The following is a 72,089-nucleotide window of genomic DNA, read 5'->3' as shown; positions in this document are numbered from 1 at the left end:
AGGAGAGGAGAGAGAACACAATGGAGCAGGGTCAGCCGCTGCGGTGGTGATGGTCCCTGGGATCAGCTATCACAGCTCTCGCTTCAGCTGCAGTAGGACTTTTTTCCTCAAAGTCACACAGATCACCTTGGCCATATTTGAAGAAGCAAAGTGTCTGGGTAGACCCTCATGGAGACAACACATCCTCTGTCTAGTGTTCATGTCCTCTTATGCTGAAGAATGCAGCTTCTCTCTTCCATATTAAGCTAAACACAATGTTCAGAAGAATATGTATGAAGCCATAAGCTGAGCCTATGACTACTTCTGTTACATTGGATCCTTCGCAATTAAAATTCGACAGTAAAGTGGTAACTAAAAATAAGAATGTTAAATTTTATCTTTTTTTACTTTCCAGGATCTTGCCCCTCCCCTAAGATCATGTACAGAAATATTTTTCCTTCATTGTCAAAACTACCAACTCTCCTGCCACACAAGAGTGCCGTGCGAATTTAATTCCTACATCCTCCTCTACCGCACTTTGCCCACTGCTGCTCAGCCCTCCAGGACTTGCTGAGCAGTCTTCCTTCCATGTTAAGGTCTGTCAAAATCTCCCAGGGTTTTATCAGTTCTGGTTCTGGAAAGAGCTGTGTTGTATTAGTGACTGAAAACATACTTGGTAGGTTGCTGCTTTTGTAGTTATAATTTCTTACTATAACTGCAAATTCAAATTACATGTCTGACTTTAATAAGGTTTTATTCTATTGTAATTTTCCCCTTTTAATATCACTGTTTCATCACAAGGCGCTACCTTTCACTTTGTGTGGGTTCTTTTTTGTTTCTTTCTTCTTTTTAATCTAATAATTTTTTTGTTTTTTTTTTCTATGAAGCCACACTATTTGCATTTCCAAGGTTGTGGGTGCCTAGAGGTTTAGTTTATACATTCCCTTCTGAATGGTAGTGTACTATGTTGATCCATTACAATGGTTCTCAACCTGTGGGTCATAACTCCCTTGGCAAACCTCGATCTCCAAAAATATTTACATTATGATTCATAACAGTAGCAAAATTACAGTTATGAAGCAGTGACAAGAATAATTTTATGGTTGGGGTCACCACAAGAGGAGGCAGTGTATTAAAGCATTAGGAAGGTTGAGAGTCTCTGATCTATTAGAAAGTATACCCTACTAGGCTGCCCCTACATCTGGTCTCTAATACGTTACAGCCATCCAGATCAGGGACTGACATGTGATGATACTTGATAAATTCATACCAAATACTTGACTGACTGGGAGATCGCAGTCAGAGGCAGCATGAATCATTTCAAGGCCTTGAGGATACTGTTGGAGGCCTGCACTTTCCATGAGCATTTCCTGACTACCCATCTCCTGAGACCCTTCAGGTACCTCTCTGGCTGCTCCTTTGCCTTGTATTTACTTGTGGGAACTGTCTACATTCAAGCTCGCACCCCTGCTTGCCTGGACATTGGTCATCATGCCTATCTGGTCTCCAGATCTTTCCATCCACCCTCCTTATTAATCCTCCCTTGCACCTCCATGAAAATACCTCATGGAAACAACAAGAGGGGCAATAATGTCACTGGAAGCATGGGATAACTATGCAAACACATATGAAGTATCTCATTGGATACCCAGCTCCTATTGAGCAGTGATAAAGAGCTGTTCAGATGCTATAGATGGTAAGTCCCAAAAGTTTCAGGTGACCAAATACTGAACACAGTGACTTTCCTCTTGGAGTAGTAGGGTCTCAGAGTGCAGATGAGACACTATCAGGTAGAATTTGACCTAAGTTCAACAACTGGCTACAGTCTGCTAGGGGAACACTTGTGTTCCTTATACCTGGTTTCTAAGTCCTCAATACTTATTCCTTACTAACTCCTTCCCTCAGGGGACCTCAGTCTCTGAGAAAGGAATTGGCTTTTGGAATTTCTCTAATTTCCCTCACCACAATAGTCAAGTAGCTATATGTCCTGGCTTCCTGGCAAGTGTAAGGCACTTGTGAGGGCAAAGGCTGATTCTTTATTCTACCCTAACTCATATTCCAGTCTCAGCTACAGTTAGACAGAAGGCGAGCAGGATACATTATTTCATATTATTTCATAATATTAAGGCCATTGACCTTCCCAGCATCTATAGGGTTTCCCAGGGAAGGCAGTGACTGGGGGAGCAGTGTAGGCAATTGGAGTCATGCTGATAGCAGAGAGGGAAGGTGACAGCAACTGGCGATTTATGGGGTCAACACTACTGATAGAACACAACTTATTTATCTGGGACTGGCAAGAATGTTTGGTGAGAAACTCTGAGCTCTTTTAACTCTTAAGCATACATACATATGGACAGACAGATAGATAAACATTTGGTAATTAACTGCTGCTGGTTTTTAGTAAGTGCTAAAAACTTAACTCTATGCTTAAATAAGTGCTAGGGAAATTTAACTCTTTATTACTGTTCTGTAATTACATAAATGCTAAATTCTGGCAAGTGAACACAATCTGTCCAGCTGTAGGTGAATTACGTAAAAGGATTTATTGCTAGAGTTCCTTTCTCTGGCAAGTCAGCCAGGAGCCCCTCACTGGCCAACTGAGAGACTCTCCGAACTCTTTAACTCTTCTTGAACCAGAAAGAAAAGACAGGAAAGGAGAGGACTCCCTCACACAGACCTCACACACCAGGTGAAAAGGAAAACAGCTACACCACCTCCCCTTAGTGCTTTTAGCTATTTATAGCTTTCAGACAAAAAGTTGTCTATGTAAGAAAGAACTACCTCACAGAAAAAATTTTTGCATAAGAGGGGAGTCACAGAAGGACATCAATAACAAGTTCAAAGCAGTGTTTCCTACTGTAAGCTCATAGCAAGTTTTTACATGTCCTTGCCTAATAATGCACACCTATGGCTTTAGCCTTGAACCTGATTTTTTTTACCTTGAACACAAATTTGTCTCAAGCTTATTTCTCTTTTGTGTGTAAGTATGAACACTCATTGGATTTCTTATTATGCAGCCTTTGCTTACTGTTAGGAGGAGTGGGCACAGTCTATTCTTGATTCTAACTTTATTACATCTTTCTAGCAAAACAACTAAAACCATCTCTTAAAATTTTCTTCCTAAGATCAAATCAGGAATTCTATAAAAATCATTACCATCTAAGTAGTATTAATTCATAAAAGTTTATCTTTATGTTTGTCTGCACCAAATCTGCTCAGTAGGGTAGACTAATGCCCAGGAGTCCCTAGGCTCTGTTTAGTGATAGGAAAGGCATATCAGCAACAAGATGAAATCCTGAGATGAAGTCTCTTGGGATCTTGCCTCTCAGAGCTCACCTATCTTAAGCCATGCATAAGGTAGGCCACTTCCAGGAAAGTCACCTGCTAGCTTTAGCCTTTTCTAGATAGCTCCTGACAAGTATCAGGAAAATCATATAAATTTTACAACTTATTAAATATGAAAGTAGCGTGTATTTGTTGAACAATAAGTAGTGTTTCTGCTCCCCCAACCGTGGTAGGGACATTGGAGCAGAGAATTCTAAAATCTGTTCACAGATGACAGATGGTGATATTGGGTATGAATCACTAGGTTTCACTAACTCCGGCTAAACATTAACAGGAACAACATCTGGAAGCTGTAATATGAAAAAAAAATGCATCAACAAGTCATGAATAAGCTGGCATTTTAGCCTTTAGTGAGGATCTCATAGGAGACCCTTAACAGGAGACTTCTCAACAGGAGACGTGGAAGACTGAGCAATAATTGCATCTTGACAATGTTTTATGTTCAAATAAGCACACTTGTGTCTGCATACCTGCCTCATCCAAACACAAGTGTGCTAAACACACTCAGTGCAGTCCCTGAATCGTTGCCCACACTGCAATGGGATCTGCCTGATTGAAGGCAGACCCCGTTGATGTTCCTTGCCTACCCAGTGTGATCATCTTCTCTGCCTTTGTCAGATGCTATGCTTGTGTGTAGTAGCAGAAGAGGGAGTAGGGGTACTCACAGGTTGCCCTATGGTCGTATCTGGCCATCAGAAGAAGCTCAGTTGGAACTAGTGTATATGCTGTTGGAAAGGTCAGTGATGCTGCCTCTTCAAAATTAGCCCCTAGATTTTTTTTTTTTAAAGAATTAAACACACCCTCAACATTCATTTGATTTGGGTATGGTAGATGAGAGTGTGCAGTGCTGGGGATCAAACTGAAATTCAGTCTACCTCTTAGACCCTCACAATCCAGCAATTCTGCTCCCAGGTAGTTATTTAATAGAAATTAAATCATAGCCTATGCAGCCTTGGATATAGATCTTCATAGGTTGCTTATGTGTAGAGCCTGTCCCTGAAAGCCATTCAGACATCCATCAGCAGCAAACTGTAGATGCTCAAGGATTATCTATAGAGGGAAGCACTCCTCACTAGGAAGTGTCACATAGTTAATGAACAATCAAGGAAGATTCAGAGGAACAGGGAAAGCTAGATGCTTAGGAATAACTTGCATTAAATTCTTGAACAACAAAAATTAATCTTTGATAAGAGAAGTTGGTAAGCAGTTACGTGAGAGGGGAGTGAGGTTTACTGCAAAGAACTAAAGGACCTTCTCAGAACCATGGAGATGGCATATCTTGATCAGATGTTGGCTGCATGGACATTTGCATTTTCAGCACTCATTAAACCCTAAACAGAAAATAGGTACATCTTATTGAATACAAATTACAGCATAATAACACTGATTTTAAAATGCTCCCTGTCAATGTATGAGGAAGACAAAGGTTTACAAGTTATAGCCTGATTAATTTTTCTAGAGGAATGAGATGTGTTTTCCTCAGGCTTTATTATTTCAGAGGTAGTAATGAGTGAATGAATCTCTTGTGGTGTTGAGTGGCTTAGTGCTTCTCTACTGTCGATCCTTGTACAAGCCCACTAATCAGGGTTAGTGATTGTGGAGACCCACTCCTGTGACACCACTGCCATGAAAGCCTTTCCACACAAAGGAGCCTAGCGATCAGGGAGCTCTTTAGTTATACTAACCTATACCCAGCCATTCACACTCATCCCGGAGGATCTCCAGGCTGCTCCAGTGCCATGTTCTTCCAATGTTGTGGTAACTTTGCAAATGTAAAGTACTGGCCTCTTTCTTTCACATCCTTTTGCATTTACTTCTTAGACAGAGCCAATCAACCTGGCTCTGCTTTTTAAGGGAAGTCTTTTTTTTTTTTTTTTCTTCACTACGGAGACAACCTTTCCTATTATTAAACTTCATGAGGAAAAAACAACCATAGCAAAGCTTCTGGCAGAGTCTACAGGTGCCAAGCTCATAGTGGAACTGGGATCTGGGATAAAGTCATGGCTTTTCATTAAGAGGGATTTTGGGTTTGTTTTGTTTCCACTGCATAAAGACCAGATGCCCAGTTTGACTTGTTAAATGCTTGCTGGGACTGGATTGGATGCTCAAAGGGTTTCTGGCTGAAATTAAGTGATGTCTATTAACTTTAATTGCATGTTGAATGGTCTTTAGCATGAGTTATTTATTCTTTCTGAGCAAAGGAAAAGATGACTCATTTGAGCCTCATTATTTCAAAATCTGGAGTCACATTGAGTTGGAACCAACCCATGCACCAGCTTCACAAACAAGAAAACAACCCAAAAATATTTCTAAGAGTTTGTTAAAGGAAATTAGTTTCATAATAGGCTAAGCTGCTGTTCTACTAAAAATTCTTCTGGTGGGACATTTGCCTCTATGTTTACATTTACACATGTATATTAAAAGATGTATTGTAAATGAATAATGTACAAATATAGAGGGCCAAAATATCTTGTAGATACTTTAATCTGATTCTGATTATGTATAAAAACTATATTTAACAGTGAAATTGCTTCTATATGATAAAGTCTAATGGTCAAAACATTTGTGTTTTTCTTAAAATGAGACATTCAGAGTATCCAAATGAGGGCTTCTGCAGTGGCTGTTCGTTGTACTTTCTTTGTCTCTGTGGTCTTTCATCACCAGTGTGTGACTTTCAGTCTCATGATTGCCAGATAACATCTATATTTCTCAGTCTCATGCAAAAGGTCCACCCATTAAGGCACTCTTCTTGGAATTTTCTTTGGGAGGGGTGCTGGAGAAAGAGCTTAGCAGTTAAGAGCAATTATTGCTTAACTGCTCTTACACAAGATTTGAATTTGGTTCCTCGAACCTACATATATCTACTTATATATCTACCTATAATCTATTTCCAGAGGATAAAACGATCTCTTCTGACCTCTAGGACTTTTGTATGCACATGGTACACATATAGATACCCAGGCATGCGTGTGCTCATACACACACACACACACACACACACACACACACACACACACTAAATAAATGTTTTTAAAAGTTTTGTGTTTGTTTTGTTGTTGTTGTTGTTTTTTTGAGACAGGGTTTCTCTGTGTAGCCCTGGCTGTCCTGGAACTCACTCTGTAGACCACGCTAGCCTCGAACTCAGAAATTCGCCAGCCTCTGCCTCCTAAGAGTTGGGATTAAAGGTGTGCACCACCACACCTGGCTTTTTAAAAAAAAATTAAAAATTATATGCATGTGTACATCTATCTGTGGGTATGTGCTTTTAAATGCAGGTACCTGTAGAGGACAAAGTCATCACATATCCCTGGAGCTGGAGCTGGAGGCCGCTGTGTGCTGCCTGACATGGGTACTAGGAACAAAACAAAGGTCCTCTGGAAGAGCAGTATATGTTGTGAAATGCTGAGCCATCTATCTAGCCTCATTGCTTTGTTTCTAAAATACTGTCTTGCTGTTCAGCTTGTGCTGGCTCCAAACTTTCAAACCTCCTTCCTCAGACTCTTACAGATGAGTGTGCCACAAGCCCTTGTTAACACGGAACTTGTATACTCTATGGGTTTTGACACATACAGAGTGGTTAATTATACATTCTACCACAGCAGTATCAGACATGGCAGGTTTAGTGGCAGGAACGCCCCTTGTGCTCTGTCCATTCATCCTGTTTCTCTTGAGAACTATGGCTTTGTTTATTGATTGCACAATTTTTTTCCTGGAATGTGTCTTGCCTACTGTGTAGCATTTTCAAACTAGCTTCTTCCACTTGGCAGAGTGCATTTAGGGCTTCTCAAGCCATTTCCGTGACTTGATCATTTATTGATTTTAATCAATGGCTAATATTCTATTGCCAATTATCTACTCATTCACTGAAGAACACTGTGGCTACTTCTGACTTTTGACCCTCAAAAATAAAGCTACTAAAATATTCTCATACAGATGTCTATGTGAAACTAAGTTTTCAATTCATTGGCATAAATGCCTGGAGGTGGGATTAATGGATGATAGAATTAGGGTGTGTCTAGTTTTGTAAGGAATGGCCAGCCTTCGAGAGAATCCAAGTCACTCTGCATTCCCACTACCAAGGGCCATGATTCTGTTCCACACTGTTCTCAGCATAGATGTCATCAAGTGTTGGATTTTAGTTATTCTAATAGGTGTATAAGGTACACCACTGCTTTAATTTGCAGTTCCCAATGAGATATGTTGCTTACATACTTCCCTGCTATCAGTGTCTCTTAAGATTTTCTGGGCCATTTTTTCACTTACGTTGTTTGTTTTCTTACAGTTGGGTTTTAGGAAATCTTTGTGGCCTTTGAACAACAGTCCGTGCTCAGATAGGTATTTTGCAAATATATCATCCAAGTTGTTGGTAGTTTGTCTTTGAATTCACTCAGCCTATCACTCACACAGCAGCTGTATTATACTGTTCACTTTTGCTTCTCTTGGGTGTTAGGAGTTCACCGAGTGGTGGAGTGATGTTGTGGTATGCGCCAAAGTGTATGGTGATACAGAAACTGCAAGCCAAACAAAAGCAAGTGCTTTAATTACAGTGTTGCTGTATGCAAAAGGCTGGACCCAGGGACGATGCTTACTCTGTCATTTGACACTCCCCCCCACCCCGTGAACAGTAGGCCATCAATTGAGAGTCATATTTGAACTTATCTTGATATTGAGGGAGTTGTGAAGAAAGGATTTCAGCACTCTACAGACCTGAAGTTGGAAGGGAAGCTGTGGAAGAAAGGGCAAGAAAATTCAAAGTTGAAAAAATCTGTACCAACTGGAAGAAGATATGGATGAAGATCTGAAGAAGGCACTCCCAACCCCATGATGTAGGCTTCATCCTTATTTTGAGAGAAAAGGCTGGGCTCAGGGAGATTCGCTATTCCAGAAAGCCAGGTAGAGTTGAAATACATGCTCATGTTGATGTCATGACCTGGCTCTGTGTTAAGTGTAATGTTTGAGATTCAGTCACACATTCAGTTCTTTAAGCTCAATAAGCCACTATGCATCCGCTGTCCTGTTGATTAGAATCTGGTGCTATAACTTGTGTTCTGGAAGCTTGGTTCCCATTATTATACTGAGCAATTAGTGGACTCTTTAAGACACAGGGCTTACAAGAGATTAGGGTCTATATCAGGGAGCGAGTTAGTTTGCTTAGTAATGTAGTACTTTAAATGAGGTCGGGTTGCTAATGGCAAGGTTTTTGCCATGCTCAGCCACTTCCCTGTGTACCCTCTCACGCACTCTTGTCATGTGACACCATCTGCCAAAGCCTGTGAGCTGAATGACTCTCTTTACTTTATACCATTTCCTGCTTTAACATTTTGTTACAGAAAAAGAAAACAAACTAATACATATGGGTCTTTCTGCTGTGGGACTATTTTGAATACTGTGCCTGTGCATCTTAATTTATCCAATGCCCCATCCACAACACTGTCTTAATGAAGACTTGACACACCTCAGAGGCAGACCCACACACTGTATATAAAAATAGAAAAGCTCATATTTCTTTTGACGTCTCCTTTTGCATAAGCCATTTCAAGGGTAGACATGTGGTTACAGGCCGGATATCAGTGTTTATGACTTACAACTGAAACCTGGTTTCACAGATGCCCTGTGCTTTTGGACAATTTAATCTGCTTACATTTGTTTCCATCCTCTGTAAAATGGGAATAATAAAAATAATGTGGACACTTGTTTGTTATAAGAGTTTAAGGAAATGATTTTTGATTTATACTTGATATGATGCCTAACACAAAGCAAGTTGTCAGAAAATGGAAAGAATGAGGGGAAATGATACATAATACAGGTCTAATAAATATTAACCAAAAACTGTAAACATCAGGACATGACAAGAACTCTAGAACTTTCCACCAGGGGCATCTACAGAGTAATTGTTTTATAACATTTCTAAGAAAATGATTCAATAATTTGAAAATTTCTAAATTGCCCAGTTGTCAGGCATGTAGACTGTTTGCTTGTTATTTTAAATGTGATTTTGCCATTGGTCTTAGAGTAATATGGCATAGTTACATGATTTTGGCTAGGATGTATGTCACCATTCCTGGAAAATGAAATGTCATAATAGACCTTTATACTCCAAAGAGGAATCTGAGGAAGACTGAGCCCCATAACCACAACTGTCAATGTGTTCTGCACACCCTGGTGCATCAGATCACTTACAATGTAAGACCCTCATTGTCGACAGGTTCCTGAGATGAATGCAAACTCCTCCCATCACAGGCTGTACCAACACCATGCTGTGCACAGAAAGTTCTTTTAAAGGGAAACACAATGAAAGTGGCAAAAATCTAGAAACACATTTTCTTTAATTACAATATAGATGTTGACACTTTGATCCATTGCCCAGTGAGTAATCCACCTGACAACAGAAGTTTTAAAATGGAAATAGTCAATTTAATGGAGAAAGAAGTGACTAGGTCATTTAAGAGTTCATAAATTGCAATCCAAATACTTTATCTGTTTATGGGCTGTACTAGAAATACTAGGAACTTTATACCATTTGGGCAAGAAGGCTTTTCCCCACTTGGTTGGTTATTAATCTTTTAGCTTGATGGATTAGTGCACCGATAGAGTCTGTAGAAGGTAGAACAGGGCCACAGAAGAGTCAATCAAGAGAAGTGATGATGGAGTTGGGGAAGAAGGGAGGAAGCGAGGAATAAGAAAGGGGGGAATTTAAGATGTTCTGTGATATTGACTTTGAAGAACGAGAAAGCGATTGGTAGCCCCAACAAAAGACAAGGAAAAGATTCTGCCTGGATCCTCTGGAAGGCCTTCAGCTCTGTGGACTGGAATTTTGGACCTCTTGCCTTCAGACCTTCAGAGCTATAAGATAATATGTGTTGTTATAAGCCACTTGCTTGTGGGAACTAGCTGTCATATCAATTGAAACTGTGTACACCGTATCATTGAAAAGAATGTGCTACTCACTGTTAACAACAGATATTTTTTAAGTTTTAAAAAATACATATATGGTGTCAGAATAGCCAAGTGCATTGAAGAGCAGTTAGAGCAGGAACTCACACAATGGACTGTACACAAGTGTGAAATCTGAAGGGTCAGAAACTATGGCTCCCGTTGACGGACTCTGCCTGACCTAATTGGAGGACAGAAGCTCCTTGGTATATAGGAAAGATGAATCTTGTTAACAGCCAAACATGATATAAATTACCACACTTTGGTGGTGGTGAGTTCAGAGGCTAGAACTCAGTCTCAGACTTTAGTAGGTCACATGATGAGCTATTCCCAGTATCCAGCGAGGATGGGACTTAACTACGATTTGGAGCTACTGAGATCACGGTTTTGTTGAGGGAAGGGCAGTACAAGGAGCTTCTCCTTTTACTAAAGACACAGAATGGCATTTCTTTCTTGTCCTATAGTACAGAGAAAACCCTCTTCATCCTTCCTTTTTCATCTTCAAGTTTTCAAATATCTATTGAATTTTGCTTTTTTCTTCTCTTCCTCTTCCTTCATAGTCAGTAATGTCTCTCTAACTCCCATGACTTGTTCAACATTTCTAGTGGGTAAAGACTTTTATTTCATACTTTTTAAATAAAATGTTTCTTAGTCATTGGGTTCCTCCCTTCTATTTCTTTCTTCAACTTGAGGAAACTTTTGTAAGCAAATGCTGTGTCTTCTGAGATTCTTTTTTTTTAAGTGTGTGTAAAGCAAGTTGAAAAATTGATGCTCTGTAGACCCGATCTGTCCTCTTGCCTGTTTTTAATGCAGCCTGTGAGCCAATAAAAATAGTTGTTACATATTTTAATGTTTAGGAAAAATTAACAGAAGAAAAATATCTCATGGTACGTGAGAATTATAAAATTTCACAGTCCATAAACCAAGTTGCACTGGAAGGCAGCCACATGTATTCATTTACATATGGTCTGTTGCAGCTTCTCTGCTGTAACAACAGAGACCAAATGGCCTGCAAAGGCTAGTGGATCTGACATCTGGTCCTTAGCAGAAAGGGCTTGTTGACTCTGCCTTAAGAGGTGTGACCTAATAACCTTTGTTTCTCACAGAATTTAATAATGATATTTAATTTATAATTGAGTCCAGGCTTTGAAGCTGAATTATCTGGGAGTCAATAACAAGCAATCCACACTCAAACCTTGTTCAAGTTCATATGGGTGAGGCTGACATTCAGCAGCGCAGTCAGTATCCCACTGTAGTGGCAGAATCTAATGGGAATTTCTTCATGTACCCTCACAAGAAGGCCAGAGATTGGCAGAGCATAACTGCTTGTGAATTCTGAATACCCCAGCATCCAAAGTCAGCCCTTTCTCTTCCTTGCATCCTGCTATGACTTTCAACTTCATGACATCAGTGCTTGTTCTACTTCTCTTTCTGTTAAAATTCTAAAATTTCATTTATCTTCACTTAAACGTATGTATATTTCTACTATCACATTAGGAAAGGGCTTGGAATAACTTTGCCCAAGGACAGAAACTGTGGTTATAAAGGCCAAAGAAAGAGAGAGCCAAACCCACAAGGTAAAAGCCCAGAAGGGGGAGAGAGGTTGGGTGATAAGGATGGGATAGGAACCTTGGAAACCATTCACTGATGCCTTGTACTATAAGATTATGTTCCTCAAACTTGTTCCTCAAAATCCACTGGAAGGCTGAGAATAACTAACCCCAGAGTTTTTTATTCAGTTGGGTTGGAACTCAGGAATTGTTTTTTTTTTTTTTTTCCTTCTTCTTCAGACAAGTTCCCAGTGGAATGAAATAGAGAAGATACAACTGGTTGTCTTGATTCATTCTGAGAGAGAACATCAATAATCTGATGGGAACCAAAGGCAAGACCTAGTTCCTGTGCAGGATGCTCACTGAGGTCACTGGGTTAAGGAGTTGGCTCCTTCTCTAACATAACCCTTCCAGGGGAGTATATGCAGCAAGTCTCCCAAACACCCTCCCCTCTTCGGCAAGCATACTCTGATATAAAAGGCAAGGGGTGAAGGCAAATATTCTGCGTTTCTAATAAGTCTAAGTGAAATGGAAAGGGCCAATCTGAGATGACATTATTAATGAGCAAGGAATATAGATTATACCTTCTTGGTAGACTCTTCTATTCCTTAGCCTGTGCCATAGCAGGCCATCAGCTTTTCAATGCTAGCTGCCTTTTATTCTTCCAAGAACCCTGATACATTCAGCATTCCAGGGAAGAGTATCTGAACCTTTTTTTTTTTTTTTTTTTTTTTACTTTTGTTGAGCCCTGGGAACTGATGAGTTTCAATGAGATTCTCAGCTCTTTAGAAAGATGCTGGATCAGCGATGGAGTATAAGAAACAGGAGGAAAAATGGGAACCCAAATATTTTGTTTGCAAGGAAGGACCAATTAATTCCTAATGAAATACAGTCTTTAGACAGGAAGATGAAATACAAAAGTGATGTTTAGGCTTAAGACGACAGATAACAAACAGCAGGATGAAAAAATCAAACATTACAGTGTCTCTAGAGTATTTCAAGTTCTGGGTTTACTAATTTTTCAGCTGTTTGTGTTTATCCTACTTGCAGTGGAACCAGCTGGATTTGGAGATTTGCATCATGGCTGGTGTTACCAAAATTATCTTTTGCAGCTGTTGGCTCAGTAGCTCTTCAGTGGCCAGCTGGTCATCAGACACAGAAAAATGAATGCTTGCTCTGAGGAGAAACTAGACAGATAAGTTCCCATCCCACCACCCCACTTCTGGAAGACCCTATAAAGGGCTAAGCTACATTTTTATGATTGTTTCAAAAGTTGCTTCCAAAGAGAACAAAACCACACAGAGGAGCTTTTGCTGGTGCCTCTGTGGGATCTGGCATCATTTAAGATACTCCATTTAAGTATCTGTAGTGATGTTGGTGTGGGTTTGATATTTTTTCACCTTTCCCTTCACCTTGAAACCCATGGTGGGTGGGCTGGTTCTGGGTGCAGGTGAGTGGGTCTGGATCTCTCCCAGTGAGGAACATTCTTCTGCTTTTTCCAAAGAGAGAGATTCTTAGTCATCCACAGGCCTGTGGGTGACAATAAGATTCCTAAATGATGAACTCAAGTGTTGGGCATTTCTGACCCCAGAACAACACTACCCACTCCCCCTCCCACACACCTGTCATTTCCTGTACTCGAAGTCTTCACTCCTAGAGGTATCACACATGTCACAGCCACACACTGAGGTTGCTAATCTGCAGTCCCTAGTCTTGACTGAGCCAGATGAATATATGTTGTCAATGTGTATTAGCTTCTGCCAGATGCTGAAAGAACCCAGTTCAAATCTACTCAGTTAATGACTTGGCTGGACAGAAAGCTCAAATATTGATTGTTCCCAAAAGACTGTGTTGGGACTTTTAATTACAAGGCAGCAGACATTCAGTTGGATGGGATGTAGCTAGTGTTACCTTCTTCATGATACCAAAGCAGGGTTGTCTGGTTACAGCAGAGATGGGAGGGTCCAAACATCCTGAAAGAGTGATTCTGACTTTTTATGGAAAAACTCATCCATCTCTATTCTAGGATGTCTCCAGAATTCCTCCAGGTCTCTGGGCCCTATAGAGCTCTGTCACTGCCTTGCCTTCTCTACGTTAAGTCAAGGCAAAGTGTGACACAGCAGCCAAATAGTAACCTTAGAATGGTAACACAGACAGGCTGGGCAGCTTCTACACAGCCTGAACCCGTGGAGTTAAAAAATCTGTCCTTTTGTAAAATGTATGATGGGAGAATCAGAATCAATAGTGCAGGATGAGGTACCAGGATGCAGAACTCAGACCTTCTTAAGTCCCAAGAGCAGCTGCTTCCTGAAGCTCATTGTGGAGCAGAGTTAGAAATTCATTAAAATAGTTCCTGTTTGCACAGGACTGCAAAATTTAGACTGTATATTAATAACTAAAATACTTGGATGTCACTAGTTTTCATTCTCTGAAGTATTTAGTATTCCTAAAAACTGAAACCATTACTTAGGAAATTTATGCTTTTATAACAAAAATCAAAAACACAGAAAACTGAACAGTGTTCTTAGGCTTTAACTCAGAGACAACTTAACTGCTCCATGCAGATTTGTCTAAATTAGATAAAGTTAATTCCAGAACTGTCCATCTAATTGATGTGTCAATTATAATCCTTTCAATATACTCCTCATGTTAACAAAATATTTAGCTATCCCCCAAAAGATTAAAGGCAAAAATTAAATATGTGCAATTAATTTTAGGGCAATGTTTTATTGCTGAGTTTTTCACCTTTAATATACTTAAAGTCCATATTAAATTATCCTTTTTATCATAATTGAGATAGTCTCTTTTTTACATGCCTTCTCCTAGCAGAATATGCTATTTTCTACACATGCTTGATGTTTAAGCCTCATTTGCTGTTTGTACTAGAGCCCTGAACTTATCCCCAGGAAATGTTTGCTAGAAGTCAAAGCACATTTGACATCTTTCAAATAACACTTCTGAATTTTTTGGCTCTTCTCTAAGGGCTGGGTTCCAGGAGAGTGCTGCTGAGTGTAAGAGCATTTTCATTTTAAACATGCATTGCGTTTCAAATTAAAATAAGATTGCGGAGAAATATTGTGTGCAGGCTGAGCAAGAGCATAATATGGCACAAATGTACCTGGAAAAAGCTACAGTGGTCTTAATACCCACATATAAACACACACACACACATACATACACACACACACACACACACACGGGGGTGGGGAGAAAGAGAGAGTCTTAATTTTGAAGGTTTGTCAACTTGAAATGGGAATGAGTACATTTTGTTTTCATTCATCTTTGTACGAAATTTAGTGGATCTTTTCATTCAGAAAGAGGAGGGGGAAGAAGAGAAGAAAGAAAAAGAAACAGGAGGAACAAGTAGGAGGAAGAGAATGAAGAAGGATAGGTGTAGTGAAGAAAGGAGGAGAAAAGGTCAAGAAAGAAGGAAAAGGAGGAAGAGGCGAAGAAGACAATGAGAAGAAAGGGAAAGAGGAAGGGTTGAAGGTGAAGAAGAGGAGAGAGGGAAAGAGGAGGAGGAGCCAGCACATGCCATAGAAGTGTTGACAGGACCTGGGCCACCAGCAGTGTGAATCACAGACATTCGCAGATCTCTGGGAATATTATTTACATAGACTACCAGTTTGAGATGATAGAGATTACAAACACTCAAAGAGAAGCATTTGTGGAGATCAAGCTCAGTTACATCATTGAGAACGTCAAGGCAAAGAACTGGGACAAGTAAGGCATCCCCCTGGATCAGCAGAGGCTAATCTTTCCTGGTAAACAGCTGGAAGATAGCTGCACCCTGTCTGACTACAACATCTGGGGAAAGTCTACCCTGTACCAGGTGCTTTGGCTCAGGGATAGGATGAAAATTTTTCTGAAAACTAACCAAGACCATCTTCTTTGAGGTAGAGCCCAGTGATACCATCGGGATGCTGAACAACAGGAATAGGAACATACCTTTCTTACTGCAATATCTAGAAAGAGCCCTCTCTGTGCTTGCTCATGGATTAGTGGGAAGATGTTTTAGTTTCCTCTAGCTTTTAACAGGTTTCATTTCCCTTTCAATAGTCTTTACTTTTTTTTCGAAAGAATTTATTTACTAGTGAGTATTTGCTTTATTTGAACACATCTCAATATGAATTATTTCCCTTTGGAATTCTGTATTCTAGTAGATGTATTTATTTTAAATATTATTCTGAAAATGGGCCTATAGGCTTCATCCACCAGTGATAGATGGCTCATTGTGCAATTGCTTCTTACCTCTGAGAGCATTTAATCCCCCGAATTGAAATGATAGCCAGTTTTAAGCTGTCGTGTGGGTACTAGGAATTGAATTCAGATTCTCAGGAAGAACAAGCAGTGCTTTTATCTGCTGAGCCACCTCTCCAGCCACAGAGAGATTATATAATCCCACGTAATAATTTGAATCAACTAACCATAATGTGTTATGCTTAGATTCTTCATTCTAATCCACTGATTTAGCTCCATATATCCAAGTTTCTCCTGCTGTGGCTTTGTAGGATGTTTTGAAAAGAGTAAGTGTGAATCTTCCTTCATTGAGTCTTTTTGCCCTAGGATTTTTATCTTTCCATTTCACAACTGTGTGAATTACAGGGTACATGCGAAAAATAATTGCCTGAAATTTTTGATAGGAAATGCACAGAAGTGGATCACTTTGAAGACCATCGCCACCTTCACTGTATTAAGTCTTCTGGTCCATGGGCGTAGGATTTGTTTACATCTTTAAAATTTTATTTTAATATTGCCTTATTTCTTTAGAATATATACAACGCTGGAATATATTCCAGAGTTGAAGTACCAACTCAGATATCCCTGTTTTGTTCATGATTGTAGAGGGGAAAATTATTTTCAGTGCTTTACTATTAAGTGTGGTTTTAGTTGTAAGAATTTTACAAAGTCAGCATATATTCATTTACAGTGGATCAGTAAAGGATTGCTCACAGTTACCTTGTTTCTTGAAGAAAGCTGGAGTAAGAGCCAGGACTTAGTAAAGTGTTCCCTTTGCTATAAGCATGATACTGATCACTATGTATTTTCTGAGATAGCATTTAAGTCCCACCTATGAGTTGATACATCACTGCATAGCCACAGACAATTTTTATGTCTGTATCCCACTAGTAAAATATGATTAAGGTGGGATGGGTAGGCACAAAGCTTTTGAAGACCCCCTTCAGACTCTGGGCTCTGCTTGGTGTCGATTTCAGGTACGTCTGCTTTCAGTATAGATGTCTAAAGTCTGTTTACTGGCAAGTAGTTTTTCATGCTTCCTCTATAGAATTAAACAGAAACTCCCAACTGAAAAACTAGACTAGAAGAACACAAGAGATTACAGGAATCTTTGAAAAAGCTTTCACCTGAGCCCTGTGTAAGGAACAACTGTTTTCCAAGAAAATTAATGATCATTATAAATGCAAAACCTCCTCCACATCAGATATTGTACCTCTGTGGATGTATCTGACAATTAGATATGTAAGAAAATGAGTCAAAATAATTGACATGTTACAAATTAAGGCCTCGGGTGTCTTCCACATTATAAATCTTTCATCCAAACAGGGTCTGGTAACTCAATTCATCGTCTATTAACTGTGTAACTTTGTGGGTCACCTATTCTCTCTGGGTTTTGGTTTCCACATCTAGAAAAAGAGGAGTTTCACGGTGGATGTCTTTAGTGTGGACTGGGACCTGAGGCCCTATACCACTGGACGTCTTCAGTTGTTTCTTTATGCCTCCTTTGTTCCTTTGGGTTTCTTTTTCAAAATTATTGTTATAATTGGCAAAAATGCTTGGCTGCACTAAATTTAATCCAATAGATAGTGACTTTCTAGTGAGGAGCTGGAACCATGCTGAGAACTGGAAGCAATTAGTGGCTGAACTCAAATTTCAGGGGCATGTGTGATTATTTTTTAGCTAAAACTTGAGAGTTCATTATAGTTCAGTTTTGGTAAATGCTTTACACACATAACCTATTCAGTTCTCATAATGCAGTCACCATTACTATTCCTCATCATCCAGGTGAATGATTTACAGAGGGGTAGAGAAATGGGAAGTTACCTACAAAATCTTAAAATTAAAAAGGAAAAATCTTGCAAATGGTAGAGGACTCAAGTCCAGCCAATTTAGCTCTGAAGTCCATACTCTAAATTATGCAAAAGGTTCTGAGGTCCTTCATCCTTGGGTTTTTAGTTAAATTTGAAGAAATCACCTAGAGGGACACAGAGAAATGCACATAACTACCCAGCATGCAGAAGGTCATTCACCCCGGGGGGTGACTGCGTAAAGCAAGACATTAGGTGAGAGGGATACAAAGAAATACAAGAGCCATGACTCACACCAGGAAGGCAGAGTGTAAGTGTAACCAAAGGTGATGGGATCCATACATGGCTGAGTGAGCGAGGAAGGAGCAGGAAATGGAAAGATGTATAGGAAGTCTGCAGGGAGATCAGCCTGCTTCCATGACTTAGAAACACTTGTTGATGTGATGGAGACTTAGAAAAAGGCAACATTTGGGGAAGACAGAGACTGGTATGCATAGGAGGATTTTTCCTAACAGAGGAAGAGCTGGGAGTCCGAGACTGGAAGAGAGAGCAATATGGCATTTCTCTGACACTGATGAGAAGTTTCTCTTGCCAGGGCTTTTAACAGCCATTGAGCCCAAAAGTACGTTGGTCACTGAAACTGTATAAGGAGGTGGAGTGCGGGTTCTGGCTCCAACTCTCAGCCTAGTATTCTTGAATGCAAACTCCCTTTTGTGGCCATGGAATTGAGGCAAGGAATCCCTTCAGTGAGTAAGGGAACAGAAAGGAGCTCAGGCTTCTATGAGCCTGTGGTGAGGAACGCTGAAGGGAGTAAGAGGATCCAAGTGGTATGGGCTGAGAAATGGGGGAGATTAGAAGCCAGAAGCCGTGTTGGGAGTCCAGTTGCCTCAACATCAAGTATTATGTCAGGAACAGTGAAGTTTGAGAAAGGATGGGGCAAGTAAGAAACTTCTCACTAGGAGACATTTTGTCATAAAATAACCACCGGAGATGGGTGTGGTGGATAGTCCAAGCTGGCACAAAATAGTCTGTTATTCGACGCGTTCTCACGACCGGCCAGGAAGAACACCACAGACCAGAATCTTCTGCGGCAAAGCTTTATTCTTACATCTTCAGGAAAAGAGAGCAAGAAGCAAGAGAGAGAGAAAACGAAAACCCCGTCCCTCTTAAGGAGCATTCTCCTTCGCCTCGGACGTGTCACTCCCTGATTGGCTGCAGCCCATCGGCCGAGTTGACGTCACGGGGAAGGCAGAGCACAAGTAGTCATAAGATACCCTTGGCACATGCGCAGATTATTTGTTTACCACTTAGAACACAGGATGTCAGCGCCATCTTGTAACGGCGAATGTGGGGGCGGCTCCCAACATCTCCCCCTTTTTCTTTTAATAAGAGCAAATAGGCCACCCATATTAATGAGAGTGGAGATAGAGGTCAAATCCCCAGTGTGTAGGTAAAGGAACCATGTACAGGATTAGCTCTTAGGCTCACAGGCTTTTACCCAGAGCAACCCTGACCTGCTCCCGTGTCGTTTTGCCTGGGGGAAGGGAACTAGGACACTGAACCTTCATGAAAGATGACATGTCTCCCTAGAATAGGCTCATATATGCCGCAGAGCCTTTCCATTGCAGTGCTTAGCCTTGCAACTCTCTCGGGCTGCTGAAGCACACTCACTCCATCTCGTGCAATGAGTCTAGCCTCGTGAGATATAAGAGCTGAGTGGCCAGCGACCTATTGCCTAAGTATAGATATATCAGGGGAAGCTCCATGTTCTAGTCCTGCAAGCGCCTGGGCAATAACCACCTTGTCTCTCCTAGTTTGGGCCTTAAGCTTACAGACCAATCAAAGAAGCAACACTAATCCACAGCAAAGTGTATCTCCAAATAATATTAATCCCACCCATTTTTTAAAGAAAGAAAATGCTGAGGAGATCCAATTGGGTAATCCTTTGGTCAGGGACAGGTCCAAGCGCGTGGAGTTGACCTGAATGATGGCAAGCCTCGAAGGGTCTGTTCAAATTCAGCCATCCAATTCTGTAACATATACTGAAAAAGACTTTTTGACAAATTAGCTGCCCTAGTAAATTTAACATACTGAATGGAAATAACACACAATCCCGGAAACTTTTGTTCACATCCCTGCTGAGTTATTTGTCATAATACATCTAGTTGTATCTGGACAAGATCTATGAGTTGATTAACCAGCATGAGACCTCTCTGTATCTTGACATTAGCTGAGGCCTGTTTATCTATGACTGTAGTCACTGAGGCTGACAAAGTGTTAATGGTGTCAGTTGTCTGGACCTGTCCAGACAGAGCCAAGGCTGTCTGAATTAAGGCCAAACCCAGTTCCTAGTTAGTGGTAAAAAAGCAGGAGAATACTTGAGCATTATACATCACCGTCATTGGGAGTGGAAATGTCGACATTATCCCCCAACGCTGCTCTCTCTTTATTATTGACGCCCTGGACATCACCAAGACGAGGGACATTAGTATTCCCTTGGTCAGTCTGGATTTTTCGGGTGAGTCTTTCTGGTACCCAAAATGGGTTGTCTTCATTCTGTGGGAAAACACAGATAGCTCCCCTGGATCTTATCAAGATAGGATCCGGGCCATACCATTTATTATCAAGGACATTTTTCCATTTAACCATCTCATTGGGCCTATCTGGCTCTGAACAATGACGTTCAGCCGCAGTATGGCCATGAGCATCAATATTTAAAAAATTGAGTGTAAAGAGTGCCAAAGACACCGACACTCTTGGTGCTCGGGGTACAGTCTCCTCAAAAGTTCCCCTCTTCTGTTTTATAAGATAGGCTTTGAGGGTGCGATGCGCACGCTCAACAATACCCTGTCCTTGAGGGTTGTATGGAAGTCCAGTCAGGTGGGTTACGTCCATCTGACGGCAGAACTGCTGGAATTTTTGAGACGTATAAGCTGGTCCATTATCAGTCTTAAGGAGTCTGGGTTTCCCCCAAGCACTCCATGCCTCAAGGCAATGTTGAATCACATGTGAGGCTTTTTCTCCAGTTAACGGAGAAGCAAACATGATGCCAGAACATGTGTCAATGGACACATGGAGATATTGAAGTTTTCCAAAGGAAGAAACATGTGTAACATCCATTTGCCAGACCTGTAGAGGTCGAATACCGCGTGGGTTAATTCCCACATGAGGAACTGGCAAGAACTCACAGCAGCTTTGACATTGAGTAACAATGTCACGGGCTTCTTTTCTTGTCAAGGAGAAACGACTGCGTAATGTTTCAGCCGTCACATGAAAATTATTATGAAAATTTCTTGCAGCCTCTACCGGGGATGATAGGGCAGCAGCCACCACTTTAGTGGCCTTATCTGCCAAATCATTTCCCAGAGCCATGGGGCCAGGTAGGCCTGAATGGGCTCTAACATGAGTAATATAAACAGGAGATCTTCTAGATAACAGAACTAATTGTATCTGCTGAAAAATATTGGCAACTCTACTGGAAGGCTTAATCACTCCAGCCACTTCTAAAAGATTTACTGCATTAACCACATAATAGGAATCTGACACAATATTAAGGGGTTTTAAAAAGGTTTTTAAAACTTCTAAGACCACTAAACATTCTACCACTTGAGGTGAATTTTCATTATATTGTTTGGATACCACTTTACCATTAGCCACATAGGCACCTATGCCAGTTTTTGATCCATCAGTATATACCACAATCCCATTTTTAAGTGGGTTTCTTACTGTTATTTGTGGAAACACAACAGATTGATTTTGGGCAAACTGTAAGATTGGATGTTTTGGATAATGGTTATCTATTTTTCCTGAAAAGGAGGTAACTAAAACTGCCCAATCATTAGATGCGGCTGCCAAGGTTTGAACCTGTGCAGCGGTATAAGGTACAATTAAAAGATATGGACTTTGCCCAAAGTGGGTGATTGCTGCTTTTAGGCCTTTAAGGGCAAGCTGTGCAATTGCATCAGGATACCAATCTATTATTTTAGCTGGGGATACGTTTGGATGGATCCACAACAATGGCCCATTCTGCCACAAAACTGCAGTTGGCAATTGTGCTGTCTTAAAGACACACAAACTGAAAGGCTGCGAATCCTCAATACGTTGTAATTGTGCATTCTGTAAGGCCTTTTCCACTTTTTGTAAGGCCTGGTTAGCAGCTAGAGTAAGAGTCCTAGGGGAGGAGATATGAGGATCTCCTTCTAAAATACTAAACAAAGGCCTTAATTCAGCAGAAGGAATCTTTAAAAAGGGTCTGAGCCAATTAATATCTCCCAACAGCTTTTGAAAATCATTTAAGGTATGGAGGTGATCTCTTCTTATCTCTACCTTTTGGGGCACAATCTTATCTGGGGACACCACAGAGCCCAAGAATTGTCCTGTATCAGAAATTTGGACCTTTTCTGTGGCTATCTGTAAACCCCACTGACTTAAAGTTTTAAGTAGAAAAGGATATGCCTTTTGTAGCATGGTAAGGTCTTTATGGCACAGGAGGATGTCATCCATGTAAAGGAGCAAAATTAAAGAGGGGAATTGTTCCCTCACTGGCAAAAGAGCTTTTTGCACATAAAGCTGGCACATTGTAGGACTATTGGACATCCCCTGTGGTAAGACCTTCCATTGATACCTCTTATCAGGTTTAGCAGAATAAGCTCTCTGACCCGTTAACAAGTCAAAAGTCCAATCTCTCTGCTCTGGAGTTAAAGCAGCAGCGTTTGCTCGGGCCTGCGCCTGTGCAGCCTCTCGCCACAGAGATCTCCATTCCAAATATTTGCCCATATTAGGGAGAGCGGCTTTTGCAATCATTTGCCAGTCGGCAGGAGTTAGTGCCATGCTGGCAAGCCTGTCTAACTGCACCAAGGTAAAATTAGCATTGATTCCATATTTAATCTGCACATATTCTACCGGAGCGTGGACACGCCCACCCTCGGCTCCTTTAAAGACTGGAAATGCCTGTTGTATTTTCCTTTGTTCCTCTCGGGGAATGAATGAGTCTGCGCACTGCCTTTCTGCGCACTGCTGACGCACTACGGGCTGACGCACTACGCAGGGCGGGGACTCCGCATAGGGCGGGAGTGCACCTGGTAGCCGATTGCCCTGAGGCCAATTAGCAAACTGGCCTTCGCCAGCCGCTTTTGGCTTTTTTCTTGACCAATTAGCTGGCTGGTAATGGGCTGCTTCTTCCTCCCAGTCTGTTTCCTCAGAGGAGGATTCTTCACTTGCTTCAGAGTTACTAAGAGCTGGCTTCCTGAGCTCATCTAGTGACGAGTATCTCCTAGAGACCTCCGCTAATCGATCTTTTTTCTTCTCCCTTTTTCCTCTTTTTCTTCTAATCTCTCTCCAGGTATTCCTACCTAACCTTAACTTTTCCTCGGGTTCAAGACCCTTGGAAAGGCCTGTATACTTACCGTTTCTCCTTGCTCCTACTCTCTCTCCCCGCTTTACTTCTGATAGACTGCCCTGAATTTCCTCTAGAATTTTCAGCCCTATCTTAAGCACTATATAACATGTGAAAAGGAACAAAAGGGCTCCTAACACTAGAAAAAATTCAAGGCCAAACATTTTCCACTTTACTTCTGATAGACTGTCCTGAATTTCCTTAGAAAGTTCAAGATCAGACTTACCTCGTTCCCCAGCTGAAAAGTTCTGAATTCATACAGTTGAATCCTTCTTAACAGTCTGCTTTACGGGAACCTTTATCACCGTCGTTCCCCAGCTGATGAGTTCTGAATTCGGCAGTTGAATCCTTCTCAACAGTCTGTGTTACGGGAACCTTTATCACCGTCGTTCCCCAGCTGATGAGTTCTGAATTCGGCAGTTGAATCCTTCTCAACAGTCTGTGTTACGGGAACCTTTATAAACGTGATCCGCAGTTCTGGTTCTGAAATGAAGTATCCCTCCTGCGCCAGTCCGGAGTTTTTTCTCGTCCCGGATTTTCTCGTCCCGGAATTCGGCACCAATTGTTATTCGACGCGTTCTCACGACCGGCCAGGAAGAACACCACAGACCAGAATCTTCTGCGGCAAAGCTTTATTCTTACATCTTCAGGAAAAGAGAGCAAGAAGCAAGAGAGAGAGAAAACGAAAACCCCGTCCCTCTTAAGGAGCATTCTCCTTCGCCTCGGACGTGTCACTCCCTGATTGGCTGCAGCCCATCGGCCGAGTTGACGTCACGGGGAAGGCAGAGCACAAGTAGTCATAAGATACCCTTGGCACATGCGCAGATTATTTGTTTACCACTTAGAACACAGGATGTCAGCGCCATCTTGTAACGGCGAATGTGGGGGCGGCTCCCAACAATAGTCATTTGGGAAGAGAGAAGCTCAGTTGTAAAAATGCCCCCAGTTGATTGGCCTGTAGGCAAGCCTGTGGTGCACTTTCTTGACTGATGATTGATGTGGACGGGCCCATCTCCTTGTGGGAAGTGCCACTCTTGGGCTGGTTGGTCCTGGGTGATATAAGAAGACAAGCTGAGCAAACCATTGAGAAGCAAGGCAGTAAGCAACATTTCACTCTGGCCTCTGTGTCCGTTCCTGCCCTTAGGTTCACGCCCTGACTCCTCTGGACAATGAACCTTAAGCAGGAAGATGAAACAAACTGCTCTCTCCTCAAGTTGCGTTTGGTCATGGTGTTTTCTCACAGCCACAGAAACCCTAATTAAGGCAGTTGTCGTATTGAAAAGTCCCCACTCAGGAGGGTAACCACCATTTAATTCCATGCTCTCACAGCACTGAATAATCCCACCAGTTCACACTCTGCAGACAGTGCCTCTGGTCCATGCCCTGTTGTCTTCTACCTAGGGGATGCCCCTACTCTGGAACAGTGCCCCTGGAGGTCCCATCCCACATAAGAAAGCTGCCCCCTTCTCTAGAGGCTATCCCCTTGTCCAACCCCTAGTCATTCTTCTCTCTTTCCTAGGACCCAGGCATTGCTATATTTATTCCCATTCCCTCTGGAGTTTTCTTTCCTGGAGAGCTGAGGCAGCTTTGACCCAATAAAGACAACGTCAGTCAAGGGGGTGGTGGACTCTACAGGTCCCAGCTCTGGCTTGACAGAGACAGAGTCCCACATGGGCAAGCAGATGGAGGATGTTCCACCTGCTTCTTTTTACAATTTCAGTGCTTTCATTTCACCCTCTTTTTTTTTTTTTTTTTTTTTTTTTTTTTTTTTTTTTTTTGGTTTTTTTGAGACAGGGTTTCTCTGTATAGCCCTGGCTGTCCTGGAGCTCACTTTGTAGACCAGGCTGGCCTCGAACTCAGAAATCTGCCTGCCTCATTTCACCCTCTTGGCCACGCGTCCCTCTGTGAATGTTTTTCTCCACGTGAGGACACCGCAGCCTTCTGTTCTCATCTAAAGTCCGAGCTGTACTGAACCAGAGAAGCTATTCATTTGTAAGCCATGGGAACTTCGCGAGGCTTCCCACAGACGAATTTCCTAACCTTCAGCTTTGCTCCAGGCAGTCTGAGCTGCTCCGTAGCAGTTGTAGTAAGTAATGCTCTACTGTCCTTGGATTGGTCTAGAGTTCAACAGCACCGCCTCCTGGCAGTGGGGTGGAAGTGACTGCCACGGAGTGCAGGGTCCTCTTGGTGTGTGTGTGTGTGTGTGTGTGTGTGTGTGTGTGTGTGTGTGATGACGCGCACGCTTGGGGAATAGGCAGATGAGAGAGGTGGGGAGGAGGTGGCTAAGCTTTGATTTGAACACAGCCCTCCACATTCTTGGTGAGTGCTTAGCATCTAAAAGTCTTAAGTGACAGATTCCCTTCCTCCCCTCCCAGCTGCCCACAAGACACTCCTCTTCAATGCCCTTTGTGAGCAAACGGATTGTGTAGGCACCTCTATCTTTTGAGACTCTCAAATGACGATGGAAATGATCACGTCAAAAGGAACCAAGTAGGCTCTATTGTAGCTCATACAGTCTCCTTGCAAAGCCCCCTCCCCCCCTCCCCACCCCGGGGCCAGTTTCATTGAGGGGTCTGAGATAGGCTTGGAGGAAAACAAAACAAACCAGAACAAAGGAACGCAACACACCTTCCCCAGAGGATTCTGCAGGAATTGAACTGGGAAAGGGGGCCATGATCTCTGAGCCCAGACAAAACTTGCACGATGTTCTCAAGCAACTAGATAGGGTCTGGCCTTGGAGATGCCTGCTCAGAACAGGAGAGGAATGGAGACTGGAGAAGGGTTTGGGGTTATTAGACCACTCTCTCCTCTTGCTGCCCTAGTATTGTTTCCCCTGGCCTCCTCCAAGGTCATTTGGGACCTAAACCTCCGATTGTCAATGCAGCCAGGCTTCCTGAGTTCCTGCCTTGCATTTAGCTCACCTTTTTCAGAGTCTTGCAAGTCTCAGACACACCTCTACTGGACTTTTCTTTTCCCTGCCCCACCAACCGGACCATCTTCCAAACTTTGGTAGCATCTATGTGGAAGTGTGAGTGTGAGTGTGTGTGTGTTCGCGTCTGAGTGTGTGTACGTGTGTAGAGGTTTAAACACAGGCTACCCGCGGGCTATACCGGAGAGTCTGGGGCAGGAACTGTCGTCTTGCTGACACAGTTCTGTTCTGTGGTGGCGCCTGCAGGCCACGCCCGAGGGCCTCCCAACGCCCAGACAGACTTTTTAACTCATCGCGCAGAGGTGATCCCAGGCTGGAGGGCGGGCGCAAGGCGTCCGGAGAACCCAGTAATCCGAGAACGCAGCATCAGCCCTTCCCACCAGGCACTTCCTTCCTTTTCCCGAACGTGCAAAGAGGGAGGGCCGCGCATTTATAAACTGGAGCTTCAGCGGAGTGGCATGTTAGAGGCTGCCTCGCAGGGACTAGGAGCCTGGGCTAGAAACGTCTAGGTTGTGATAGAGGCTAGCTGCTGTCGCCGCAGGCATACGGAAACCCCTCTGCCTGGACTGGGTGTCTGCACCAGCGCAGGGCTAGCTTTTCTCGGAACTTGCACGGTGCACCCCTGGACAGCATGCTTGGGATTTTCTTTCTGGGTGTGCTGGCTCCAGCTAGCCTGGGGCTCTCCGCACTAGCCAAGCTGCAGCCCACAGGCAGTCAATGCGTGGAGCATGAGTGCTTCGCGCTTTTCCAGGGCCCCGCGACCTTCCTCGATGCCAGCCAGGCCTGCCAGCGCCTGCAAGGACATTTGATGACAGTGCGCTCCTCAGTGGCTGCCGATGTCATCTCCCTTCTGCTGAGCCAGAGCAGTATGGATTTAGGGCCCTGGATCGGTTTACAGCTCCCGCAGGGCTGTGACGACCCGGTGCATCTCGGGCCCCTGCGCGGCTTCCAGTGGGTTACTGGCGATAACCACACCAGTTACAGCAGGTGGGCGCGGCCCAACGACCAGACGGCTCCACTCTGCGGCCCTCTGTGCGTCACGGTCTCGACAGCAACTGAAGCTGCACCCGGCGAGCCGGCCTGGGAAGAGAAGCCATGCGAGACTGAGACCCAGGGTTTCCTCTGTGAGTTTTACTTCACAGCTTCCTGCAGGCCTCTGACGGTGAATACTCGCGATCCTGAGGCTGCCCACATCTCTAGTACCTACAACACCCCGTTCGGGGTCAGTGGTGCGGACTTTCAAACGCTGCCGGTAGGCAGTTCCGCCGCGGTGGAGCCCCTTGGCTTGGAGCTGGTGTGCAGGGCCCCGCCCGGAACTTCAGAGGGACACTGGGCTTGGGAAGCGACAGGAGCCTGGAATTGCAGCGTGGAGAATGGTGGCTGTGAGTACTTGTGCAATAGGAGCACGAATGAACCCAGATGCCTCTGCCCCAGAGACATGGACCTGCAGGCCGATGGACGTTCGTGTGCAAGACCTGTGGTTCAATCGTGCAACGAACTCTGCGAGCATTTTTGTGTCAGCAACGCTGAAGTGCCAGGCTCTTACTCCTGTATGTGTGAGACAGGCTACCAGTTGGCTGCAGACGGACACCGGTGTGAGGACGTGGATGACTGTAAGCAGGGGCCCAATCCATGTCCCCAGCTCTGTGTTAACACCAAGGGCGGCTTCGAATGCTTCTGCTATGATGGCTATGAGTTGGTGGATGGAGAGTGCGTGGAGCTTCTGGATCCGTGTTTCGGATCTAACTGCGAGTTTCAGTGCCAGCCAGTGAGCCCCACCGACTACCGATGCATCTGCGCTCCAGGCTTCGCACCCAAGCCGGATGAACCGCACAAGTGCGAAATGTTCTGCAATGAAACTTCGTGCCCAGCAGACTGTGACCCTAACTCTCCTACTGTTTGTGAATGCCCTGAAGGCTTCATCCTGGACGAGGGTTCCGTATGCACGGACATTGATGAGTGCAGTCAAGGCGAATGCTTCACCAGTGAATGTCGAAACTTCCCTGGCTCCTATGAGTGTATCTGCGGGCCTGACACAGCCCTTGCTGGTCAGATTAGCAAAGACTGTGACCCCATCCCTGTTAGGGAAGACACCAAGGAAGAGGAGGGCTCTGGGGAGCCTCCAGTCAGCCCTACGCCAGGCTCTCCGACAGGTCCCCCTTCTGCAAGGCCAGTGCACTCTGGCGTGCTCATTGGCATCTCCATTGCCAGCCTGTCCCTGGTGGTGGCGCTTTTGGCGCTTCTCTGTCACCTGCGCAAGAAGCAGGGCGCTGCTCGTGCAGAGCTGGAGTACAAGTGCGCATCTTCCGCCAAGGAGGTAGTGCTGCAGCACGTCAGGACTGATCGGACGCTGCAGAAGTTCTGAGGGATTTGCTCCAGAGACCCAGGTGGCCTTTGTCTTTCCGGGCTCTGTACCTCTCCTCTCCTCTCTCTCTCTCCAGCCTCCCAGCTGTGTTCTCTGGCAACTTAAAAGCACCCTGGCTGGTATAATAACCAGAGAAGAGCCCATCCTCTCAGGACAAGCGAGGGTAGGGAGGACTTGAAGCAGGACAGCCCAGTTTCTTCCAAGTAGATACTGGACAACTGGGCGGAGGTGGCAAATACAGCGGAGATCCCAGAGTACCCCAGTCCCTCACCTCACCTCCTAGTGCTGCTGATCTGTAGGCTTGAAGGCAAACCTTGACCCCATGGGCTGGAGATGACCCAGATATTTATTTTTTTTAAAGTATTTAGTATTTTCTTCCCTCCAGTTTTCTTCTGCTTGTAAGTCTCCAGCCCCCCACAGCTTTCTCAGTCCCTCCATTCCCCCCCTCCTGTCATTCTCCTCCCCAAACCTGATCATAACTTTGCCCTTACCGTTGTTTCCAAACTCTTATGTGAAACAGAAAAGAAACACTAAAAGCAGAAAACGTTCTTTTTCACTGGCTTTGGGTATTTAGTCAGAAATTTCAGGTAACCAAAGCAAAAGAATTTTAACAAAAGCTAAAATATTTCAGCTGAACACTAACTAGTCAATAGTGCTGGAATGTCACAGAAAATAAACTTAAGGAAGTAGGGTTTTTTTTTTTTTTGAAATCTTTGTTTTTGAAAGGGTGAGCCTGGGTTTTATGATTGTTGCTGTTGTTTTGAATGGGAATGACAAAAGAGGTCATTATTGTTAAGATTTTTATGCAGGCTCTACAGTGTTATTAATTTTTGACAGTGTTCAAAATGTGCAGAGGATCCTTTGTCCAACCCTTTGACATGACAATAGGACATTGCTATCTTGAGACATACTGGGCCACATTCATAGCTTTCCAAGGATGTATGTGGTCCTGCCTCAACATATCAGAGCCTGACAGATGGAAGCACCTTCCAGTAAAGCATGAGTTGTGTGCTTCGTGCCGAGCTGACTCTCAACTGTGCCTGCCCCTTGTAGTCCCGAAATACAAGCAATGTGCTGCTGAGGGAAACATGGAAACTTGGGAATGGAGTCTGGGGGTGCCTAGATGGGGCTTTCTTTTAATGAGACTCTTGAACAATATCTCGTAATTCAGAGGGATCTTCTAGCCCTGGCCACTGGCCTGTACACAAGAATTGGGACCTCGCTTGGGATCTGGCTAGAATTGCAAAATCCTAGCCCCCACCCCTGCCCCACCCCAGTGTGCCAGTTCATAAGAATCTGCATTTTGACAACATCCACAGGGACATTGTCCAGTCATTTCAGGACAACTGGTCTTAAGAGTTTCCAACCTTTGTAGAACATTTAAATGTCGGTTAATAATAAGTAGCAGGCCATGTTAAGGCCATTTATTATCAAGAAACTGAGGAATTTTCTCTGCATAGCTTTGCTTTCTGGATACAATAAAATGAGAAGGTACACACCTCTAGATAGTGCCACACAGAGTCCAGAAGGGTTTTGTTTTAAGTAAGCTAGGAATGAGTTCATATGTTAGTGTAAGGAACAAATGTATTATATGTGTATCTTTTGTAAAGAAAGGTTTTTCTTTACGGTTTTGTAAGCTCAGCATATTTGTACATATTTATTTATTGGAGTTTCGCTAGAACACAAGCAAAGCCTTTGCTTATGACGTCACATGTACAAAATAAATAGATGACAGTGTACTGATGGATGTCTCATCTCCTTCTTTTCTCTTCTCCAAGTCCCTTCACGTTTTAAACCTTATTTTATACACACAAACAATGCAACTTCAGGAGATACATTACAGGCTGGCCTGCACCTTACCACCTGCTAGCAACACAGTCTCTGACTTTATCTTCCAAGAGGAGGTCATTTTCCATGTAACAGGAGTTTGTATTTTTGTATGCGCAGATATTTTTTTTATGTGTATGACCATAACAACTTTATACTGGAGGCCTCATGTCTGTGTTTTCAGACACACTCTGGGATCTGAGGGATCTTTGGCCTCCTAGCTGAGGGTCGTTCTGTGTGTGCTTCAATATTCGCTGTTATCTGACATTCGAAACTCAAGTTGTCATGAGAGGTCTATGGCTTGGATTCATGTATTATTTCTGAACGCCAAGGTGTCATTTCCATATGTTGTGAAGCCATCATCATTCCTGCTGGCAATGATAAGCATTACTGTCTTTGTGACACTGGGCTCTTGGACCCTTTTTTTTTTTTTTTTTTTTTTTTGCAGATTGGTTGAGCTGTCTGAATTTTACATATTGGAATATGAAAATTTCTATGAGGCAAACATGAGAAAAGACAGTTAAATAGGACAATCAGATAATTTTAGAATCTAGATATGGCAGAGATTCTCAGTGTTGGCATGAAGTGTTACTGTGGGAAGATATAGGAGTGTGTGTGTGTGTGTGTGTGTGTGTATGTATGTATGTATGTTGGGGATATGGCTGATGCTTGTGCATTCACCCCTGTAGGCACCCGCAGAGGTCCTAAGTCAACATCAGGATGTCTTCCTAAATTGCTTCTCCATTTTATTTATTTTACTTTATTGAAACAGGACCTCCCATTGAATCTGGATCCCACTATCTTCAGGTAGACGAGTCCCTCAGGCTCTGCCTCTCTCCCTTATTTCTTAGCCCTGGCACTGCAGGTGAATACCACTGTGTCAGGCTTTTATGTGGAGTTGGGGGAATCTTAACTCAGGTCCTTATACTTGTGCAACAAGGCGCTTTGTCTTGACCCCACTGATGGAGATTTCATTGTGCATCCTAGTGATCTGCAAGAAGCAAGGTGAAACCAAACGGATGGTTCTGAGAGTGCAGAGGGAAGGGGGAGTATCCTTAGTGCTGCAGGTGTTTTACCAGGAGCATGCTGGGGTCAGAAAATGTTCAGAAAGAGAATAGAAACATCTAGACTATTTACACATTACTAAAAAAAAAAAAAGAAAAGAAAAAAGAAACCTTCAGTTTGTCCTGTTAGCAGCCAGCAGAGATAACGTGGGCTGGGACTATCACAGGCATCTTGATCTGATCTCAGCCTGATTCTTGGGTTTACCTTACCACTCCTGTTTGATTGGGAGGCAACCGTACTACCTCTGTGTGGTTGCACAAGGAGTAAAAAGAAGAGCAAGCAGTTTCCGGCATGTGGTACATGCTTAATAACTGTTAGCCTGTGAGACACTACCTTAATAGATGCTTATATGAATAAGAAAAGATTACATTGGAATGGGGAACATCATGGAAGCAAATGCAAGCCAGTGAAGAATGACCTTTAAGGGTCCACAGCCGCCGGGCAGTGGTGGTGCACACCTTTAATCCCAGCACTTGGGAGGCAGAGACAGGTAGATTTCTGAGTTTGAGGTCAGCCTGGTCTACAAAGTGAGTTCCAGACCAGCCAGGACTGCACAGAAAAACTCGAAAAAAGAAAAAAAAAGGGGGGGGGTGTTATACAGCCACTTTGCAAGGGCGCTATTGGCCCCGAGGGAACTGTGGGGGTGGAATTTGTGGTGCTAGTTACAGTTTAAGGAGAGAGATGTTTGCAGGGCAAGAGTGACCCTGCAGGACCTGGGAAATCCAAGCCTCATCTCCTCTAGCTCACTCTCTGCTTATAAGTGTCATCAGTGGGGTGGGGCTACAGAGATCTCTGTACATCTGATGTTCCAAAGACATCACAGAGAGGAGAAAGCATGCTTTCAGAGGACTAAGGAGAAACTGGCTCCAGTCCAGAGGGTTGATGCCTCATGTGTGTGTGACACTGTGAGTAATCCTTTGCTGTGGACAAGACCACGATCCCTAATGCCATTCCTGTTCTTGGGCTAACTGTGGTGACTCTGCAATGTCAGTAAAACTTATTTTATAAACAACACAGGCTCTGTGAGGGTGGTACCCAGTAACATCTCCTGACCTTTGCCTGTAGTACATAGACTGACACAGGACACACCCAGATCTGCTTCACCCCACCCCACCCCACCCCAAATAAATGCCTGGCTCAGCACTACCTTTTTGCTTCAAGTGGGTCCTTCCTTCTTTTTCTCTTGGTCAGCAGGTTCAGACATAAGCAAACAATTGACTTCCTTACTCCCGAAAAACAAAATATTGTTTTAACATTATATTCTAACAGAATCAAAATCCTTTCAGCCTATTTTGAAAGTGTGATTGCAAAACACAGAAGAGGCCGTGGAGTCTGTTCCCTCACATCATGCCTACTTGAAATGGGATGGGGCAGACAGCAAGGGTTTCAGGGATCTTGGGAAAAGCATTATAACTCAAAGCTGGGCCTTGTTCCACTTGGGCCATAGGATGGGGATGTCTGTCTTTAAACCTCACCCTGAAGGAAATCTGTTGTGACAGGAGGTTATAAGATAGGGTCAGAACCCTGTCACGTGTTTGCGTCTTCACCAGGGGCCTCATGTCACCAGCATGGCCTTGGCTTCTGCCTCTCAAGCCTTCAAGCCTCAACTATTAGAATACTTGGCTGGTGGAGCAGGGTGAGGTTTTTGTTCAGAGAGACACAGACACAGACACAGACACAGACACACACACACAGACACACACACAGACACACACACAGACACACACACACACACACACACACACACACAGAAAGACAGAGACAGAGAGACAGAGAGGAGGGGAGCTTTGTGATGGCCATCCTCATCCCACTCCCCCTGTCACTCTGGCTCTGCTTGGGTTTAGTTACCTTGAGCACAAGACATCACCTTCCACAGATCCAGGCGCTCACTCTCATAACAGTAGCCCCTGCCCTCCCACTTTTTTTTAAATATTTATTTATTTATTATATGTAAGCACACTGTAGCTGTCTTCAGACATACCAGAAGAGGGTGTCAGATCTTATTACAGATGGTTGTGAGCCACCATGTGGTTGCTGGGATTTGAACTCAGGACCTTTGGAAGCGCAGTCGGTGCTCTTAACCACTGAGCCATCTCACCAGCCCCATCCCTCCCACTTTTATTAGAAGATACAGGAACCCAAGGAGCAAGCACCCTTTGGGGCTTTCAAGTTCTTGTGTCCCAGAACAAGAAACTTGGCGGGGACACACAGACATGGTATAAGCTGAAAGAGTTTATTAAGGAAGAAAGCACTTCCAGGGGAGGAAGTGGGCTGGATGGGAGAAAGGTCAGTAGGTCAGCGATGCCCACATTGTGTCTCATAGATAGGAACATTAAGAGAAGACTTTTTATTTCTTTTCTTTTTTTCTTTTTTTTTAATTACACAGAGTATGTTTGTTACAACCTCAGCTTTGGTGGGGAGGAGTTACTTCCCCTTAATCAGACAGTTTCTTTCACATGCTAATTTTGCCTTCACTCTCTAGCCTAAGAGCTGGAAGGGTAACCTACTGAGGTATACACCACAAACATCCAAGATTCTTTGTAGATGTTTAACTGCCATCAGTATTTCCCCTTCCTGCCCCCCCAAAGGTGGTTCTGCAGAAATTCAGCACTGACACCAGGAGAAACTGAAGTTGGCTAAGATGGGCTAGAGGGAGATACAGCTTTCCTGACCTTCCAAAGCACAGGAAGCCACTTAAATAAACCTAAACAGAGTGACACAAACCCAGTGCAATTGTCTTCATGCCAGCAGTTAGCAGGTAGTGGCAGACTGCAGCAAAGACAGAGTCTAGAGGAATATCCTTACTGTTCTTCCAGAAAGAAAGCATGGGTTCCCGACCTGGAAGGAAACCACACTCCTCCAATAGTTTATGTTCGGTATTCAAAAGGTTACCAAGTCCATAGGGAATTCACAACTTTGCCCAGGAACTTATTTAAAGCCCCAGTTTGTTTAGGAGGCTTCTGAAGTCAGAGCACTTCTTCCAAGTTTAGGACTAAAGGGCAGGGAGCAGCTGTCTGCATCTCTCAGCTGAGTTCCCCCTGACAGTGGGAAGAATCCAGAGCTGGCAGGAAAGGAGCGGCCCCTAAAGATTTAGGGAAAGCCTCACCAGAATTCTGCTTCCTGTCTTCCCTGTGGCCCCCTTCTGTAGGCTACAGATCACAAAGAAAGCAATGAGGATAGAAATGGGGCCTCTCTTGATTGGGGTGTCAACTTCAGGATTGTAACTGCATCACAGAACTGCATACTTGCAAAGGGTGGATTTTATCATGTGCAAGTGGTGCTTTCATCAAAATAGAAGAAGAGATGGCACTGCCTGCACGAAGTGACTACAGAAAAGCCAGTTTGAATAATAGCACACAGAGGAGCCTCCACACCACCCTAGTCCCTCCTCCTCAGTGTCCCAGGAACACTTGCTGTAAAAGCAGGGCTGATTCTATTGCATTAGCTCATGGGTGCCAAATTCCTTCTTTGAATAGAGTGTGTGTGTGTGTGTGTGTGTGAGAGAGAGAGAGAGAGAGAGAGAGAGTCAGTACTCACTCATGTGAGAGCACATGCATGTTTTTCCGGGCCTTGCACATGCAAACACTCTACCATTAAGGTGCATCTCTAATCATGGTATTAGTTTAGCTTTGAATTGAATGACACTTTTGTTTGTATGGTTATTTAATTAATAGCCACCTTTGCCAATTATTTCCAGGTTCCATACTGTACAGACTCACCATGTTGTCTGGAAGCTGGTTGAATCACTGAAAGAAACCCTTAGCGCCCTGTCACTGAATACACACACATCCCAGCACATGGACCCACGGAACAGAATTTTGGGCCACGGTGCTGACTAACACAGTAGAGTTGTCTCAGCAAACACAGCTTCAGGATTATGACATCTGTGCTCTCACATTCACCTATCAGACAAGTGTTTCAAAGTCCAATTTTTCTGCATTCATGTCCAGACACAACAGAAGAGCTAGGAACTCAAGCCTTCCATTTATACATATATTAAGAGTGGGCAAATCAGGATGCAAAATGAATAAATAAGTTAATTAATGGAGAAAAGAAAAAGAGTGGGAAACTGAGGTGAGAAAGCCAAAATTACTTCTCTTGGGCTAGCTAAAGCTGATGTTTTCTGTTATCATTGGCGGCTTTTCCAGCTTGAAGCTATTAGCCTTTCAGCCATGATTAATCTCTGTTAAAAGCTTGCATTTTTTAAAAAAAAAATGGAATTTGTCTTTTTCCAATGAACAAACATGTCTTGGGGCCTGGGTGAGTCATTAGAAGGCCGAAAACATAAACTCCAGACTCACTCAAACTACTGCAACCATTGCTAAGGCCAAAAGTTTCCACTATATGATCCTTGCAGTGAAGTTCAAAACTATTTATCAGATATCTACTCTGCCAGGCACCAGGGACAAAGAAACAATTTAATAATAATAAAAAACAAAACAGAACAAAACAATAAGAAGTTGCTGCTATAGACATACGACCTATAGATGTTAAACTAACTGACTTTTTCTGAATGCTCAGGGTGACTGTGAGAAGTAATGACCAGGTAGGAATGGTCTGTGCATGTGTGTGAGCATGTGTGTATTCATGCTAGTGGAGCCAAAGAGGTCAGCGCTCTATTTAGAGATTTCCAACCCATAGCCATGGCCTTTGATACAGAAGAGACCTGGCTATGCCGTTTTCTCATAGGTAAGTCAAGATCAATTGAGTAGCAGACTCTGATGACTTCCACATACTCCTGCACCACCCTTGAGACACCCACAATCAACACCAGTTGTCACTATCAGGCCATCTAGCTGGCTGACTATTTCAGAAAGTGAGAATGCAACAGGTCTATGTCCACACACTTAACTTTCTCTTTTCTACTGTTGGTGGGGAAGGTGGAATCTCCAGTCTTAGCTGCTAAGAGTCACCATGTGGGACTGGGGATATAGCTCAGTTGGTAAAGTGCCTGCCTAGCCTCCACGAGGCGCTGAGTTTTATCCCTAACATGGAACAGGCATGATGCTGAACAATCTAATCCCAACACTCAGTGGGTAGAGGTAGGAGGATCATAAGTTTAAGTCCATCCTCGGCTACTATGTAGTGAATTGATGGCTAGCTGGTGTTACATGAGATCTTGTCTCAACAGCAACAGAACAACAATAGCTAAAACAACAGAAAACACTGGGTCAGCTAAAGAGTTGCCAAACAACAAGGAGCAGTTGATTTTTCCAGGCAAAAATTCTGAAGACCTGGCCTGAGTGACCTGCTTGGGTTTTAAGATATTTGTGCCTGGGACCAGAATTCAGCCGCCTTGTCCATTTCCCACATACCAGGCAGCTGCTACTGTCATACAAGTCATGGCTCTGGGCAAGAAGCCCAGAAAAAGGTCACCTCCTGCTTCTCCCAGGGTTTCAGAGATTCACTGTAACCCACAGGGTGGTGGAGCATTCCCTCAGGCCCCACTCTACTTCTTGGTTCACTCTGGATCCTCATTAGCCTCCCAACAGCTAGATAGAACTCATGCTGACTGCCCTAGAAGACACAGGGCTATGTTCTTTAGGATGATAGGATCCAGGTGTTTTCTTTTCAAGAACACTCTCCCTTGCCAGGCAGCTGTGGAGACTGCCCAGATGACTACCCTGTGCTTCCTCCTCCCCCTCTTGGCTCGTTGTTCTAGTACCACCAGCGATGGCTCAGTAGAACTCAGCAGGGCATTTTTGCTATACTGATCTGGGCTGTAATCAGCCACTTCTCACCCAGATGCTGCATAAGCTGGGTTCCCTCCAGCGCTTTAGCCTAAGTAAAGCTCTTACAGGCTGTGAATCTTCCTCAGGGGAAGTATACTGAAGCTGTGGTTAACTTACAAGGCACAGGAATGGCTTTTCACTGTGGTCATCATCTGATGTCAAAACAGAGTCTGTTTCCCCTCCACCTAGTTCTCTGGTCTTTTTCCGACACCTTCCCCCTCATAGCATAGCTCGGGCTTTAATGGGGTTTCATATTCCTGCAATCAGGGACGGGGGTGGAAAAAAAATTGCAGCTGATGAGATTTTAATCCTTTCTGCCTTTGAATTCCTGACCAGAAGTTTTATGCCTTGCAAAACCGCCCCACATCATGCTTCTTTAAGCCTTTCACACTCACAGGAAGTCTCTACTGGCCCCTTGACAACTGGAAAACACTTGTACAGTGACAGTGCAAGTGCCCTCGTCTGTTACGTAGACATCTCACTTAGCAACGAGAGCCTCAGACCGACACAGAGGGAAACCACTTGGAGTTATCCTATCTTCTCCCTTGTCTCACCATACACACTATGCTACCATACAGCAAAGAGCCTACACAGAGCACAGGCTCTGCCTACCTCAGCCTCCCAAGGGCTCTTTCAAGCAGTCACTGTCACAAGTCACACAAGGGTAGACATTCCTTTCTGACCACCACCTGCTTCCCACCTCTTGAAAAATTGCCAGAGGCCCAGGAATGGATGGTACTTTAGCCCAAATCCCAGGGCAGTCCTACCCCCATGGAGGTGTCCTTGGAGCCAGTCCTAGGAGAGGGAGGGACTAGCAGGAGTCCTGAGGCTCCTGGGGACAGCACACAGGCTGCTGAAAGGGCCTGGCTTAGTGAAAACAGGAGTTGTTCTTGAAGTTGCTGGCTTGAGAGAGTGGCGCAGACCCGTTTGCAGGCGAGGTGAGGGAGGGTAAAATGGTTTTCAGAAAGTAGTGGTCTTGGTGAAAGGGACTTGCTTGCAGCCAGGTTCTGCTTGCACGGGCTCCTGCTGGCAGGGCAGAGGAGGGCATATGCATCCTGCACCCCCTCTGCTTTTGAGAGCAGTGGCATAGTAGTCCAGGGGCTCTTCCTCAGCACCTCCAGTTGTTTCCAGGAGACAGCAGCGCAGGCACAGAACCCGCTGGAAAGAGCGCCGGAAGTTGTCAGAGAGGAAGCCATAGAGAATGGGATTGGCACAGCTGTTGGCATAGCTCAGGATGAGGGACACATGGTTGACAGTGGCATCGAGGCTGGTGACAAACAGGTTCAGAAGCTGCACCACATAGAAAGGCATCCAGCATAGCACAAAGACGGTCACCACCATTAGCACGAGCCTAGTGATCTTCTTCTCTGAGCGCCTCCGTTGTTGCCAGCCAGCCCGCAGGGCCACAGCGCGCATCTTGCCCACAATAAGCAGGTAGCATAATCCGATGGCCAGAACCGGGAGTAGGAAGCCCAACAAAAAAGTATAGATCACAAAGACCGCAGACCAGGCCGGGTGAGGCCAGTGCAGGTTGCAAGCCACGGCCTCGCCCCCACGAGCTGGCCTGGTGTCAGCGAAGACTGCGATGGGCAGGGTGACCAGCAAGGATGCTAGCCACACTCCCAGGTTGATTAGCTTGGCCACGCTGGGCCGCCGGTAGGTGGCGGCGCGCAGAGGGTGCACAACAGCCACATAGCGGTCCACGCTGAGCACGGTGAGGCAGAAGACACTAGTGAACATGTTCAGGCCGTCCACGCTAAGCACTGCGCGACACAGCACCGCCCCGAACGGCCAGTGGCGCAGGGCAGCCGCCGAGGCCACGAATGGCACGCTGAGCATGAAGAGCTCATCGGCGACGGCCAGGTTGAGTAGGTAGATGTTGGTGGCTGTCTTCATCTTGGCATAGCGTAGGATCACGAAGATGACCAGGGCGTTTCCCACCAGGCCCACCAGACACACGAGCGCATAGATGCACTGGATAGTGACCATGCCCGCTGTCCCTGTGCCGTCGGACCCCATCGCATCCTCCTCCTCCTCGTCCGGAGCCCAGCTGGCGTTGATCCCAGGGGTCCAGGTGGTGTCCTCGACCCCCGGAGGCAGAGTTGCTGGCGCGTTCATGTCTCGGGGTGCCCACCCCGGGCAGCGGAATGCGGTGGAGAGCAGCGGAGCGCTGAGCCAAGGACCAAGAGGCGGGCTGGGGTCGCGCGCGCACACGCTCGGCTCAGCCGCTCCGCCTAAGAAGTGCGCGGGGGCCCGGGAGCACCCGCCAATCCCTGCGCTGCCGCGCGCCCCTCGGCCGCGGGAGCTCCATTTGCCCGGCGCGCGCCCTTCCCTTCGCGCGCCCAACCTCAGGTGCCTTTGCCCGAAGAGCTCTTGTGGGCTTTTCTTACCTGCGCCACCTCTGCCATGTTGCCAGTTTCGCCGGGCTATCAGAAACTTTACTTGGAACCCGTCCTACCGTGTGCCGCTAGATCTCGCCTCCGTCAGCTCTTCAGATCCTCTCCCCTTAGGATCCTGGTTCTCTCCGAATCGCTCGCTCACTACCTACAGTTTTCTGGGTATTAAAGTATCTGGATGGCCCCAGATTACCCCAAGCACCCAAGCACGCAGAGCCATCATCCCAGCACCTGACAGCCCTTCCCTGCTCTTTCAATGTTCAGAAAGTCCTGTATTGTCCTTTAGCTCAGTCCAGGGATGAGGGAAACTGAAAGTCTCTATGGACATTTCTGTGGATTCAAGGTCGATAAGAGGCCAGAGGTGGAGTTGGGGTCCTGGGGTGTGTGTCTTGGATCTCTCCCTCTCTTCCTGCCCGCCCGCCCTCCCTCACCCCAAACACTGGCCCTCTGAATCTTTTAAATTGAATCTGCATGGAATTAAGGTCCTCAGGAAATGGAGTGGTATTAGGAGAACTAGAGATACCTTTAACCCCAAGATAACTAACCTCAGGCAAGTGAAATGGCTCAGGGATAAAAGTGCTTGCTCTTAAGCCTGAAGACCTGAATTTTATCCCTATGATTCACAAGAAAAGAAATTTGACCTCTATTTCCCACTGTGGCATGCATGCATCTGCCTCCCATCATTCATATATATATATATATATATATATATATATATATATATATATACACATGTATATATATACATATATATATATATACACACACACACACATGAGAGAGAGAGAGAGACAGAGACAGAGAGAGAAAGAGAGAGAGACAGAGACAGAGAGAGAAAGAGAGAGAGACAGAGACAGAGAGAGAAAGAGAGAGAGACAGAGAGAGAATGCTAGTGGTGACATACGGTTTTAATCCTGGCACTTGGGAGGCAGAGGCTAGCCTGGTCTACAGAGTGAGGTAGCCAGAGCTACACAGAGAAACCCTATCTCAAAAAACAAAACAAAGAAAAAAAAATAAAAGAGAAAAAGAAAAAGAAAGTGAATCCCTGTCTCCCAGGTGCTTTGAGTAAGTGGACTCCAGTGACAGAGAGACCTGCTAACTCCCACATGGCACTCACTCATGGAGGTTCCTGCCACAGGAAGAAAGATGGCTTGCCAGCCTGTGTCATCCATCCCTGCTTCCAAACTCACTGCTAGACATGAGCAGGGAACCCTCCACTTCTGCCCTAGATAAGCTGCTAAAGCAAGGCCCTAGAGAAGAGCTGGCCCTAAAGGGCATGACCCCTTTTGTGGTCAGTCCTTAAATGTGCCTGCTTTTTCCTTTAGTCTTATTCCTATCAATGTCTCCATGGGAGGGGCCTGGACCCTCACACAGAAAAAAAGCAGAGGAAATGTTTAGTGGAAGGAGGTGTCCAGTGCTTTCTGTGTAACTCTGGACTCTGGAGAGACTCTTCAGTAACTGTTCCACAGATTACCTCTATTTCCAGGTCAAGCGTGTTGTCTGTCTGTCCCCTTCCCTGGACTCACCTCCTCCGAGGTCCCTTCACCTATTGAGCATTCAGTACTCTCTCTTCCTGGAAAAGTCTTTCCTGAAGTTCTCCGGGTGAGCTTTTGGAATCTTCCTACTTCTTCCTCAAAAGTTCCTTCCTGGTACTTCCTGCCTCCATACTCTTTGCCTCGGGCTCTGAACATGTGTCATGAATGAGGTTCAGGGACTGGTGGGGCCATCTGATCTTGTCTTTTAAAAGTTGCTTCAATGAACTGGTATTAAGTTGATGCCAAGAGGCCCTACCTACAGCATAGCACTGTTGCAAAGGTCAAATCTCTTGTGGTTGTGTAAAAGGAAGTTGGGAAACCTGACTTTGTTTTGGTTTGCATATCACATGTCTCCCATAGGCTGTGTCCCCTTGATGGTGACACTACTTTGCAGAATGGAAACTGGGAAGCAGAGCCTACTTAAGAAAAATAGGTCTCTTGGGGACATGTCTTTCAATTTAAAAGGAAATTATTATTTTCAGTTTCTAAGTGTTTATCTGTGCATATGTTTGAGCTACATGCTACCTGGTGCCTTGCAGAAGCCAGAGAGAGTGTTAGATCCTGAGGAACTGGAATTACAAACAGTTGTGAGCTGCCATGGGGATGCTGAGAATAGAGTCACAGTCCTCTGTAAAAGCAGTCAATGTTCTTAACCAGTGAGCCATCTCTGTAGCCTAGGTAGTGGTGGTGTGTGTCTGTGTTTTTAAAGATCATAATTGGCTCTTGTATTTTCCTGTCCATTTGTTTCCTGTCTGCCAACTGCCATGACATTTTGCCTCAGTATAGAATCTGTGGCACAAGAACTATGGACTAAAATTCCTCAAATCAAGTCAAAATAAATCTCTTCCAATGTACCTTGTCTATGGCAGTCATTTGGTGATAATGGCACGATAAACAGACAAGATGTCTGCTGTGGCCTTTGTTCCTCAAAGTCCAGAAACAGATCTCAAAGTTGAAGTTTTGATTTTGCTGATGGTACTGGGTGAGGGATGAAGCCTGTTCAAATTCTGGGTATTTATAAAACATACATGACATTATATTCCCCACAAGCCCTTGCTTCATTACACCAGTGAATGATCTTGGGCAAGACATCCAATTTGAGTTGCCACACCCTTCGCTGTAAATGGGCATCACCCTATCCCCTTTCCCCACTATGCTGTTGTGTGTTCCAAGCAAGTTGACATACTTGAAGCTGTTTAAAGTCTGACATGGTGGGCATGGTGGCACATACCTTTAATTCCAACATTTGGAGGTAGAGGCAGGAGTATTAAGAGTTCAAGGGCAACCTGTATTACATAGAAACTTCAAGACCAACCTGGATCTATGAGGTGCTATATCCTAAGAGCAACAACATGAAAAAACAATTACAACATGAAAGACATCTGGCACTGAGAAATTCCATACATTCATTGATATCATTATCACCAGAATAGCACAATAGACATTGTGTTAGTAAGCTTTTTGTTACTAAAATAAATACCCCAGATAAACAGGGCTTTTTGTTTTGTTTTGCTTTGTTTTGTTTTGTTTTGTTTTTGAGAAACATGGTTCATGTTGAAATTTCCATCACATTAATTGAGTACCTGGAAGAGGTATTGGCCAACTCGTTACTCTACCAGGAGAGGAGGCCTAGGGGAGCATTCATGCTGAGAAGCAGGAAAGAGGTGGGTTTGGGGGCTCTTCTGCTTCAGGAAGAGAAAAAGCTGCCTGCAGGCATAGTAGAGCAGAGGCTGCTCTGAGTGTCCAGATCCAGGGATGAAATAGGGAAAAGAGGGCATCACTTGCTACCAAGCTTCTTGGTAAATTCTATTTAGGGAGTTCCTTGTCTTCCCTCTCCATCCTTCTAACGTGGCTCTTTGGTAAGAACAAAATGAAGGCTGGAGATGTCTCAGAAGCCTCAGCCCATAGTCCAGGGATACTTTAAAGGCTCGTCTTCCAGACAAAAGTACCCACGGGAAGGAAGGCTTAGCCTGCTCCTGAGAGCTGCTTCTGTAACTTGCTGATGAGCAAAATGGTCTGAAGTACTTTAATCTTTTTCAGATTTGCTGTCAGCAGCTCTGCAGCTGCTCAGGTCAAGAGCCTGGTTTACCCAGCACCAAGTGCCTGGGATCCTCAGAAGAAATTCACAGACTACCTCACCACAATGTGAAGAAAGTGCCTTCCAGTGTCACTGGAACTGCAGAGATGTCCTAGACAGCAGAATCACAGGGCACCTCCATAGACCCAGTGCTCACACTAAGTGCCTTTTTCAACCTCCTATAGGCATCCCTAACTCCAGATCTGACATCTACAATGCTTGCTCTAAAACTTGAAGCTTTTGAATGATGGCATAACAGAGGTAGGTAATTTCATAGCATGAGACTCTTTTAAGCACAAAATTCATTTAAAAATAGCATAATATTACCTCCAAGCTACCTGTGTGAGGTATATATGAAGCAAATAAGTTTTACATTTAGATTTGGGTCCTGTCTCATTATGTACAAGCAAATGTCCCCAAATTTGAGAACTATGCAGCTTTGAAACAAACATCATGGACAAAAAAATTATCAGGTTTCAACTTACTGGCTCCCTTCTGAAATCTTAGGCAATAAAAAGTTCTGGGGCATGAGGCTGGCTACAAGGGTCTATGGATTCTACCATCTACCCTTGTTAGCCAGGCTGTAGCCTCTCACATGACAAGTGAGAACACTGACAGAGGAGCTTGCAAATCCTGCTTGATAGCAGCCTGGCCTTGCAGCTTCTTGAAAAGAGCATAATAGTTGGCAGGCAGATGCAGGGGCTTGATTCTGAGCACCTGTATAGAAAATATGAGCTTGAAGGCCTCTTACGATATTATTGCTGTTTTAAACAGTTCCTTGCTATGTAGCCTGGGCTAGCCTCAAACTCATAACACTCCTGTCAGAGCCTCTTGAGTTCTAAGATTACAAATATGGGCTACCACACCCATCAGGGCAATGGCTTTAAAAGAGTAACCCTGAGCCAGCCCGTTCATATCCCATTCACATTGCCATCCTCATCCCCAGACTTGTGGCATAAAGTGCCAAGGATATCACACCATTGGTGTCACCAAGGGACTTTGCTGAGGCTCAAATGTGAGAGTGCTAACTTGAGTATAGCAGTGCATGACTGAAATCCCACCACATGTCAGGTTGAGATACGAAGGTTGGCAAAAGTTAGAGGCCAGACTGGGCCACACTGTGAGTTTTTTTTGTTTTTTGTTTTTTTTTTTTTTTTTGTCTCAACAACAACAACAACAACCAAAACAAACAAAAAAAGAAACCCAAATGTTCTTTGACCTTTCTTTTCCCTGGCTAGTTCACCTCTTTGAACTGGAGGTAAGCATTACAAAGAACTCAACCACAAAGAACCACATACTAAAGTTCTCTGCCAGATATACATAGGATTCAGGACATAGAGAACAAACAAACAAACAAGAAAATGAATGGAAGTATCTCAGACGTAAAAAATATTGGTTACATGATGAAATGGTAATATTTTGAATACAGAAGGAAATAAGTTGTATTACATAGTAATTTTTACCTGTTTACCTTTAAATTTTTGAAGGTTATTTTATTCTCTCTCTCTCTGAGAGGTGGGTATGGGCACATGAGGTGCCTAAGCAGGACAGAAGAAGGTATTGTGTTCCCTGGATTTGAAATGCCCAATCAGGGTGCTGGGAATGGAGTCATGGCCCTCCCCAGAAGTGCTACTCATTCCTAACCACTGAATATCTCTCTGGAACCTCTTTAACTTTTCATGATGTAGCTACTATAATTTGACATTCCAACAGTGTTGGGAACTGCATTTCATATTCTAGATTCATAGGCTGTTTTCTACTACCATTGCAATTTTGCTTAACATGGCAACCCTGGTAAACATGGTAGCTGAGAGCCCTAGGCAAATTTTGAATTTAAATCAAAGTTGGAAGATACTTACTCCCCAGGATTTTGGACTATATTCTACTTGCTCCATCAGAGCCGTATGCCTGTGGCTAAGGCCCACAATACAACATGCTCCTTAGGAGGGCAGCGAGGACCTTGAGGTTAAGAGTGGAGCTTTTACTGTTTACAAATGTTCTGTTACAGCGCCAGCCTAAATACTCATCAACAACGGTGTGGGCAGAGAAAACACTCTCTATGTGCATTGTGAAGTTTTATTCAGCCAAACAGAGGGAAATCGTCAAATGCAGAAAAAAAAAAATCCAATCAACGATCACTGTGTTAACTGAATAAGTCAGGCTTTAAAAGACAAATACCAAGCATTTTCTACTTTATGTGTAATCTATATTTTAAAAGAAAGACATCAACACAGTAGAGGCTGTATTGAGGAAGACAGTTTTCTCAGGGAGGAGCAAGAACAGATTATAAAGGGGTGTACAAAGTACATTACAAACATATATGAAACCCACTCCTATGTACAGTTACTACTACCAAAACCTAGAAGATACTAGACTCTGAATCCCGTCTTGCACCTCCCAAACCCTGCTGCCTCCTTCTCCTTGTGGGTATATCTTTTCTGTTTTTAACATGGCAATTTACATATGTGCATTCTCACATTGGCTTCCTTCCTGGGACCCCAGATTGCAGGGTGGGGATGGGGTCCAACTCTGACCAAGGAGGTAAGTGGGCCATCTGTAGGGGCAGGAAAGATTTGGCCTTTCTCTCACAGAGATATATGCCGCTTGGAGTTGCTGTAGTTGTCTGGGACTGTGACCATTGAGATGGCCAGTGACCTGAGAATGGAGGGCTAGAGAGGAACTAGAGGGCTTGATAACAGTGAGACATGAAAAATGTCCAACTTAGTTGGTGCCATTGACTTCTGCCAGTGGAAAACATTAGCCATTCTCATTTCACTGTGTTTAGTTTTGATTTTGGTTGCATGAAGGCTAAAGCTTTCTGGTTCACTTACCTCTTCAAGCCCCTGCTCTCTCATCCTAAGAGCCCCAGAATTTTTATCTTGTCTAATGAGTCAATATGATAATAATGGTAGAAGACATTTCTGTCACATTGTGAGGTCTACCCTGTTTAGAAGAAGCGACTCACCTAGCACACACAAATGCTCAGCACAGAATTCAGAACCTACATCATTTCAAACTCAACATCTCCTGCTCAGACTGTAGACTCAGAGGGAAGCTGTGCTCTCAGATCGTCACAGGGAATGTCTGTGTGCTCTGGGGGTTGGGGTACCCTTTCCCATCCTCCTCCCACAGATCCAGGAAGAAAATTACAGAGATGTGTGAAGAGTGATTTCAGCACTATGTGAGCTTTGGACATTCAGATTCTCTCACAATCAGATGATGTCAGAGGCAGTGCGGGGAACATGTTGCCTTTCCAGTGTTCAGGATGCAATGATCATGTTTTAAAATAGATTCAGTAAAGTTCCTGCAGCTCTGCCTGAAAGCTGGGGGAGCTCAGCAATGGGAGTTTTATTTTGCTAGTCGCCAACCCTGCCATTCTCTCTGTCCGATTTAGCAGCTCAAATCACTAGCCTATTCCTTACCCCTGCCAGCAACTGTGAAACGCTGCCTTGACTGCTTGCCTTCCTAGGAAGCTGACAGCTTAGGTCATCACAATTTCAGGGCAGCTGGAAGAAAGCTGGGCCAGAACAAGGGCTGTATTACTCAGGGCACAGCTGACCTCCTGGCCTTCATCAGTCTCCTTCTCCCACCTCCCTTCCACCTCCTACAGTTTACAAAAGCCCCTTGAAGATGCCTACACATCAACATAGAGTCATCCCTAAGCTTGAGAAATCTTAATCTTCAAAAGGGCACATAGCAAGCCTGTCTAACCTTTGCTCTAGACAACAGATGCTATCTTTATTATCCTTCTCAAAGAACACATTATCCTTTTGACCCCAAGGATCATATCTCTGTTTCTTAGGATCTTTGCTATGTAGATATCGCTGAAAAGGTAGCTACATGCAAAGTTGGTAGTAGCTCAGCTTCAACAGGTGCATAGGCCTCAGATAATTGTCTCTTAGGGTATCCTGGGGTGGACAGAAACTCTACTTCCCCTGTGAATTAGGAGAGGATTCTGTACACCATTTCTTGCTCTTTGGGGAAGAGGAGAATCACACATCCTCTGTCAAATAGTAGAAGCATCTGAGCATCTTGTTCCAGCCCCTTGGAGTAGAGAGAGTCCCCTTTCCCACTGTTGAATAGCAGAGGGCTCTGTGGTTCTTGTTCCAGTCTTTTGAAGTGGGGAGGATGCCCATTCAGACTCTTCTGCTCACCTCCACTGCGCTGTCTTGTGTTTTGCTAACTCGATACAAGATAGAGTCATTTGGAAAGCAAACACCATGCTTTAGAATGTGTCCCCACCAGACTGGCCTGTGGGCAAGCCTTCGGGGACACTTTCTGGATTAATGAATGATTGATGATTGATGAGGGAGGGTCCAGACTACTATGGGTGGTGCTGCCCTGGGCAGGCACCTGCACAACTGGTCCTGACTTGTACAAGAAAGCAAATTGAACAAACCATAAGAATAAGGCAGGAAGGTGCACTTCCCCCATAGTCTATGTGTCAATTCCTCCCTTCAGTTCCTGTTCAAGATGCCCTGGATAATGCACTACATGCTGTAAGATGTAATAATCTCCTCCTTCCCCTAGTTTCTTCAGATCATGGTGTTTTTACTACACCAGTAGAAACCCCAACTAAGACACCCACCATTCTCAGAATGTCCTCCCTGTTTGCATCTCCCCACGGCATCTCTGTATTTGTCACTTAGCCCAAACTACCTGGAGCCTTCCAAGTATTACCGCTCAGTGGTCCATCATATTTTAAGCAAAATATCCTCACAGGCCCAACTTCTGATGAGCAGGCAAGTGGATCTGCTCTGTTCAAATTGGATCCAGATGCCAGTCCTAGTTCAATGAGCTCTGGCCAAGCGCTAAATCCATTTACCATAGTCTGCTCGGCTTATGTGGCTAGATGGAGAAACAGAGGCCCGTATGATGAGGGCAGGGACACAAAATCAGTGAAGAGTGGCTTAGCCAGCACTGACTGCACAAGTGGCAGTGTCCTCATTACTACTAGTCATCTTTGAAACCTTCTTATAAGTCACTCACATTAACAAAGTCACCAAAGGCCAGGCCTAGTGGCATATGCCTGTAATCTAGCACTGTAGAAGTTGGAGCAGCATCCAGGCTGTCTCAAAGAATCAAAAAACAAAACAAAGTAAAACAAAACAGAAAAAAACCCACAAAGTTATGATAAGTGAATAAATGACAATAAAAATAATTGTAGGCAAATATAATTAAAATAATTTCAGCAGAAAACATTTTCAGCCATAAAACCATTTAAAACTCTAGATGGTACATATTCTGACTCTGAATATTTTCTAAATGGTTTGGATCTTGGTGGTGGGTGCATTGAAAGCAGTGCCTGACAGCTCCTTTCTTTGCTAATGGCTTGCTGGCTCTTTGTTCTTTGCAAGATGCCAGAGGTAGTTGGTTACCTTGTTACAGAACTGTGTATATAAATGCAGCTCAAAAACAAAACAAAACAGAAAAGCAATGCCAACCAATCCAGCAGCTTGGAGTCAGAGGCAGGGCAAACAATAAGAAGGAACGTTCTTGGTAGACATTTCCATTTTGACATTCTGTCTGAATTATTCCCAACCGAACCTTGGGAGACTTAAAGCTTGGCAGGGGAAGGGTTGATGTTCTGCCGAGCCCTAGCTCAGTCACATGTGAGTGGAGGGCTGGGAAATGGCAAGCTGGGTCTCCCTCATGGCCTGGCTTTACATCTGATTCCAAGGAGACCTGTTTTTTTGAGGTACCCTGTAAGAAGAGCTGATGCTGAGGTGCTGCCTGAACTCTGCTCTGTCGGAGGTTCCACAGATTTCTCTGCTCTGTCGGAGGCTCCACAGATTTCTCTGAAGATTAATGAGTCTTTTATAATACAATGGAAGAGCCTTGAGGCTGAGTCCTTTGGTCAAGACAGGGAAAAAAAAAAAAAGAGGGTACCTGGGTGTGGTGGCACATACCTGTAATGCCAGCATTTGGGAGGTAGAGGCAGGAGGATGGACGTTCAAACTCATCCTTAACTATTTGGGACAATCAAACCAAGGGTGACAAGAGACATTGCTTCAAACAACAACAGCAAGCAAACAACAAACAAACAAACAAAACAAACAACAACCAGAAGGATAAAACTCAAAAGCTCAAAGTGCACAGATGGGCAGCTGTAGTACCCCTGATACATGGTCAGGGGTAGTATATAGTATATAGCTGTGGACATTTCCGAAACTAGAATTTGATGGGGGCATTTGAGGTTATAGAGTGGATCCTGTGGCTTTAGCCCTTGTAATTATTTTTGACTCATCTGCCTTCTTGCTTTGTTTTCTATAACATAGAGTTATGCATTTCAACTCTCTTCCTTGGGCTAGTTATCCTCAAGTGCTTTCATGTGCTATACTGAGTCCTGGCCTTCCTTCTTTAAACATGCAGTGAACTGACTTCTGGATTTGTATTCTAATCAATCCCTAGAAAGTAGATTTTCATCCCCTGCTGTGCTGTTTCCACCGATATGACCATGACTCTCAGTGCCTGGCCTGGACTTTAATCACCTTTGCAGGTTAGAGTTCTTGGCTATTAGTTTATCCATTCATGTATACATTCACATATTTGTTGGCATGTGTTTTAATAATCTGCACATGTTAGACTAAGCATTTTGAGATATAAAGGATGAAACAAAATTTGAGTGATCTGATTTGAATAAAAGGAGTGTCCTCAGTGGTCTCTGCGTTAAAGACTTGGCCAGTAGAGCAGTGTTCCTGGTAAATCCTGCAATACATGGGACCTAGTGGGATGTTCATTGTTCTCTGGGGCTACGCCCTTGAAAAGAGTTGGGAAATCCACTTCTCTTCCCTCTCTCTTCTCTGTCTCGTGGCTTACAATGTGTCTGCTCAGACATGAGCTCTCCACCATTGCCATCAGCTACCTTTACCAGAGGCCAAATACATGGGACTCCCAGACCTTCCAAAACTGTAGGCTTAATAAACCTTCTCACTTCATAAAGTTGTCCAACTCACATATTTCATTGTGGTGATAGAAAGCGGACAAGTTTCTTTTCTTGAGATCTCAGGAAACACAGCACAGACAGGCAAAGTATGAATTCTCCCTTCACAGTAATAGTGAGAGCAAAGCCTGGGCCAGTGATGCAGGCCTATGATGGGAACACAGATCTCTTTCGCCATGGAGGCCAGACTGCAAATCTAAGACTCTCTCTGGGAATCAAAATGGAGCAAAACAACATCATTTGGGAAATTGACCATTCAAACATTTCATCTCTTTGATGGTTTGAATGTAAATGTTCCCAGTTGGCAGACTGTTTAGAAGTGATTAGGAGATGTGGCCTTGTCAGTGGAGGTATGTCGCTGGCGGGTGGTGTTTGAAGCTTCAAAAACCCACACCAAGTCCAAACTCACTCTCTGCCTATGGAACAGAATGTAAGCTCTCAGCTCCATGCCTTGTCTGCCTGCTGCCACGCTCCCCACCACGACGATTCACTGAAACTCTAAGCAAGCCTCCAGTTAAATGCTTCTTTTATAAGCTGCCTTGGTTATGGTGTTGCTTCATAGCAATAGAACAGTAGCCAAGACAGGCTCACACTAACCCTTTAATTCTCTGCCTCCCTGCTTTTTCCTGTCCCTGGTGGATCCTTAAAGAAGATCACATCCTCTTTGCTCTATTGATATACCAGGTTCTGGGTAGGAGCCTGGGTTGGAGAAACTTTGCCTTGTCCAGATAGTTATGTCTCCCTAAGAAAATGTTCAAAGGATCCAGGAAGTTGTGGACATCTCTGATCCTAGTGCTTCAGAGGTTAAGCAGGAATATTGTGAGTTTGAGGTTCAGCCTTGAGTTACATAGCAAGACAATCTCAACAACAGATACAGAAGCCTGCATACAACCCTGTTTAGAGCAGACAACAGTGTGCTCAAGTTTTGTATGAGCTCTGTCTTCTCTGTGGGCCTTCTACAAACTAGGCAGAGGATGTGGGAGTGACACCTTCAAAAGCAGCGTATGGAGAAACCCTGGGAGGTGTTTTCATAGTATTAGAAGCTGTTACACCAACAGGTTCACCCTTGTTTTGATAATACAAAATGCATGTTAAAAGCAAATATTTGCTGAGTGGTTCAGTTGATGCAGATCTTTCAGAGGCCCTGGAATAGAGTTATTAATTTTCCTTCACTGCGACATTTCTCAGAAACGGTGAGGGAACTTGGTGAAATGTAGTCTGCTGCTCATCTCTGGGGTAAGATGTGGGCCTCAGGCCCGAGATCCAGACTGTCAACACATTTCCCAGATGATTCCAGTGCAAATCAGACTTGAAGAACTTGTCTGCATAATGAGAAACAGGATTTGTCTTGAAAACTGATTATAAACAGGGGGAGGTTTGTGGAGAGTGGGGGAATGTGCTTAAACTACAGTATATACTTACATCATCAACCTAGCTTCTAGAAGGCCCACAAGGAAGACAAAGTTCTAGAGTTTATGTTTCCAATAAGCACCACAGTATTGTAAGGTGGACGGGATGTGCTTATGAGAAACAGATCTTGAGTGTTCGCCAAGGGCCATTGCCATTGTCAAAGTCTTCCTTTCCTGTGCTTCAGAAGGTGGCAGAGCATTTAAAAATGGGGTTAGTTGGATGTCTCTAGAGTATTAGGACTTGTGTTCTGTGGGAACAGAGTGCCTGGTCCCTTATCTTTCATTTTAAATTCTTGGCTATGAAGGAAGCCACTTTGTTTTTCCATTCTGATGCATCCTGATACAGTCTTAGCATCCACCCAAAGCAAAGAGACCAAGTCATCATGGACCAGAACTTGCCAAACTGTGAACCACAATGAAACTTTTCTCCCTTAAACTTATTTTTTCATGTATCTTTTTTATACTGATGGAAAGCTGAATAACACAGGATTGTTTTTGAGTAGAATTGCTAATGAACTGTCAATGTTCTTAATATTACAACTAAGACAACCAACCAACCAAACAAACAAAGCCTTCTGGACTCTGCAGCCATAGATGATGGGGCTCACCTGTAATCCCAGCTCTGGAAAGAATGATGTCTTGGAAGTTCAAGACAAGCCCGAGTTACATAATAGGTTTGTGGCCAGCTTGATCCATGTATTAAGACCCTGTCTTAAAAATTAAAACAAAACAAAACAACAAACAAACAAATTTGAGCTCTGTGCTATGAATTAGGTAATTTTTAATTGGCAATGACAAATAGAGGAAGATGAAGTTGCTGGATGTTGAACAGACTTTGGGATGGTAACCATGGGCCTCTTAGAAAATTGACTAAGGGATTTCTTTCTCTAGGAAATGCATTGGTGTGGAAATTTTTATGAAGACTAGAAACTTATTTTCTCATGGGGGCAAGTCTAAAATCATGATGTCACCAGGTGAGAGGTTTTATGAAGGTACTCAGTTTCAAGATGGGGCTTTACTGTTGTATCTTGCAGAGCAGAGAGACACTACCATCCCTTGACAGAGAGCTGAAGGAGAGGAGCTCAGAACACTTCCAGAAGCATCTTACCACGAAGGCAGTACCTGTATAGTATAATTGCCTTTCAAAGGAGCTGTTAACAACCATCACATTAGCCACGTGGTTTCCACACTCAACTTAGGAGGTGACTGTCTTAATTAACTTTCTATTGGTGTGATTAAACAGCATGGCCAAAGGCAATGTGGGGAGGTAAGTATTTATTTTATCTCCCAGATTGCAACCCATCATCAAAGGGAGTCAGAGTAGGAGCTCAAGGCATGAACCTGGAGACAGAAGCCATGGAAGAACACTACTTACTGGTTTGCTTTCCAAGCTCATGTTCACCTACCCTTCTTAATCCTCTCAGACCACCTACCATGTAGCATGTAGTTTCTGCCACTCGACTTTAAGCTCCAGGTGGACCGAGCTACCAGCCCCTGCCCAGGAGCCACCCTGGATCTGCAGATGAAACATACACACACATTAACTTATTTTAAATATGTTTTGGCTCAATGGCCTTGCTCTTCTAAGCCTCTCTCAGCTAGCATGCCCCTCTATTCACTCCCAGCTTAAAACTTCCAAATCTTCCCTTACCTTAGTTGCTCAGTTACCTTTAGTTCCAGCTCAGTAACTCTAAATCTGATCCCAACATAGTTGCATTTCTAATTTCTTGCCTGCTACCCCAGGTTCAGTCAGGGAAGCAGGCACAGACAGTGGGAGATGAGCACTGAACATTGCCTTGGTTTGTACTGCCTCACTATTCTTTGTTATGGACATGCGTGTGTTGGTTACACAGCATTGTTAATCTCCACTAGTGGAGATCCCAGAGAGAAACTGGTTGTGAGGTTCCTGTGGCAGCTTGGTTGGTGAGCCTGGCGGTTTCTTCAGGATTAAACTACAGCTGCTGGTTTGTGCCTGGTGTCTGCCTGCTGAAAGGAATGATCTGTAGCTACTGGTTTGTGGGTGGTATCTGCCTGCCTCCAGGACTTCTGCAGCTGCTGAGTCTTATTTGGTGTTTGCTATGAGACTGAACTGCTGCCAAAGAAAATTGAACTTGCCCCCAAAGAACTATTGCTGAACAGGTTCACTTCCCATATCCCAAGATTTGTTCTCTTTCACTACCTCTGCTGGGTAATGGGCTAGAGGAGATGACAGACCCTTATTAAAAGAAGGTTGAAAAACATTTATGCCAACAGATGCCATACAAAATTAGTAAACAATACTCTAAAAATATCAAAATCAAGCCATACATGGTGGCACATTGCTTGTGAAACCACCACTTGGGAGGTAGAGGCAGGGGATTGTGAGTTTAAGGCTGCATATCAAGATCCTATTGTGAGACAAACATGTGAACAAAGAAGCTAAACTATCAAAGTCAAGAAACATAAGGAGGGTGCTTACAACACTTAACACAATGCAAATGCTATAAACAGTTATTATATTGTTTAGGGAAATTTGATAAGGACAAAGTCAAAGTCTGTGCATATTTACCACGAGGGTATTTTTCCTAGATACTTCCCACCCATGTTTTGTTAAAGCTGAGGATTCAGAATCCATGACTATAAATGATAAACTGTTCTCAGAAAGTGGGAGAAACCTCTTTATTTATTCAACTCTCCAGGAGTCTGCTGGTAGCTATTGCCCCCTTGCATACCATCTTGGATGCCCTTTTTTATGGACTTCAATCTATCCACAGTGTCTATTTTACAGCTAGAACTAGTCTGTTTCTTACAGAACAATTACACTTTCTCCTTTGATGCCATGGGTAAAGCAGTGGGATGCTGGGGAGGCACCAAGTTCCCTTCCTTTCTGGCTCCTGTCCTGCCAAGAGTTTGCACTTCATCATGAAGATAGCTATCTTTTCTCAGCTTCTTGGTATTGTTACTGGGTATAGATCTGGATAATACTTTGTAGACACCAAGTACTTGATAATGGGTGTTATTCTAATGATCTTCCTCTTCTATGGCTGTAGTTGCTAAAATGACATGTACAGATTGTGCAGAGCCAAATACAATGAAACAATTCTGAACATACAGACTGGGCAGTGTCCTGAAATCTCTGGGTGAATCCAGAGGGCTTCCGAGGACATCAGATGGGCAGATCACTGCTAGGGCTTTCTTCCAAACAATATGTAGTGAGCCAGAGGAAATGCCTTCAGAAGAGCTTGCTGTTCAGCTACAACACCCTGTTCTGTTTTAAAGGGCAATGGGAGGCTCTCCACTGTCACACCTTGAAGCCAGGGGGAAACCTGGGTAGACTTTCACCTTTGCTCATTTCTAGGATTTTTGGTTTTGCTTTGTTTTGTCTTTATCATCAGTTTTGAAATTTGCCCTCTAATCAACAGACTTCCAACATACTATTCATAACACCTGCCAAGTCAAGATGGTCACAGTTCCTCAAGTTGTTTCCTAGGAACTTGTAAGTTGCCAAAACTTCATCCCATTCATATGGGACTTATAGACATGGATATTATGACCTGTGAGGTCAGAGGGCTCAAACGTCACCCTCAGAGCATCCTGTATCTCCTCACCATCTCATTAAAAGCCATGCAGCTTGACTATGCATTCAAGGGCCATAATGACATCACTTCCCCTTATTTTTCAAGCCTCATTCCACCCTGTGTGGTTCCTTTACAAATCACCCTAAACCCTATCCTCAGGAAGGTGAAATTGGGACTTAGGATTTTGCCTCATCATGCTTGGCTGCCTTGTAAATAAACTCTTATTGGGAAACTTTGACAACTGGAAAAACAGGCCTCCTTTGGTAACTATTAGACATTTTTGAGTGACCTATTCTGATGCCATTTGTGCTCCCGAGGATCCCAGGGTCACATTGAAACTACTCTTCTATTAAGTGTCTTCTTCCTGTCTAGTGCTCTATTATTGTCACTCCTCTTCCCTTCTGCTGTCCTGTAGTTCTAGATGAACCAGAGTCCTCCTAGCCAACTTTTAGTCAACCTAGCCTCAAGGCTTCCCTTAGACAGACAGGACTCACAAGCATAGCCTCCTTCCAGGGGTGGTAGCAGCCCAGAGTGCCAGGACAGGGACAAACAGAGAGTGTATTAGCATTCATAGGCCACAGAGGCTTCCAGTGGACCTATACACCATATCAGGTTTACATTTCACAATATACAATGACTAAGGCTTTAGGAAATGCATGCAAGTCTCTCGTTTTCCAGAGGGTAATCACCCTCTACCCACAGGACATACTAAAACTGAAGAGTCACTTATTTGTCTAATGTTAAAGTTCAACTGGGAATCCTGAACTTAGATGAGGTAATCTAAGACTCTGTTGAGTCAGATTTGACTTGGTTGATTGGAAGCTTGGGAAAGCATCCTTCATTTCCCCTTCCCTTCTTCATCCTTTGGAAGGCTACCTCTAGCATTTCAAATTCCACAGAGAAGCCATGCCCAAGCAGTGAAGAAGGTGAAGAAGATGACAACTTTAGATTTTCAGAGCCCAGAACCTCTAATTGTCTTTGTAATGACCTTCCTTTGACTTTAGTTATGTCAACTAACACAAATCACCTACCTTACCATTAGTGTATATCTAGCGCCTGTACCTTGCTTGGGACAGAGAAAAAGAAAGGAGACATTCACTGAGTGAGAATCCCTGGGTAGTTTTCCTCTTTTCCTCCCTATAAGAGCCCTTTGCTACAGTGAGCCTTCTGAATGTGGTCTGTGAAGACATTCTCCCTGTCCCTCTTTTGAATATTGCGGGCCCTTGAACAAACCCATGTCCTACCTAACAACTCTCATTTTCCAAATATTAGCCTTTTAGGTCTTAATTTGTGTAACAGAGGCAATAGTAGGAGCAGCAGTAGGCATGACAAGAGCACTGCAGTAGAGGTAGTGCATAGCAGCCACAGCAGAATAATTGTGCTAATAGCAGCATCCAATCTAGTGACAGTGACATCTACAGTAAGAGAGCAGTAGGAAGAAGTAGCATCAGAAGTATGTATAGCATTAGAGGCAGTGCTGATACAATGAGAGGCTAACACATGGCCTCCATGGCTTCTACATCAGATAGTGTTCTAAATAGACTCCAATTGTAACTTAGTTAATTGCCCAACGCCTTCTTCCTGCAGTGGTGGGTGTTATTATAATCCTCATCTTCCAGGCAAGGAAACACAGGCACTCAGCAGTGAAGTGATTCTTTCAAGACCATACAGTTGAACAGTGTGATGGACTTGGAACTCAGAAAACTGGGGTTCGTAGTTTCAACCACTACACTAGTTACACATTATGCAGCAATCTCCCAGAAAACTTGGATTATGTGATTTTCCAAAAAAGTAGAATCATTTCTTGACCAAAGCTAGGAGGCTTCAGGAACTTCCCCAGTATGGCTGTTCCCCAACCCTGGTCCTGGCTTTCTTTTCCTTGCCTGGTGAAATTGACATGTAAGCCTGTTAGGGACTCCTGTACAGCCAATGCTCCTGTCTGCCCCTGTGCTGGGCTCCAAGTTGAAGAAAGGGGCTCACTCTGACCAGGGAGATAGAGGAGGCCTCTGTGCCCTGCTGTGAGTTAGCAGCTTGCTAGTCAAGGGGGGTTGTTTTGTTCTAGGTGCTCTGTGGAGTGTTCTGTCCCACTATGATACAAACCTTAAAACCGTGGGTTGTCCGGTCATTCAGCACTGCCATGAATTCTTTGCTTTCCAGTTAAATTGAAGAGTAGGAGCCTCAGCAACATGGTCCAAGAGGTCTTTGGTCCTCTCTGAGCACCAGCCTTTTGTTTGCAGCTCTCTGATGCACAGAACAGGCTTACAATGGCTGTCTCAAGACCACACTAGGGTAATGATTCCAGCTGAGAATTGTGCCCCAGCCTAAAAAAATGTATGGAACTGGCCTAGGTATGATTTTAGGATGAAACATTTACCAGCTATTGCTTTAACCTTGCATCCATAACTTGTCCTTTCGGAGTTATGCTTCATCTTCGGGAAAATGTGGGGAGATAGGGAAGGCCTGGCCTGTGCCATCAGAAGGATAAAACTCCATGTCATGATTTGCTTTCTCCCTAGGTTGAAAAACCAGATGCCAAAGTTCAGAGTGACTGAAAGGTACAATCTGAGAAGACATTTTGGAAAACGGGGTCCTGGTTCTGTGTGTAAGCCTTGCTACCTCTCTGCCAGATCTCGGAGCTGCACACAGTTGTGAGGGTGGCAAGCATCCCCAGATCACTATCATTTTAAAACAAAGAACATTAGCACTCTTCAAAGACTGTGATTGACTTCTCCCCTGCTCTGGACACAGTAGCAAATTCTCAATACACAGAGAACAAGGAAAATGACATCTGAGAGCACAATGCCAGTTCCTGCACTGGAATTACAGTTGTGGATGCTGAAGTCTTACTGAGACTATACTCCACATTGTAAAGGAAAATATGCTCATAGTTTAAAATGCAGAATTTCTAGTGGAGAAATAAAAAATATATATATAAGAGATAGAATTTTTAGCAATAATACAATGTCTGGAACAAAGTACTTAGTATAATGGGAGGCACTCAGAAAATCAGGCAGATAGTAAAGCAATATAGGATAAAACAGACATTCAATTTTATCTAGACTGAACTCTAGCAGCTGAGCACACACAAATAAAAGCCATTCGGATGTCTGTGGTTATGAAGGTTTTTTGTTTGTTTGTTTGTTTGTTTTGGTGAGGCTGAATTCTCCTCACATTACTTTTGGAAGAACACTTAGCAGTTGACCATATCTTTCTTTGGGTAAAGCCAGTAGCTTGATGGGGTATGGGGATAGTGGAGATAAAAGGCTGTCCATTAACTCAATGTACTGAGAGAGAGAGAGAGAGAGAGAGAGAGAGAGAGAGAGAGAGAGAGAGACAGAGACAGAGACAGAGAGACAGAGACAGAGACAGAGAGACAGACAGAGACATAGAGACATAGAGAGAGAGAGAGAGAGAGAGAAAGAGAGAGAGAAAGAGAGAGAAAGAGAGAGAGAGAGAGAGAGAGAGAGAGAGAGAGAGAGAGAGAGAGAGAGAGAGAGAGAGAGAGAGAAAGAAATGTGAACTGAAATCCCGGCACACTTACAGATTTTATTTTTCAGCACCAGATTTCAGACCCCAACCAAGGTATCAGATCCTGAATGCTAGGCACATGCTCTGCTGCTGAGTAAAGTCCCCAGCTCCCATGGCAGCGATTTAACCGAAGAGGTGTTCCAGCGAGGAACATGGCCTGTGAAGTATCACTTCCTCTTCTGCCGGTGAGACTGAAACAGGAGACTTGGCTGGATAGTTCATCCAATTGGACTGGTTGCCCCCTGGCTTTTGTGATGTCCGTTCAGGGTCTCATAGTGCCTCTGTTGTACCAGTGTGGTCGGTGGCTTGGGCGGTTTCTCTTTCAGAAGCTATTTTTAGCAGGTTTGGAGTTGTTTTGGTGGCTACATGTGTGAGGCCTGGATAGAGAGCCCAAGGGCAACATCTAGGGTTCATTATAGGATGAACTGTCAGATAAACTGCTGAGGACAGGCTCCAGTCTGGGTAACAGAGCCTCACATTTAGACTGACTTTGGGTTCTGAAGCAACCAAGCACAGGCATCTCAGTAGACACTGTCTGTCTTTGCTCTTCCCAGATTTGGCAACACTGTTGTCTTCATGGAGCCCCTACCTCAACAGCTCTGGCCATGATAACGTGCTGCCCCCTGGTGGTCTGTGGGCAAGGACCCATGAAGGGTACCTTCTCAAAGTTGTCTGTTGCTGGTGAAAGAACTTGCCTTAACTCCAGATAACTTAAAACTGAAGACTGAAAACAAGATATTTGTTATTTGTCTCTCTATTGGGCCAAGAATCTGTGGGGCCTCTCAAGGCTCTGTTACCTGGACCCGCACAACCTTGTTCACTGCGTTGTCTTTTGGAACCTTTGATCACTGTATCCTAAGCTCCCCAAACAATTGAGTGATATCCTAGCCAAGCTAAGCCAGCCCTCTCCCACCACAGGACCTTTGCATATATTACACCACATACTTCATTTTCTTAAGCTTACACCTACACGCTACTTCCAACTGCCATTTCCTGTTGCTGTACAAGCAACCACTTAATCGAAAAGCTTTGTCACCTCTCAGCTGAGGCTAGACCTACCTTCTGCTCCTTGAGTTAAGATGACTCAACACGGCATGTTTGCGTACTTACAGACCTTGACTCTTACAGCAGGAAGCTTGGTGGTCATTGTTCTGTCCACCAGTGTGAGCATAAAGTAGTCAATCATCAAATGAGTGTTAGAGAGGAGAACAGCTCCAAGCTTTTAATGTGACCGTGGGTGTCTTAGTTTCTCAGGTTCTCTAAGAGACCTGCTAGAAAGAAGTTTGTGGTGCAGAGGTGTAATGAGGGCAATGTGAATGGCAGCCAACTGAGTCATTTTACAGTTTTGAGCAAGATATTATACGTTTAATAAATTCAGATTTTCTTACTGGGCTTCGGAGTATGGACCTGAAATCCCAGCTACTGGTTGGGGTAGAAGGATCATAAGTTTGGATTGATTGTGATACCAAGTTCAAGACCAACCTGGACAGAATGAGAATTTCTTGTCCCTAAGTAAAAAAGTAATTTAAACAAAAAGACGGAGGATATAGGTCAATGGTAAAGAAGCTTCCTAACAGGTTCCAGAGTTAATCCCTACGTTCAAATAAATCCAGATTTTCCTTCTGAACTATTTTCTTAGTAGCCTCATATTTGAATTCATTGCCTGGAACTCTCTACTGAGCACGTGTAGAACCACATCAATAGTACCATCGTTAAGACAAAGAGAAAGGTGGATTGGGTACCAGCTGAGCCATACACACACACATACACACACACACACACACACACACACACACACACACACACACACACACACACATAAAATACAAAAGTAAAAGCATCAGGTGAAATTGATAAATTCAGAAATGTTTCATAGCCTTAGGACATGTTTTTCTGCAAGTAGGATGCTATTCCCAGGTCTGAACAGTCAGGGCTAACTGTGGATGAGCTAATACATAGCTCTGATGGGCTATGTGTTCCAGTGAGCGATTGTCTATAATAAACCAATTTAAAATGTTCGTGGCTCAAGACAGTAATAGTTTGTTACTATTCATGATGCTGCAGGTTGGCTTGGCTCAGTTGGATAGTATGACTGCTCCTCCCAGCACTGGAGCATCAAGAGGATGGGACACTGGCTGAGCCTTCCAAGGCCTTCTGTCAGCAGATAGCTGAGCACACAAGACAGAGGGAATGGCACTTCGTATCAGTGATAAAAGCCATTCCTGTCACTAGGAGAGCCAGCACCTTTCCTAACAGCCTCCTTAAGCCTTGTCATCTGTCATCACCTCACTCCCAGCTTCTGCTGACCTTGTCCATGGATTTGGGTTGGAGATGGGGAGGGATCTGAGGAAGGTTGCTGTACATTTATGTCTTAAAATGTTTATCTTGTGGGAATGAAATGGCAGTGTTAGATAAAGCTTTGTTTATGTAGCACAAGCGTGAGAGGCAGACAGCTGGCTTGGGTGGAGATGCTTGCCAGCCTTAGTTTTTCTGCACAGCACTACTCCCTTGACTCAGGAAACTGAGGATCCTCATAGCACATGCTTCAGCATTTTCCTTTGAGAACAAACAAATGGAAAGATTCTTCTAAATCCAAATGTGTGCTACTCCAGCCTTCAAGGATTGCCACATAAAAAAAAAGTCATAGGTCACAAGCAGGGTGACTGCAGTCATGATAGAATTCATCTTCAAGAGCTAAAGGGATCTGCAACCCTATAGGTGGAACAACAATATGAACTAACCAGTACCCCCCCCCCCCCGGAGCTTGTGTCTCTAGCTGCATATGTATCAGAAGATGGCCTAGTAAGCCATCAGTTGAGAGAGGCCCATTGGTCGTGCAAACTTTATATGCCTCAGTACAGGGGAATGCCAGGGCTAAGAAGTGGGAGTGGGTGGGGGAGTTGGTGGGGGAGTGTGTGGGGGACTTTTGGGATAGTATTGGAAATGTAAATGAAATAAATACCTAATAAAAAAATTCATCTTCAATGGGCTTCAGATAGGCACATTTAATTCCCAAGCAGAGAACCCATGAGGGATGGGTTGTGAATGAAGGACATGAAGAGCATTTTCTTTGTTTTTTACTTTCTGTCCCGGCATCTCTTAGAAGACGCCTGCATTGACTTGTCAGTATAAATGTGTCCCAGGTCCCGGATGTATAGTAATGGAAACACAGGACCATCAAATATGGAAGAAAGACTTCAAATTAGGAACGTTTACCAGAAGGTGGTGGAAGTCGCATAGCGCCTTTACTCCAGACATAAACTTTGCAAACACTGTCTTCCCCAGTCTCACCACGACTTTGCAAGATATCATAGGGAGTCATCTCTTCTCTTTCTAGAGAGCTTCAGTACTTGCTGGAAGAATCTTCTAGCTATGCCATTGCAAAGCCTGGTTTTGAGAGGTCCAAGACTTCAATAGTCTAGGGGTCATAGTCCCAAGTTCCCCTAGGCATCAGGCAATGATATAAGTGGGTGACATTTGGCAAGAGAGGGGGGCAATGGCGGTGTGAGGGATTTTAGTCAATGGGAGTTGCTTTCCATCTAAAAGAAGGACTGCTTTTCTGCCCTTTTTGAATGTAGTTTTGTGGTGATGATCTGGCTTCCTTTTGCCAGATCTTCCAATTTTATAAAAATTCTTGCTTGATGACAAATCGTTGGGCAATGCTTTGAAAGTGTTCATGGTAAACAAAACATTTTTTTCCTGGGGGGTAATGCATCTCATGGGATGTATTATATTTGTTTTTCCATCATGTGTCTTTGTAGAAGGGAGGACTGGGCTGGAGCGATGATGAGGGAGGAGCAGCTGTCAATGACCTGTGCCCTGTGTTCTCAGCTCTGTAGAGTCTGGGACAGCTCCCATCCATTTCTTTTAAAGTGAAAAAAAGGTGACAGTGAATCACATTAACCTGGAAGGCTGAAGCTTGGTGCTCCACGCCAGCCCAGCTCCTCCTCCAGCCCAGCTGCCACAAGGGTTCCTCACAGGACACTCACTCTGTCAGCCCATTTTGGGAGTTCATGGCCAAGTTTATGCTTTCCTCAGAGAGGAGTGCAGTTAATATCTAATCTCTGCTGTCCTCAGCCCATCTGTGTTCTGTCACATTTTCCTCGGGAAAGACAGAATGACAGTGTGAAGCCTTAATCTTATCTGCAGCTGTCATCTTTGAATACTTAAACCAGTGTCTTCATTGTTCAAGAGGTCCCAAATGTTGGGTGAGGCCTCCCCAGCCTCTGTCCATCATTCCCAGTGACTTCATCCATCTGCTTCCCCATAGGCAATGAGAGAGGCCTCCTTATAGTTGTCTTTACTGAGAAAGTCTGTCTTACTTTCATACAAGAAACCTCTGATACCCCCTACATATGCCTGAGTGGCCTCACAAAGAGTTGTGTTCAAGGTCACTGTTTCTTCCACAAGCATTGATGCAGTTCCAGCAGACACCAGACACAACCAAACAATATAAACCTCTGTCTTTCAAACCAACCTGTTGGTCACTCCTGCTTGCCCTGTCCTGCCTTGCTTTGAGCCTGTGCCCAACAAGGGTCCATATGGAGGGTGAGGAAGCATGTACTCTTATGGCCATTTCTAGCTGTGTCTGGGAGCTCCTTCTGTCTCAGAAACGAAGCAAAAACAAATAAGGCCAAGGCATCCTGACCATAGAAGAAAGCAGGGCTTAGAAGACCACAGATAGGACTTATCACACCGTGCTTTTTATCTTGTGGAAAACTCTCAGAGGGAGCAAAAAAGGTTTCACCCCATTCTTACTTGACACGACTAAATGTGGATAGGTTATCCAGCTTCTGCTAAAATGGCTCTTGAGAAGGTGTGGGCAGCTGAAGGGATTTATAGCCCACATACTCTGTCTGCTATGCACAAAATCTTATCTTAACCTACTGAAAGTGACATTATTGTGACCCAGAAGCCCTGTTTTTCAGCTAGGTTCTTATGAGCTGTTATCCTTCCTCACTGAGGGCCCCTCCTGACAGACATATCTGATTCTTCTGAGTTCTGTCTCCATCAGCCCCTCACACATAGTTTTTCAGGTCTTGCCACCTTCCAGAGTGTCTGTCTCTCACCTTGGCTCATTGCCAGAGCTCTGAGATATGTAGCCCCCTCACCAGGGGTCATGCTGACATCTTTCATTCTGTCCGACATGTTTCAGACAATAGTTGGTGTCATCTCCAAGGAGTTATAGCTTTTGGAAAATACATACAGACAGTTCTCCTCTCCTGCAGACACACATTCTCTTCTGCCGCAGCCTCCTGTGGTGTGAGAAAATTCGGAGCCTTGGGCAGAATCAATAGAGGGAAACGTCAGCTGAAATACAAGAGTCAATATCTCCAGACCATAGCACTTGACTATGATCAACCAGTGACTCTGATCATTGGTGATAACTAGATAGTATAGATTGAAGAGGAGAGACATATCAAACTGATGTGAACCTAGAAGATTCTGTAGCTTGGAATCTTATGCTGCTGTAAGCTCTGAAGACTCTTCTGGCCACAGGAAATGTCTCCTAAGTCAAGTCATAACTTTTGGTCATCACCATCACAATGTGACCAAAAAAGACCAAATCCCATGACACACTGAAAGACATGGAATTCCTGCCTGGGCTGGGAGGCAAGGACCTTCCCTAATACAGAATCCTCAACTAGGCCAATGTCTAGACATGGCGTCTTGAGTTTTAAGGTTCCTAGTTTCTATTTAAAAACATTTCTTTGCATATATACAGAAATATTTGTATATTCTTGTATATACTATTGTTGGGCTATAAAACCAGTTCAGGTTCTTGCTCTAAGGGAAGAAGTGTCATGCACAAGAGATCATGCTAGGGCTGATGTTCAGGGATAGAGAAGAATCATATTGTCCAGGCAGTTAGATAACTTCCATTATTGCCCGAGTTCTTCAGACCAGGGGATGTGATTTCTAACTGTGAACTTTGGGAGGCTTTTCAAGTATATAGCCATTTCTTTAATACACTTTTCTTCATAACCCCCAAAGGCTGTTTTTAAATGCTGCATTCAGAAACTAAGATCTCTAGGTAACTTGAGTGTCTTCTTTCCTTAGAGCTAAAATTTGGATCTGGAGTGCCTCCTAAGGCCCATGTGGTAAAGTCTTGGTCCTCAAGCTGTGGCTCTATGGGAAGGTGTGAAGCTTTTAGGAGGTGGGACCTGGCAGGAGGTGGTTACATCACTGTGAACAAGACCTCAGAAGGGGGGATTGAGATCTTGGCCTCTCCTTTGTCTTTCTCCCTCTTTTCTGGACATCGTGAGGTAAGAAGCTTTTTATAGCACCATCCTCCTTCCAACCACAGTATTCTGTTTTCACAGAAGTGGTTAAGAGTCAACTGACCAGGGTTGAAACCTCTGAACTTACGATGTAAAGCAATCCCCTTCCCTTAATACATTGATCATCTTAGTATTTAGTCTTGGATGTCTACTTCTCTAAGAGTTATAAATTAATCTTTAAAGAAACTTTTTTGAGGATGACTGTGTGCTTGCATGTGTATATAGAGCCACATGTGTGCCTGTTACCCAGTGAGGCCAGATCTCCTGGAGCTGAAAGTACAGACATTTGTGAGCTTCCATATGGGTGCTAGGAATCAAATTCAAGTCCTCTGCAAGAGCAGTTAATGCTCTTAGCAGCTGAACCATCACTCTACACACCTCCTTCATATTAAACTTTTAATTGACAATAATAGTTTCCATTGTTAGGGTGGTTTTATAATTTGGGAAACTAGAAAATATGCAGAAAAAACCCTATTCCATCAGAGAAAGAAGTCATTTCATGAATTTTCCTCCCCATCACTGTCACCAGGAGTACTCAGAGAGGTGTCCACCTCTGTTGCCATCTGCTCTCCCAAAGGAGGCAGCATGTTGTGATTAGTGGTCTGAGTCTAAATTCATTTTGACTTGTCTTGAAGATTCTGCATATTATTGCCTACAAAGCCAATTCTGTTGTATACAACTGGGCAGGACACGGATGTTGGTGGTTGTGGTGAACATGTAGAGGCCGTTGGAAAACATCAGATGCCAGTTCTGGCCTTCTACTTTGAGGCAGGGTTTCTGTTATTTGCTATTGTGAGTTCAAAACTAGCCAGCCTGCTAGTTTTCCAGGGATTCTCCACCCCCATCTCATCATCGAAGAACACTGGCAATGCAGGCATGCTCTGCCACTGCTACTAGAGAGGGCTTCGTGTGGGCTCTGGGGATTCAAACTCAGATTCTCACACTTGCGTGGCAAGTGCTTTCCTTGCTCCCATCTCCCCAGCCATCACCTCAGCTTTCAATGACAGCAGAGGACTACAATGTGTGGACATTGTACATTCCCTTTAATTCAATCTCTGTCTGAGGTGTCATTTCCCATCTTCACCATGTTCACAGAATGCCTCCTTGTTAGTTATTTGCAGCTGTGTAGTTTTTCTTTTGTAAAAATAGTTTTCTATTTCTGATTCTTCATTTCTTTTTCCAGCTTATCATCTTTCCCTTCTCAAAACATCATGTGTGCACATGTATTAGATGCAAGCAAGTCCTTCTTTTGGTTTTTGTAGACTAAAAAGAAAAAAAAGTAATATTTTTGTCCCCATGTGATCCCTGTAGTGAGGAATGAAATTGAATTCTTGGTATGATTCACACTCTTACTTTGGTACCAGTCACTTTATCTCTGCACCCTGGAAATTTATGGACTTTCCTAGGGGGCTTTGTGTTCAGTCTGTCTTCCAAGAAGATACAAAGCAGAAAGCTGACTTCGCTGGTGTCATTTCTTATCCTCTGTGGCAGAGCCACACGCTTTTGTGCATACCTCTCCTACATCTTGGGAAGAGCTAGAGTAGAGGTGAGAGAAGGCTGAAACTTAAAGGAATGACGAGGAACTAGATTCACGGAACTACTCTGATCCAACCAGGACAACTGTGTCCAGGTACAGAAAGTCACTCTGTGCCCTGCAGTTGCGACTTTAATATGCATTCATTTTTAAAATCAAGCTGAAAAGAGATGTGTGGCAGCTGCAGAAGCTCCAACCTAGATGACTGTGGGACAGACACTTCCTCTCCCTTGGAGTCTCAGAATTTTCCTAGCTTTGCCAAGAAACTAGGGAATTTTGGAATCTCTGAGAATCCTCAACTTCAGACTCATTTGAAGAACTTTATAAATTGCTGAAGAATTGCAATGCCTGACTCTAGGCATTTTCCCTGGATGTACCTAGTGCCAGTGATCCTGCGACTCCTCACTGTAAGCCTTGTGCCTGAATATGGAGAGCTTAGAAAACTCGGCCAGTTTGGGATTAGCTTGCTAGGGTTTTCAGGTTTACAGCTCTGAATGCTGTTCACTGTCTTCACTTCAGTACTTTGTCTAGGAGCTCTCTATTGCATGGAGTAGAAAAGAAAGAGTATAGGATTATTTTCCTTCTAAGGCCAAGAAAAACATAGCTGAGGAGCTGGGGGCATCCCAGAGCCACCCACCTCTGTCTCCCAAGTGCTGGGATAAAATACACTCATCATTTGGCTCAACAGCATTTAAGGCTTGTAAAGTGAATGCCTGGTTCCCAGCTGGTGGCGCTGTTTTTGGAGGCCGGGCCTAGCTGGCTGTGGTAGGGCACTATAGTGCCTTTAAAGGCCCTACCTGGTCACTAGTCCCTTTCTGTGTCTTGTCCACAATGATGTGAGATGCTATACTACTCTGTCTGGTCTTCCCTGGCACACAGGAAACTGTGTCAAAACAGATCTTTCCTCCCCTAAGCTTTTAATGTCAGGTGTCATGTCCAAAGAAAATTGGCTAAAATAGAAAAACCCCAAATATTCTGTTATTATCTGTGTGAGCTGGGGTATGTATGTTAATCTGTCTACAGAAAATGTCCCCACCCTGCCCTCTCTTATGAAAGATGGAGCTAGTCACACCTACCACGGGGTATTCTCATGAGGATTAACACAGAGATGGTATGGAAAGCTCTTTGTACTATAGAAAATGCACAGTAAGTACCAAGTAACTACTATTTAACTCCATTTTGTCCCTAAAGCTTGAGATCACTTTGAACACACACACACACACACACACACACACACACACACACACACAATGTATTTAGTATTTATTGCAAATTTATTTTCCAAGTTTATATGGCTATTTTTACACCCGCAGTGTGTGTTGCCAGAGGGTCAATCTCTCTCTCTCTCTCTCTCTCTCTCTCTCTCTCTCTCTCTCTCTCTCTCATGAGCATGTATGTGTGTTTGTGTGTGCATGATCACATGCTGCAGATGTTGTGTGTATTCCTCTTTCTTTACCTCAGTTTTTGAGACAGTCTCTTTTTTTTATTACGTATTTTCCTCAATTACATTTTCAATGCTATCCCAAAAGTCCCCCATACCCTCCCCCCACCCCCCTACCCACCCATTCCCACTTTTTGGCCCTGGCGTTCCCCTGTACTGGGGCATATATGAACCCAGAATTAGCTATATTGGTGACACTGGCTGGTCTAGGCCCTGGGATCTGTTTTCAACACCATTCCCAGTGTTGTGGTTACAGACAGTGCTACCACATCATGCCTGGATTTTGGATGCTGGAGATTGGAACTCAGGTGGAAATGCTTGCACATGTACTTATTTTGAAGGGAGTTGACTATCAACCTTCTGCTTTGAGACTTGAGCTTGTGTAATGGTTTTGAGAATTACATACTCAAGAACACAAAAACCAATCTCCCATTTTCGTTAAAAGTTTTATCATTGTGCTTTTTATACTCAACCGCTGATCTCTCTATCATGACTTTTATGCGTGATATGAAAGTCAAGGTTCACTTCCTATTTACACAGGTCAATGGACCAAGTACCTCATTGAGTAGATCCTTCCTTGCCCGCATACTGCCTCAGGTGGAGATCCTTTGTTGTGAATCAGATGGTGGTCTTGTCTACATCTGTGCCATTTAAATAGCACAGATATGGAATCTACAAGGAACTCTTACAGAAGGTGACAGGTAAATAAAAATGGGGTAGTGCATTTTATAGAAGTTTGAGCACATTCTTGTCCTATGTTCATACTGAGCACCTGCTGCTTAGCATTTTAATAAGAAACATTTGTAAAATATGTTCTACTGAGTACATACATAGTTCCCCATTTGGGTTATTTCCTTTTTTTTTTTTTGATTATGTGTAATCACATTCACTACTCCTATAAGTCTTAGTTTATATGTTTCTAGCTAGATTGTAGAAATCTTAGAGCTTCAATTTATTTTACAAAATGTTTTACCATTGTGTTTATACTTTTTATGGTTAATGGTTCATAACTAGACAGAGAAACAAGTCTACAGATTTTGAAAGTTCACCCTGGGTCAAACAGAAGCTTTGGGAAGACGACATTAGGACCTAGAATGGATTAGAAAGTCAAGGCTACATGGATGGTAGGAGGCTCACAGACTCATGTTTTAGAGGATATTTATGTTAGAAAGGAAAAGTCCAATACATAGTCTGGTTGGAGTGAAGCCAAATGCTCAAAGCATTTCTGAAAACAATGTAAAATGAGACCTCCACCCCTGGATGTGTTTTCTGGAAAAAGTAAGGGAAGAAGGCCCAAGAAAACATGGATGATGAAAGGAAGTCAAAGAAGCATGCCTGGCAGTCGACTTTGCCATCTAACAAAGAGTTTAGGAACATTTGGAGCAGGGCAACACTCATCTCACTATGAACACTTTAATGTGCAGGGCATAGTCTCACTGTTTCAGTACTGTTGTGAATTCAGTGATGAATCCTGCCAGCCCTTGTCAAAAGACATCAACATCAAGGACATGAGCCATTGTGTTTAAGATTAGAAAGGAAATTGTGTTTTTCCACTTATAACATGACTAGCCAGAAGAAGGAAGGAGTGGAAGGGCTGGGTTTGTTGGTGTCTATATGTTTCTCTCTCTCTCTCTCTCTCTCTCTCTCTCTCTCTCTCTCTCTCTCTCTCTCTCTGTGTGTGTGTGTGTGTGTGTGTGTGTGTGTGTGTGTGTGTCCGTGTCTAGAGGTCAGTGTCAAATGTCTTTCTGTTTCTTTCTACCTTGTTGCTTTTGCAACACAGTCTCTTACTGAACCTGGAACCTGACATTTTGGTGCTAGCCTTCAAGGCCTGGGATATTCACACAGAATGACCTGAGATTTCAAACATCCTGGGTTAGAGTAAAAACAAAACAAAAAAAAAGGTGCCATTTGCGATGTGATATTTAATGTGATTAAGGGGGGCACTTCCCTTTGAACATGGACTTTGGTTGCTACAAACCAAGCTTCCAGAAGAATCCTGAAACAGAATCTTATGCCTTTAAGAGTTGCATTTCCTTAGTATAATTGGAGAGACAATCCTTTTTCCTTTTCACTTTGGAATACTAGTCTCCAGGGACTTGTGCAACATGCAGTCTTCTGAGTAGTGGCAGATGGAGCCAACTTCAACAATCACAAGTGTCTTGAGTGGGTGTGGTGGGTTCTGCCTTCTGTGGTAGTATTACATTCTGTCTCATTGCTTTGGATGCTCAAACAAAATCAGTGTTCACTGCAGTATCAGCTGAAGGCACTCCTCTTCAGGGCTTTTTGGAGAACCCTGACACACGCACACGCACATGCATATGCACACACTGAGAACGATGTATTAGATTAGAATCTTGAGTCCATTCTCCAGAGTGTGTTGAGGACAGTCCTTCCTCCCTAAAAGAAAGATTGTCTATCAGATAAGCACACGAAGCTAAAATACATCATATAGTACAGGGGTGGTTTCTATTTCATCATATAAAAGATCCAAAGTCCATTGGTAATTTTGTTTAATTAGACAGTTATTAGAATATGTCTGCTGTTTTGGGGAAGGGTGAGGTTGAACCAGTATATTAGAAGAAGGGTGCAAGGACTAAAATATAGCTCAATGGTTAGGCAGTTGCCTAGCATTTACAAAACATGGGTTTGATTACGAGTAAAGGGAAAGGGAGAAAAGAAAAGAAATGAAAAGAAAAGAGAAAAGGAAGAAAAGGAAGAAAAGGGTACAGCTCATACAGCTTGACAAACACCCAGCATGTCTTTAAATCTGCAAGACAGCCACTACTAAAGATAGCTGATCAAATTAACCAAAATTGACAAAGCATCTCTGAAAGCACAGAAAGGATTTGGTTCAACTCTTCAGGAGTGGCTCAGATCTGGGAGTCTCAGGGCTGAGAATGATATGGGATACAGGGAAAGTAAGGGAGCAGGTACAGTAGTCACAGCCCAGGCAGCTGCATCTCCAGCTCTCTGGCCTCCTGCCCTGTTTTCCACTGTACTCACATCTCCAGACCCCCAAGTCAGTTCTCTGCATATCACAGCCTTGGGAAGAAGATGGAATGCCAACCTGCAGATAACTTTGCATATGACCTCTTGCCACACAAGGAAAACCTATTTTGAAATTTGGGCACAGGTGACTGCTTTGGCGTACTCTCCTTTGGGATGCTGCAGAGAGAACTACCCATAGGGTTTGAGCCTCCACCTAACACTTGCAGCAGTTTGCATGTTGACTGATTGATTTTGTTGAACGATGCTCAGACCTAATGTAACGCTATCCCCTTGTGTGTGTTTGAGTGATCTCAGCCTCTCTCACTGCAGATATTTACTATTTATCCCTTCGTAGCCGCAGTCTTCAATAGAATGTGTTCCTTTGTCCACATAGCTTTTCCCCTTTGGATGAGTATTTCGATTGTTTGCAATTTTTCCTATGAAGTTCAATCACATTCATTACTCCCCAAAGGCTTAGTTTATATGTTTCTAGATTGTAGGGATTTTAAAATACCAACACTGGATCCAAGGTTATGTGGCTTTAATAACTATTGCTAGATACTTGCCCGAATGAATTTGGTGGTCAGCGTTACTACCAGAGTGGTATGAAGGGGATTATTTTTTATCCCTGTTCTAACAGTGTTCACTAATATTCTTCTGAGGGAACTGTATCAAATTATTGTTTATATATGTGTTGGTTTCCTGTGAAGACTGGGGAAGTTAAAACATTTTATGCATGTATTGCCTCTGTGGGTTTCTGTAACAATCATTGCTTCATATTTTTAGTGACTATTGTTTTCTTTTTGTATGATACTATCAGACTTTTCTATGCTATTGAAATATTGCTTTTCATTTTCATGGTAATACTGTACAAAAGGTCCCCCACCCCAGCATTAATCATGTGAGCCTTTCCCTCTATAATTATCTAAATCTTATGTGGGGCTGTTTGTTTTTAAAAGTAAGCCAGGGCCCCTGACCTCCATTGACCCCCATCACAGTGTGTATTCTTTTCCAGCTACTGATTGCCCTTCTCTCAAGAACTTCTGCCTCCACATCTCTACTGCAGCTCACCTGCCTCAGGGCCCAATTTGGACCAGCTTCTTGGTTTCCTAGAGATAACTGAATGGGCTAGGGAGTGTAGTGAGTCTCATCCAGAGTAGATAGAGCCTGAGACACAGTTCCAACAGTTCCACTGAAGTTTAGCCTGAAAAAAATCCCACATCCCTAGCTAAT

General features: G+C 43.8%; 2 protein-coding genes and 1 long non-coding RNA gene across 4 annotated transcripts; 2 read left to right on the top strand and 1 right to left on the bottom strand.

Moving 5' to 3' along the window:
• Positions 1 to 26,567: 26,567 nt before the first annotated feature.
• Thbd (thrombomodulin) lies at positions 26,568 to 30,285 on the top strand. Its single transcript, NM_009378.3, has one exon. It carries the CDS (start codon positions 26,810 to 26,812, stop codon positions 28,541 to 28,543), a length of 1,734 nt encoding a protein of 577 aa, NP_033404.1. The 5' UTR covers positions 26,568 to 26,809; the 3' UTR covers positions 28,544 to 30,285.
• A 7,706-nt stretch (positions 30,286 to 37,991) lies between these two features.
• On the bottom strand, positions 37,992 to 39,379 carry Sstr4 (somatostatin receptor 4). The gene has a single exon (NM_009219.3). The coding sequence runs from the start codon at positions 39,283 to 39,285 to the stop codon at positions 38,128 to 38,130; it is 1,158 nt and encodes a 385-aa protein (NP_033245.2). The 5' UTR covers positions 39,286 to 39,379; the 3' UTR covers positions 37,992 to 38,127.
• A 3,469-nt stretch (positions 39,380 to 42,848) lies between these two features.
• Gm39957 lies at positions 42,849 to 58,426 on the top strand. Of its 2 annotated transcripts, none has more exons than XR_866841.1 (3): positions 42,849 to 43,436; positions 52,562 to 52,729; positions 57,601 to 58,426. It is a non-coding gene; the product is annotated as a predicted gene, 39957 (long non-coding RNA). The 2 variants fall into 2 exon arrangements; XR_866840.1 differs by having other exon boundaries at positions 52,562 to 52,794.
• The last annotated feature ends 13,663 nt before the right edge of the window (positions 58,427 to 72,089 follow it).

The sequence above is a fragment of the Mus musculus genome, chromosome 2, assembly GCF_000001635.26.
Source record: "Mus musculus strain C57BL/6J chromosome 2, GRCm38.p6 C57BL/6J".
Lineage (NCBI taxonomy): Eukaryota > Metazoa > Chordata > Mammalia > Rodentia > Muridae > Mus > Mus musculus.
The sequence above is the reverse complement of the archived record's forward strand: the minus strand, read 5'-3'. Positions and strand labels throughout refer to the sequence as shown.

What these genes read in the sequence shown, in the direction of transcription:
- Thbd (NM_009378.3), top strand. Translation starts at nt 26,810, where the DNA reads ATGCTTGGGATTTTCTTTCTGGGTGTGCTGGCTCCAGCTAGCCTGGGG.
- Sstr4 (NM_009219.3), bottom strand. Translation starts at nt 39,285, where the DNA reads ATGAACGCGCCAGCAACTCTGCCTCCGGGGGTCGAGGACACCACCTGG.